Source organism: Acipenser ruthenus, chromosome 5 (assembly GCF_902713425.1).
Source record: "Acipenser ruthenus chromosome 5, fAciRut3.2 maternal haplotype, whole genome shotgun sequence".
Classification (NCBI taxonomy): domain Eukaryota; kingdom Metazoa; phylum Chordata; class Actinopteri; order Acipenseriformes; family Acipenseridae; genus Acipenser; species Acipenser ruthenus.
Window position 1 is genome coordinate 17,443,343 of NC_081193.1, and position 72,089 is coordinate 17,515,431.

General features: G+C 37.8%; 2 protein-coding genes and 1 pseudogene across 2 annotated transcripts; 2 read left to right on the plus strand and 1 right to left on the minus strand.

Annotated features, from left to right (window-relative positions):
* Positions 1–26,237: 26,237 nt before the first annotated feature.
* On the minus strand, positions 26,238–34,043 carry LOC117402724 (protein odd-skipped-related 1). The gene is made up of 3 exons (XM_034004133.2): positions 33,799–34,043; positions 27,402–28,089; positions 26,238–27,132 (listed from the first exon to the last, which is right to left on the minus strand). The coding sequence occupies exons 2-3, from the start codon at positions 28,031–28,033 to the stop codon at positions 26,997–26,999; spliced, it is 768 nt and encodes a 255-aa protein (XP_033860024.1). The 5' UTR covers positions 28,034–28,089; positions 33,799–34,043; the 3' UTR covers positions 26,238–26,996.
* A 2,600-nt stretch (positions 34,044–36,643) lies between these two features.
* On the plus strand, positions 36,644–37,125 carry LOC117403206 (small ribosomal subunit protein uS15-like; annotated as a pseudogene).
* Positions 37,126–59,782: 22,657 nt separating this feature from the next.
* Positions 59,783–64,602, plus strand: LOC131737193 (zinc finger protein 444-like). Its single transcript, XM_059024749.1, has 2 exons — positions 59,783–60,695; positions 64,533–64,602. The coding sequence occupies exons 1-2, from the start codon at positions 59,783–59,785 to the stop codon at positions 64,550–64,552; spliced, it is 933 nt and encodes a 310-aa protein (XP_058880732.1). The 3' UTR covers positions 64,553–64,602.
* The last annotated feature ends 7,487 nt before the right edge of the window (positions 64,603–72,089 follow it).

Genomic DNA, 72,089 nt, shown 5'->3' on the forward strand with positions numbered 1-72,089 from the left:
ATAGAATCAATAGCATGGTGTCTGAAGGTTTAAATAGAAAGGAAAAGTAAATCATTACATCATCAACATATGTAGTAAATTACATCACAAACACATTAATAATATGTGGTGGGTCCTTTATGTTAACCTTATCCCTGGGATTTTTTTGTATACTTCTATACTATAAATAGATTATAAAGATCCATAGTCCATCCATAGTGCAAAGGGGCACAGATTGTTTCATTCTTCATTCTTGTCATTCATAAGGATTTTCAATTTTGAACTACAAATAACCTTTTGGCAAATTCCGATTCAATTTTCTTCAAATATATAACTTGTTAAATGCTTAATAAATTAATATTCTCTTATGTAAATATTCACTAAACACAACTTTGAGGTTTGCTTGACACGCATGAAATAGTCTTGATCTGTAAAGATATTAACCAAATCTATCATTAGATCCCTAAAAAATGCTTTGTTCCATTGGCTACCATTAATTTAGAAATGTTACCCATTTGAGCATGGATCATGTTTAAACATGATTATATAATTTAAGAAAAATCTGCTATTTTTTCATATTTAGCAAATTTGTAACACATTGATTGCAAAATAATCCCACATTTGTTGGCTTGGTATTAAAATGTACTTCAAAAGCAAAAAACCACCACAGTTTGTTTTGTGTTCACCAGTGGGGTGCTGGCACATATTTTCCATCGTCTACTGAAGGCCAGTAGGGAACTGTGAAGAAATCGCTCAGTGCTTCATAACTTGATTTCCCAAATGTTCATAATTAAACATTCTCTATTTAAATAATCAGCATGAATCTCTTAGCTTTGTTTTTGCAATCGCTATTGTGTTTGTGGAACCAACTATTGGAAACTTTGATACTGAATACCTTGTATCTGTTAACTTTGGCAACTTCTAAAGGTTCTGTGGCTGCCTTGCTATGTTACCACCACCCCCTATTCAACCCCCTGGTCATTAGTTCCTTCAAGACACTGGGATGTGTTTCTTTTACAGTGACCCCCCGAGTATTTCTCATGGAAAGTCACTGAGATGACTCAGTGATTCAGCCCATGAAATCCGATCTCAAAGTGTCTAAAGGACCAGAAATTTTTGAGAAAACATTTCTTAAGTCTTGCTCTCACTGCGGCTTCAGCGGGGCCGATTAGGCTTGATGGTAATTCTAGAAAGCTGTCGCCAGGGTGTGCAGCAGAAAATAGCAAACAATGCACAAAGAAAATAAGCAAGTGGGTAAGTAGTGTGGCCACTCTTGGAAACTCTCACTTACAGACTCCCTGCATTAGCCTACAACTGCTGAAGTACCCAGCTGAATGCAGGTTAATTAGATTTGACATTGGTTAACAGCAGTAATTACAGGGGAGTAATTAATCAGGAAACGTTTGCAAACAGAAGGAGGATACATAAACACCCAGAATTGTTTCACCTTTTATTTAAAGGACGTGGACCAAATGTCATGCTGAGGTGGGGCCGTTTTGTCTTTCCCAGTCATCCTCACGGGAACAATCAACTCCTTGGAAATCTTGGAATGAAGGAGACCAAAAGATATTATTATTTTATTATTATTTATTTCTTAGCAGACGCCTTTATCCAGGGCGACTTACAATCGTAAGCACGTTTAACAGAGAAGGCTGTACTTCTTATTGTTTGTAATATATTTTCAATTTATGTTTTACCTAGAAACTTTTTAACAGTCAGAATCGTATCCTTTAGTACTTGACCAGATTGTTGTGACTAAGAAAGCTAATGTAATCTGCTGCAACCATATCATGGAACAATGTGATTCATTATGTTATTATTCCTGTTTTCCAACTTTACAGTAAGCACCTAACATGTCAGAGATTTGAATTGCTAATCCAGAATAATCTAATTAAACTGTTGCAGCCCATTTCCACTGGTTATCCCGGTTAGACCCATTTCTACCATTTACATCGTCACTCTGTATTTAGACTGCTAAAGTCAAGACCAATTACCTTCTGTCTACCAGTCCTAAGATCTAACTTCAAAGGTACTTTTGTTAGAATCAGCATCAATCCATTTTAAACATTGCCATAGTAACAGCTCTAGGAAGTCTACAGAGGAAGCTTTAACTCTTTAATACAAGACAAGGAGTGTATAGACAGGGCAAATACACATTTTTATTCTATGTAACATTGTCAAATGCCGTGGTAGTTAGTGTGCATATTGGCAAAAGTTATTACTTTCTGAAACGTCAATCACTGAGTGAGAACCATTTTGCCCTTAACCGCTTTCTATTTCATTATAAAAACTGCTGTTGTGTTTAAATCCTTTTTAAACCATATATTCCATATTCATACCATGCATATACAACATACCAGAACATTTACCAACACTTAATACTTTTCTAATATATAATTTAGGATATTCATATGGTATATGTCAACACCATTGAAAAACAAAACACGGTTGTAATGGCCCGAATGTAATTAAAACCACATTGTTAAGAAATGTTCACGACCTTCAGGAATACAACCTACTTTTTTTGGCCATATCTGTGTCTTTTCCAGGTTGTTTTGGCAACTGGTAAACAAAGGCCCACTCTAAGGTATTACAATATTTAAATTAAAAGTACAAATAAAATACCACCTCCAAACCAGCTAATGTTTTTATAGTAGATGTTTAAAAATGGTTTACCCTGATGGGTCCATGCCATTTCATTTTCCCTACATGTCAACTGCGCTTAACACAGCTCGCACCAGAACCTCCACTTCACACCTGTCTGGTATTCACTTTGAAGTCCCATTAGCACAGTCATTTTCCCCTTTTGTTTCTATTCTTATTGTGATGGAAAGCAAGCAGTCTCTAAATAAGAAATTGCCAAACTGGATCTTTGTTTTTGCTAAAGGCCTTGAGCGCCTGCATTGATCTTCTGTTTATTTTCTTATGCCTACAACTCCCCAGCCTGGCTGCGGTTGATAAAAATGCACAGAACTCATTCAGCAATCACTAAATTAGTCAAGGTCTGCTTATTAAAAAGAAAAGAATATCAGCTCTGGTCATACCGTATTACAGATATGTTAACATACATTCTCATAACTTTCCATAGTATATAATCCTATATGTTCTATGACCAATAGTTATATTACCAGTATTAAGCTTTTAAGCTGAGTTTTCTTTTAGTTTTCTGCTGTATTTATGATAAGATGGTGACTTTAGGGAGATTCTGAGACTAGGAAGGAGTCTGTAAATACGTATTATCAATTATTGCAATTTTAAAAAATCCCATTTTAAGAGGCAGTCGTTTTAAGAATAGTATACACTTTGAAAACGTCTTGTAATCTTCCAGCCATAACACTTACACAGCCCCTTTCCCCTTTCCCAGACTGGCTGATGCCGTTTACTCTATATCAGAGCATTGTCAAGAAAATGTATAAAATAAAATAAAAATGTAATTAAAAAGTAAAATCTGGTCAACATCCAAAAACACAGGATACTGACAGCAACATATACATACCCTACAGTAACACAATTCAAGAAGTCTTTTTTACTGGAAGTTAAATGTGCATTTGGTTTGAGAAAAAAAAAAAAAAGTTTACATATCTTTTTCATTCCTAATTCATATGGAATCCACATGCCTAAGTAAGTTTCAACAAGGGCTCTTTAAATGAAAGTGATTAAAACTCACTCCAGGTCCCCTGCAGACTTTCATAGATTATGCCCACATTCCCCACACATTTCCATGAGGCACGCTGCCAGCTGGCAAATCTCGAATGCCAGGGACCTGAGCAGGTCAATCAACTTGATACTGGTGATTCAAAAAAAGAAAACCAAATAGGCAATGATCTACTGTATTTATCGGGATCAGCTTCTTAATGCCCACTTTCCTGGAAGTGTTGAGTGCAGGAAAGAAACAGTTACCTCACAAGCTTAACAGCTTCAGCTAAGACCAGTTAGAGGGACAACAGACATATGAGACTTAGAGGGACAATAAATGCCAAAAGTGGGAGTGCAGATTAATGTTTAAAATATAACATGAATCTACATTTAAAGGTATTTGAAGATGTTATTTAGCGAATATATCCATCCACAGTGTTTTGTATACAGTGTATTTAAAAGAAGAAGCATGCATTTAATTGTGTTATATAATGAAGCCTATAATAAAATACAGTACCCCATGGCCGATATATAGCACCAGCTAGCTAATGATTGAATTGCTTGGCTTGATTTGTAAAATTCCAATTTATTCCAACATCGTTATGAAATTGAATACTCATTATGCCTGCACTAAATGTTTTCATAGAGATTCAATGTCAAGTTTCTTAGTGATGTCGACAGAGTGAATTTGCGGCTGACAGTAATTCTAGCATTCTTTGGTCACTTGAACCTTTTAAGTCAAACTGTACCCCACCAAAGATTGTTGGTGATTTTAAATACAAACAAAATGGAAGAATGAGGTATATGATATACACACACATACACTTAGTTGTATATTCAGCGTTGAAAACAAAAAGGAAATACTTAACTTTAACCACAAATGAGTGTCTCTCATGAAATATTGACAGATGTCTTTATCAAACATGTTTTCTACAAAAGCCAAGGTTTTACATGCTTTTGTGAGGTTCTTTGTGCACTTTCTAATTATAAGATGACCTTTCCTCATTACCACATTATAACCCATGTACTATAGCCTTCATAGTGGCTGTCAGTCATTAATTATTATTACTGGATCCATTTTCTTTTCCTTCACTGTTTGATCCTGGTATACAGATATCCTTTTATGTTCATAAAAAAAGAAAATCCCATTAGAAGAAAAAGTAACTGATTATACAATATTTAGACCCTAAAAAATAAAGTGTGTGGAACAGTGTTCATGAAATTGTTTATTTCATGGGGAAGGCCAAATTAATTTTTTCATGAAATCTGAGTTTGACTAAATGCAGGCCCATTTTAGGTGTAGACAAATTGTTCCCATGACCTCTGAACCTTCTGGATCAGTTTCCTTGATTAGCCCACTTTAAAGCTGTACTCCTTTTTCACTGATTTGATCAACTCAAGAGTTTACAGTTATTTAAGAAGGAGAAGGGGAGTTGACATATATACCACTAAGTGAACTTCATTACTTTTCTAGTGAAAATATGGTAAGCCTAGTATAGTACATTTACATACTATAATCTTAGACAAACTAAAAATCATGTTTGTTGAAAAAAATGACCTCTGGTGGACACAGTGTCTAAAAGTACATAGTATTTTTTTAACTCCGATTTTGGAGAAGACTATATAATATTACGTGTAGAGATAAATCATGCCAGGCCTTTTGGAAGGAACATCTTCAAATTAAACATGCTACTTAAAGCTAACTGTTTTAGGAATATTATTCATATCCTACTAAAAACAAGTCTTCATATATTGTTTTAACAACTGTGTAGCCTTTGACTTGTATAATTGTTGAACTTTCCCGTGGGTATGCAAATGGTAAGGAAAATTGTCATTTAAAGTTTATTCAGTGAAATCACCATTCATCAACCTCACAAGTACAGTAATGACTTATCAAAATGTTAAATTACATGTTTGGAAACACAAGATGGAAGGATCTGAGCCAGCTGAAGAAGAGTTTCAAACTACAATAATAACTCCCATCTGTTCTGTGAAATCTTTGGGAAATTTTCCGTCCAAAAACTTTTTTTATTATTACATTGTGGAGGTGTTTTGTTTGTTTCTGTCATTTCAAATGGTAAACTGGGCATTCTGTCATGTCCTTCAAGCATAAACCTTCTAATCTGTTTAGTGAGAACTTAGTGAATAAAACTTTCCATCCAAGTTTTATTAATCACATTGGTTTTAAACACATTCTCATACTATAAACAGAGATCCTCCTTTTTTTTTTTTTTTTTTTTTTTACAGTGATTCTATTTGTAACATTTCACTAAATAAGATGGTTGTGAAGTATATTATAGGATGAATGAATTACTTACATACTGTATTGCAGGACATTTGAAGGAAAGAATTATACCAACAAATAACTGTCATATATATCATATTAGTATTATAGTCTCCTATATACTGTGACAGAGATCGAATGGTGCTTGGTGTTAGATCTCCCTCTCGACCTGTGAGGGCACCGTGTAACGGGAACAGAGTACCCTGGGTGGCGTCGGTAGCTGTTGCAAAAAGAAACAGAATCCACCGACAATAGCCTACTACCGAAACCCGAGTCTGTAGCTGCAAGTCACGGGCGATGCCCCTGTCACGTCTTCCAAAAATTCAGGACATGTCATAATTTAGAGGGAAAAAAAATTATGTTTTAAATAAATACTTTGTATTTTCGTTTTGTTTGCAACACTGGTAAACACATTTCCATACGCACACAATATTTCCATTCTTAACTGCAGGACAAAAAAAACGCACTGTAGGAGGACGTAATTCTAGTAATAATAATAATAATAATAATAATAATAATAATAATAATAATAATAATAATAATAATCATTTTTAAAACTTTAAATGTTAATCTTACAAATTCTCAGCTATTATTATTATTATGAATAAAACCCGCTTAAAGCAGGGAGTCAATGAGGGGCGAGTTTATGTTTATGAATCAGTGAACGTTTCACGCCTTATTGCACACTGGATCATTTTGTGGTGCACGGGGGAAAAAAAGACTCCCTTTCGAACACTGATCGTGCAGTGTTTTTTGCAATACCAAGCAAGCCCAAATTTCCCAACGACTGCATCGGTAGCACTGGTATACTGTATATTGTAATGCTCCATGAAAATAACCAGGATTCCACAGGCAGTATTCATCCAATCTTATTGTGAACACAGGTAAAAAGAAAAGGACCACTGTCAGCAGAAGATCACAGCAAAGAAATAAATAATAAAGAAATAATAATAATTCTTATTCTCTCACTTGCTCTCCGCTTCACAGCGCTGTTTCAAAATGATCATGCCAGAGAATACGTTCTTGTGTGAGTATATATTTATATTGAACATGTTCCTTCATATAAAGCTACAGATTATTTGATTTTTTTCAAAATAGGCAGTGTTAATCACGGGTATGTCAAACTGTATAGTGAAGTCATTATTAGTGTAGTAATAAAATAGGTCTTTAAAAAAGCAGTCTGCCGAGGCTGTCGTTAGTTTAGACTTAACTGTAGAAAGTGTTCAATAACTCCTAGTTATCGACAACATTTTGCTGTCGTTCACTCTTATGAATAGCAGGTTGACGCTCAGGACCGATGAAAACTTTATGCTAATGAGGTAATTGTTAACCTTTCTCCCAATTTGTTAAAAACATGCCTTCATAGACGAAAATCGTTGGGGCTTAACGAACTGCCGTTAAATAGGCGGCTGTGCACTAAATCCGATCATGTACTCCTGTTTTCTCATTTCAATAGGCGTTAACCCTTTATGAATAGACCCCAAATTGTCATCAGGCTTGACACACGCCTAAGAGGCCTGGAGCCGCAAACATTTTTGAACTAGCTGCCATGTTTACCTAACAGTTTACAAACACAACACAACACAGAAACACAGGCCTGACACAGCAATATCTTCAGGTTTGTTTATTCAAATAGACCCCTGGTCCTTTTTTAAAGCAAGCTGCAAATTGATGTTACAAGGAGTGACCATGCGTATTCCTGCTGTGCAGTCAAGTGTCACAATGGCGACAGCACTTTTGACAGAGCTCTGTAAATACCACTTCCTAAAAAGGGGCACTGTTTGTTTAGAATTATGACACAATTGCCTGCTAGTGGTGGTAAATGGCACACTTAAATGAAATAAATAGCTCAGTGGGTGTAAAAGCACCACACAGGTTGACAACTAAGTTATTCAAGTTAATTAAAAACATCTTGCACTAAAGACTGTCATAGTCACCTTTTTAACAGAAGGTTTTTAGTGCAATGCATTACTAAAGAAGGTAGCTAGCCCTTTTATGTACATTCTACAATTATCCTTTTATTTTTATTTTATGTTTTTTAAAATGATGACTAATAGTTTCCAAGCTTACATCATAGCTATTGTGATATTTATCAATTTTATGTTTTGGTAATTGCTTTATATTTTAATATCTGTAACAAAATTACAAATCCAAATTAAAAAAAGCTTTATTGGCATGACAAAATTTAAATTAATTTTTGCCAAAGCACTTGCACAACAAACATCAACAGACAAAATACATACATATACCCCCCAATGCAAATAAAATAAAATAAAATAAAATAAATAAACCAGAATAATAAATTGTCAATGTATGTTTGTTTGTTTTTTTGTTTTTTTTAAATTATTTTTTTATTAATGTTGGGAGTTTTTGGTTGGTACTGCTCTGAGGCTTGTGGGCTTGTGATTGGTTCAGATCTGTAAGCCGCAATACTAGATGGCCCAGAGAGTCATTCTTTGGTTAGAGCTGGGTGCTCTGTAGTGCTTTCTTGTGAAAGGCATTTGTGTCGGATTGGTTGAGATGGAACCAGAATTTGGCTCTCTTTTTTGTATTGGCAGTATTATGGGAGGAAAAAGGCCCAGTTTGGCCCGGCATATGTTATTTGGGGTGTTTCTGTGAACCTGGAGGATATTTTTACAGAATTCTAATTGAAAAGTTTCGGTTGGGCTTTTTTCCAGTTATTGTGAGTAAAATGTGTGTGTATGCCCCATACTTCACTGCCATAAAGGAGGATTGGTTGAATTATGCTTTTCTAAATTTTTAGCCAGATTTTTATTGGGGGTTTTATACCATGGAACCGGTTCTTTATGGCATAGTAGGCCCTGCGTGTTTTTTTATTTTAATGCTTTGATAGCCAAGTTGAAGCTCCCAGAAGCACTAATGGTCAGACCCAGGTAGGTGTAACTGGTGCAATGTTTCAGTGTGGTGTTACCTAGAGTGAAGTGGTACCTGTTTCCCTGAGATCTGTCTTTCTTCTGGAATTTGATATCTCTGTAAAAAGGCATGGGACAGAGATAAAGCAGCATCCAGCAGGCCGGGTCAAAGTCTGGTTTGAAACAGCTGGAGTGAGTCAGACTAGATTCCTGTCAGCTTCCAGTTCATTCTGGGTGTAAGGTTAGTCACAGCCCTGCCACTCACAATCTAGAGCTTAATCTGACCACCTCAAGTCATCTAAAGACCTGGCTCTAGATATGTGTAGGTGAGCAACAGGTTTTTCTAATATATTCTTTACTTACCAGTGCAAAGAGCACAGAACGCAATGTTTTGGTTGCAACCTAATAAAATATTGCTTCCATAAGTTCTGGGTTCAAATGCCTTGGGTTCAAATTTAAAGAAAACAGGGAATTGAAATAGACTAATGAGCACGGCCTCAACCTAAATGGATTAAATGCAGTACTGGTGCCGGTACCTTAATAGCTATCAGCAAAGAGTACATTTTACTGTCTGTGTGAATTGCACATGGGCTGTCAGGATATTTCCAATATTGTTCATTATTCATTAATAATCATTCGACTGATATTCACGTCTCATTTAACAGAGGGTCTTTGCAGATATCAGCACTGTACATACTCACAACTGCAGTAAACTCATAATTATAATCTACCAAATAAGCAAAAAAATATGGTAGAATCTTCCTTTATTTTATGCTTGAAATGGAGATAGGTGTGTGTGCTCAATGAAACCTTGGCATTCACAAGCTTAACGTAATCAAACGAATATGTCCCAGTGCTTAAATCCGCTGCTAGTCAGCTTTCCCATTTTCTTATAAGCCCCATATGACTGGAATTATTTTCTGGACTCTATTAAAGCCCCCACAAGCATAAGCATTTTTTGTTGGAAAGCCTATAACCACTTAAATACCAACTGCACCTGTCCATTCTTAATGGCAAAACGAGGCCAAGGAAAATAAAACTGTGATTTATGGGAGATGTTGACTTTAGCACTGGTGTATGACTGTGTACCCTGCTTCAATTCTCCAACTACATGAAGGTCTTGGAAACAAATCCTTAACTGCGCTTCTATGGTGAACTTAAAAAGGAGGACATGCAATAACAAGAAAAGCTAACTTTTGTCTGTCAGTCCACAAGACAACCTGTATTCTTGCTCTAGTTAATAATTCCCAAAACAATACCAAAATAATAATCATACAGTTCCTAACAAAGACCATTTGTTAAAATAATATATTGAGATGTAGTGCACATGCTATAATGCATTGATAAACTAACGTTCAGCATCTTTCGGAAATAAAGGGAGGATAATTGAAGGATATTGTTACCTTCATGCCTCTGGGAGCTCCATGGAAAGCGTGAGACTCCTGGCATACAATAACAAACAACATGCTTGATTCGAGCAGAACTAAAGTAATAAACACTTATAAAACTGTTCCATATTTATGGTAACAAGTCACTTGTGTTCTTTTCACTTTCAGGATAATTTTATTTATAGATACAATATTGCATTCAAGATGGTCAATCAGGTACTAGGTTTAGTAGAAGGATAAATGGAAATATCTAACAGTACTAAAATGAGGTCCCATTTGCTTATGACTTGTTCAGAATTTTTAGACCAAATGTTTTTTTTAGACGGAAACATTTTGATTTTCTGTTGACAAATAAAATTCAAAGCTTTAACAAACAAAAAGGTAGAACCAGTTACTGGTTATCTCTAGACTTAAAATGTACTGGATTAGTTGAGACTACAAATATTTTAGTGCTAAAACAATTAAATATTTTGGCACCTTGTAGTACTTGTAAAATGCATGAATGCCTTAATTATTTTGCAATTCCTCAGACTTATTCTGGACTTGGATTTTACAATGCCATATATACTTCTATTTAGCATTGTAGGGCCAAAATCCTAAGTGTGTGAGGCAGCCAAGCTAGATTTAGAATTCCATTAAAATGTGTTGAAGGTTTTGAGAAGTTTAAAATCAAGTAGGATTGCTAAATGCTTTTTGAATGAAACGTCTACCTCTAAAATGTGTTCTGATTGATACTGTAACACTTGTCTACTGTAAATATATAGCCTCCTAAGTAGGGGCTCTCTATGGTAGCCGACTACGCCAAGACCTGTTTAATGAAGAGGAATACCTCACCACAAAAGTTCCTAATAGCTCTATCTTAATACCTACTGCCCAGTTCCTATAAGTTATTACTTTTGGAAAGTCTGTAGATTAGAAGCATCCTCGCATTCATCTGTCCAGTTTCCTAGTCTCTGTGCCTTTTTCCGAACCACCCTCACTAACAAACCATGAAGAGATGCTGCTATTTGGGCAAAGTTCTGTATAAAACAGTGATAATAGCCAACAAATCCAAGCAATGAACACAATTCCGTTACTGTAATTGCATGTTCCATTTCCATACAGAGTCCAAATGGAATCCGTTCAAACTCGTACAATCCCATAGGTGTTGTAAAGGCAGTCTTCTCTTGATCTCGACGGTCCACCTCCACATGCCCATGAACCACCTCCACATGCCCATGAACCACTGAGCCTTTTTCAAGCTGGTTAGCTCCACATCAACGCAAGAAAGGGGATAAGCATCCTTCTTATGGACGAGTACAACTGGGGAAGCCCATGGGCTGCTACTCTTTTTGATCACTCTGTTCTCTAACATTCCTCATACAATGGAACGACCATCTTTGTAAAGGTTTGGGGGAACTTGCCTGTATCTCTCTCATATAGGGGGTGCATCTCCACTCAAGATTCGATGTTGAACAACCTCAGTCCATCTGTAGTCCTCACCATGGGCTGCAAACACTGCCTGGTAGCATCCTAACAGATCCATTAACTGAGTGTACTGTTCGGTAGTCAATTCTGCTCCAGTCAGGTCTATGGTGGCTTCAACAACTGACTCACTAGGTGGGGCAGTTGGGACCTTCTAGAGACAAACTTCGACAACCTACTTCTCTACAAAAGGGATGGGAACCCTTCCCATAGTTAGCATGGGGACCACCATAACACCACTGGTTATCCAGGGGCTCAATAATACTGTCATAGTCCTGACCCCCTAATCCAATCCATGCACTGCCATACACAGTCACTTCACGCCGACTGAGGATCTTGACTGGGAACTTCGTCAGAATATGGACATAACCCACCCAGCCACCCAACCCACTGCCCAGGTTGTATAGGTTATTACTGTTGGAAAGTCGGTGTTTGTATCCCACCCCATGCATCAAAAGGAGACAGGATAAACACAACTGATTTTATTTAGCAGTTAAAACAGTTCAGAGTCAATAAATAGTTCCATATACAAAACAATAAGCAGTTAAAAATCAGCTAAATCAATTTGACATCAATATAATTCATATTCCACATTGTCTGTGCATAATTACGGTCATTCAAACACATTGATACATAGTCCAAATAGTTAAACTCTATTTGAGTTGGACGGTTATCTATGCTTTCTCCAAACTCTGTTGAAATATCCACACTGCATACAGTTAACAATAAAGTCCAAGTGAAGGTGCACTGCAATTGCCTATAGCTTGAAAAGGATTTACTAACAAAGCACACTCTTAACTATCAAACATTTGCGAAACTAACATTTGGAAAGCTAAACCAAGGCAAAAAATTGTAGAATGAAATTACAGTTACAGACATGACAACATTGAGTCTCGTTCTAAACAGAAGTGCGGTAGCAGTCTCAATACCCAAAACAACTCACGCTTCCACCACGCATTCACCATTCCTCTGTTCCAGGTTCAGAACAGTCCCTTTTATTGCAGTTTTAGTAATCAGCTAATGTTGTGAGAACAAAAGAGACACCAATGAGGAACAAGGAGATTAATTAACTTCAAAGGGTCAATCTTTAACAAGCAATTGAGGCAGGAATGCAATTCTGATGTGCACGTGAAAACAAATCCAAGTGATTATAAAGAAAATATACTAACTATAAGTGACATACAATCAATTCAGTGTAAAGCAAAGCAAAATATAAAATAAGCATAGTGAATAAAATAAATCAAACCATGAAAACAAACCCATTAACGTGCACACTAATTACATAATTTAAACCTATATATTAAGAGGCACACTTATTATAGAGCTGTTTTATTTCTGTGTATTAGGGATACACAGTAAAACCCCTTTCTCACAGAGAATTGGTTTAAAATAATAATAATAATTCACATCCTTATGGCATATAAGTTTTCCTTTTCAGACAATCTTAAAATGCTGCCTTTCACATTGTATTTTTGGTTTCTTGCTTTCATTAAAATTTAGAAGACCCAAGGGGCTCTTACAATGGTATCTGCATCAGGGGGTGCCAAGAATATTCAATGTATGTTGGATGGATTAATCAATAAAAGCTTTTGCGTGAATTTGAAAATGGTTACCTGTAGTGTAAACTGAAAAGCTATGAGTTTTTAACTTCATACTTGATGCAGAATTAATTTTGCCAAGTACACCTGCAGATTACACTTGATTAGATTACACGGATTACAAAGAATTTAAACATGCATGAAAAGTCCCATCCGCCTATAGATAAAAGAAAGATCCTAAATAAAAATTTAAGACAGCACTGCAATGTTTTGCATTAACAGGGCAATTTCCAGAAATGATGATTTTTATAAGATATTACAAGTAGTTTGGTATCATTCACTTCTTTTTTTCCCCCTTAACCTTAGCCTCAATCCTAACTCTGAAATTCCTGGTAATTACTTATAAAAAGCATGACCTGAGCACTTGATATGTCCCCATTTTGAAACTGAGAAGTCTCTTAAAGGCAGGTTGTAATAAGAGTTAATCTTGCTCTAACTAGGCACCATAAATCCTCTTGGACTGGTCTGTAACAATGACACATGAGACTTCAGTTCTATGCCAAGTGTTTAAGGTCACTTGCAAGGCTTTGTTAGCGTGAGAAGACATGTACTTGCACTGGTGGCTTTAGCTGTGAATGATCATTACCTCATTCAGATTTGGGATCCCCCTATGTTTGTTTCCTTGCATTTATACATTTAAAAAAAATGCCAGGATTGAGTAGAACTGGGCCAATTCACTGCTTCAGCTCTTAATCCAAATGTGAACACTTTAATAAGTAACATATCATGGAGGGCTATTTAAATGTCTCTGGGAGACCAATACAAAATGGAACCAGCGCTATACTAGAAATGTAATTGGAAAATGTATCAGATATGTTTATATATATATATATATATATATATATATATATATATATATATATATATATATATATATATATATATGTGTGTGTGTGTGTGTGTGTGTGTGTGTGATTAAGCAGTTGGGTGTAGATACATTTTCTTTACAAAAATCTTGGATTACTAAGAAACTGGGCAATAATGATTTATTTCATATCTGTCATCACTCAAGGTGTAACATTAGCCTGCTCCCAAACAGCTGGTCACTCATTAGTTTAATAGATAGATTTTACAAGTCTGCAAAGGCTTTCCACATATCATGAAGAGCTAATTTTTTATAATATTGGCTCCAATTCATCGGCACTGGGTCTTTTTGTTTGTTTTAAGTGAGTTCACTGTACTGGCCACTCCTTTGGGTAAGATGGAAATTAAACAAATGTCAAAAAAGGAAGGCAATATAGTGGACATGTTTTCTAAATAAATGACAGCCAGAAAGGTTTGTTTTTCCACCTGTATAGCCATTAGGAATGCCAGTTTAATTAGCATTATTATTTAAGTGATTAGCAGTGCAACAGAATTGAAAAGCATGGATATTGGACTGTAGAGAGCGGTTCAAACAGCTTATTAATACCATTCTAAAAGCTTTTTGGAGGTCACGTTTATATTTAAGTAATTTAAATAGTATTGAGCTTTGTCATTACTGGACATTTTTTTTTTCTCCAACTAACAAAATTGAAGGCAATCAATGGCAGATACAAGAGATATATGCCATCATCAATTAAAAATCATGAATAAGAATAGCTGTCAGAATTCTAAAGTTAAAAAAGCAACACTTTATGTTTAAAAGTAGTTCCTGACAGCAGTATCAGGTTTGTGATTTATAATAAGTTAATAGGTCATGTAGAGTGTCTCTTATTATAAGAGACAATTTCGCCTAGTTTGAGCAGACAGAATTGTTTATTTTCTTTTTGTGGTTCTTTCCTCAAACTTCACAAGATGACATTTCTTTTTACAGTCACTCTACACACTCCTTATGATTTCTTCATGATTAATGACCATGATTATGGAACACTGGTTAGTAACTCAAGAAATGAGCATCCGTTTTTGGGGACTATTTTGGGACTTCATTTAGATTATTAAATTCATATAGAGACATAGACCATTAGTAATGCTTTAGCTTTCAGCCAATGACTTAGTTAACTAGTTTATGTTACAGTCGCAGTTATTTCACTCATTTCCAAACAAATAAATGATTGTGCCAATATGGGCAGCCACCTAATAATTTGCTTGTGGTGGTCCATAGATGCATCTAGATGTTAAGGACTTGGCTTTATAAAAAGGTACCATAACACAAACAAAAAGTGGAGTTACATAAAGCTTTGACTGTTTAACAGGTCAGATTGGAATTTACTGGGTGAATTGATATTTCTTTATCATCATCATCATCATCATCATCATCATCATCATCATCATCATCATCATCATCATATAAACTAGAGTTGCGAGCAACTTCACGGCTTCCAAGCAGTTAGGGTGAAATTTAAGTGCATTGGTTGTTATAGATGAAACGTTATCATCACAAATAATTTTGGACACAGCTGACTGTGTCAATGTTAGCAAAAATATTGGAATCACTGGTTAGATGATCAATGCTGAAATATCATTGGCCGCCAGCAGCCATGTTTTCTACTGTAGCAACTTCCCTTGAACATCCGTAAAAGAATCATACTTAGATCATTTATGGTCATTTTTGCTTCAATCAGATAAGCGGTTTCTCAGATGGTGATGTTTGTGTGTTATTGATGTTACGCAACATGGCTGCCATACCACACAACCGATCACCTTCTGATGCACGTGCCCCAATCTTGGACTATTCCTTAACATGTATAGCGAGTTTCAGAACTCTGCATGTTATATAACAACCATCTGCAGTCAGTAAGAAATTATGGGAAATTTTACAGTCAGCTTTAAATTTGACGTTTAACAGAACTTAACCATACTATATAAAACTATTTATAGTTTCAATTGTCTTCTGGTTTAAAAAGCATAGTGCAGGTTTTTTTTGTTTTTTTTTCACGTGGATGCAGCTGCAACAGTTCTTAAAAAAATGTTTTCTTAGTTTACAGTATGTGTCTGTATACTGTACTGTGTGTACGTGTAAATTAATATCATCCTTTCCACTGTAATTACTGTGTTTCAAGTTACATGAGTTAGTAAAACTGTTCTTGTTAAATACCAGCGAAGAATACCTTGCTGACTTTTCCATGTTAACAGCTGTCCCCAGTGGTGGGAATGTGTCATTTCAGGGTGAAAATTGACAAAACTGGCATGTCACTCATATTGATTGGCTCATGGCGGTCATGTTTGTTGTTGTAGGAATGTTTCCTGACTAACTTTTTTAGAGGACAGTACTAAGACAACGTATACCCAAAATTCACGTCAATCAGCCAAAGGGCTCATGAAGAGTTGTTGTTTAAGTGTTTTACGCAAAATCCAACATAGCTGCCACACCATGTGACCAATCCATTTTTCCTTAAGTAGAATCAATCGTGGACATGAGCGCACTATGTACAACATTTTTCACAGCTGTACTATTTACCATTCATGAGAAGAAGACTTTTGAATATTGTCCAAAATTTTCATTCAATCCAAGATGGGTGCCACACCATGTGACCAAAGGCCGCCATATTGACCAAAACAACATCCGATAGTCCTCTACATCTGTGTCAAATTTTGTGTTTTGGTGCAGCCGATAAGAAGTTATATGCAGTTTTATAGCCAGTTGCGTATGTTGATGTCATGCAGTGTGGACGCCATGATTTTCACAGTAGCAACTTCCCTTGAACAAGCGTAACAGATGACCATACTGAGATGTATTATTCCCATTTTTGTTTCAATCGGATTGAATTTTGATGATTTTATATTTTTATGATAATTTTATGTCATTAATCAATGTGGTTGCCAAACCACAGAACCAATCAGCTTCATATTAACAATAGTTAATCATGGACTAACCCTCAACATGCTGGTACCCTAGTGTCAGCACTGTGTTGAAATTAAATCTGTGCGCATGTGTGGCATATCAACACCAATGCTCTGTGTCTGTGTCAGTATTTTCCAGTGACTACCCACACATGTAACACAGCCCGTTTCATATAATGACATTCATTTACATGTTTCATTCAAGTTTGTTGTAAACCCTTTCTATAAAGCCAATTGAGAGATGACAGCAAAAGTATTTTCCATTATTATTATTAATAATAATAATAATAATAATAATAATAATAATAATAAAATGTGTTTCTGCTATATTTCTAGCTTAAACGTGTCATGTGTGAAACAAGTAAATAAGAATTCAATCTATAAAATATTACAGTTTTTATTGCAGCAAACAGTGGCGTTGTAAAATTGTTTAATTGACCATAAAATGATCATAAAACCTCCTAGTCCAGTTCGTCTGCCAGCTATTCATTTCATTCTGTTTCAAAAGATCAAAACAAAGTGAAACCTGCAATGTATTTACTTTAGCTTCAGTCAGACATTTTCTGAAACAATAAACTATTTAAAAAAAAAAATGTTTTCAAACTACAGTTTTACTAAATAATTACCATATAACTGTTGATATTAGCTGTTGCTAGCAAAATAAGCAGACACATTTCTGATATTTAAAGTTTTGGGGATAACTGTGTACTGGTGTTAACATTTTGTGTGTAAGGACATTTTTGCAAATCACTCAAGATCCTACCATTGTGGTTCTTACAGGCAAATAACCAGGCTACAGAGTGTTGACTTTTTATACTAAATTGTGTGTGTTTTTATATATATATATATATATATATATATATATATATATATATATATATATAACACAGTTGTAGTCAAAAGTTTACCTACCTCAATGAAAATTTATAATTTCTAGAGATTTCTCAAAAACAAAATATAGGGAAAATCTTTTGTAGCAAAAGTTTTCCTTTTGTGGATGAGGAAAAATAAGTTACAAGAAATGGATGTCTACAGTTATTTATTTCAGCAGTTTATTTTGTAAAAAAATTCCAAAAGTATTCATTTAAAAGTATTCATACCCTGTGTGAAAGATTTCCACTTAATTTTAGGTTTGTAGTCCCTTTTAAGTAGACCCGGACACAGAAATGAAAGTTTTTTTTTTTTTTAACATTTCCGTGCCATTTATATTAATTTAACAGAAATAAATGAAATCAAAACAAAAATCTAACTCCCACATGAACTGCTTTATACCTGCCTGCTTAATCAGAGGCAGGTGATAATTATTAGAGCCAGGTGAGTTTCATCCTAGCTCCCTCCCATGGCATTCTGGGGGATGTAGTACTTTAGTCCCTCCTGGACTACATTTTTCTCTCCTCAAGGAAAATGAAATTATTAGCTAGTTGAGGCACCTTTACCAATAATAACCTCTTTTATAAGATCAAGACATTTGTCAATGCACTTTTAGTATGATTCTTTAGTGATTTTTGACCATTCTTCAACATTAAATTGTTCCAGTTCATTCAATGAAGAGTGACTGTGTATCTTACTGGTAAAATATCAATTTGCTCTTTACCTGAAGTTTTGAGTTAACAGTTACAGCAAAATAATAACTGTCTGTCAACGCTAATGTATTTTATTAGTTATTGTAAGAAAATCATCGTTATTTGTTTTATGCTAGCAAAAAAGGCAAGAAAGCACTGGACTTTATAAAAAAATACAACACCCGTGTTATCCCTACTTCTATGGAGTCATTAAAAAAAACACACATACAGTTGTAGTCAAAGGTTTACATACCCCAATGGAAATTTATAATTTCTAGAAATTTCTCAAAAACAAAGTATTTCAGGAAAAATCTTTTGTAGCGAAAGTTTTGCTTTTGTGGAAAAAAAGGAAAAAAAGTTACAAGAAATAGATGTCTACAATTATTTATTTCAGCAATTGTTTACCAAAATTCCAAAAATGACAATTCAAAAGTATTCATACCCTGACAAGGAAAATGAAATTAATAGGAGGCTGTGTGGTCCAGTGGTTAAAGAAAAGGGCTTGTAACCAGGAGATCCCCAGTTCAAATCCCACCTCAGCCACTGACTCATTATGTGACCCTGAGCAAGTCACTTAACCTCCTTGTGCTCCGTCTTTCGGGTCAGATGTAATTGTAAGTGACTCTGCAGCTGATGCATAGTTCACACACCCTGGTCTCTGTAAGTCACCTTGGATAAAGGAGTCTGCTAAATAAACAAATAATAGTAATAGCTAGTTGAGGCACCTTTAGCAATAATAACCTCTTTTAAATGATTAGGATATTTGTCAATGAGCTTTTGGCATGATTCTTTAGTGATTTTTGACCATTCTTCAATGCAAAATTGTTCCAGTTCATTCAAATTCCGAGGACTTCTCTTGTGCACAGCCTTCTTCAACTCATACCAAAGACTCTCAATCGGATTTAGATCGAGACTTTGACTAGGCCATTCCAGAAACTTAATTTTATTCTTCTTTAACCATTCTGAAGTAGATTTTGATGTGTGTTTTGGGTCGTTGACGTGTTGGAACGTCCAGTTGCACTTTAAACAAAGTTTTATAGTGGAGGGTTTTGGATGATTGGCCAATATCTTTTGGTATGCTATGGAATCCATTTTACCATTTATTGGAACCCATAGAAGGATATTACCACCTCGATGCTTGACAGTAGGTATGATGTTCTTTTCCTTGTACGCCTCACCAGACTTTCTCCAAATGTAACGACTACCAGCGTGACCAAATAGCTTGATTTGTGTTTCATTACTCCACAAAACCTTTGACCAGAACTCATACCCATCATTCAAATGCTGTTTTGCAAACTTTAAGCGATTGTCCTTGTGACGTTTTCCTAAGAGCGGCTTTTTCCTTGGCCTGTGACCATTGAGACCTTCACCATGCAATACTCGACCTATGTTTGAAATGGAAACCCCAGTCCCACTTGTAGCTAATTCACTTTGAATATCTTTGGCAGTCAATCTCGGATTGCTATTAACCTTCCTCACAATTCTACTTGTTCTTGGTGGAAGAACCATCTTTTCTTCCAGACCAATGGAGTGTTGTGACAGTACCATGAGTCTTGTACTTCTTGATAAAAGAAACAATAGCTGAAATTGGGATACTCGTATGTTTGGAAATCTTCTTGTATCCTTCTCCAGCTTTATGACATTATTTCTTTAATACATACAAACAATAAACTCTTTTCTACTCACAGAGAGCTTTGCGTGGAGCAGTGTCTCTTTCAGTGATGGTAAAGCTTTTTAGATATAAAGCCCACCGTTCCAATAAAAGGGAGCACAAATTTTATTTTGGCTATACCATGTCAGCATGCGAAGCGGTCCCCTTGAAACGTATAAATGTGTAGATAACAAAATTATGCAATACCTATAATGGCAGCCTAACTGTCATCTCAGAAGCATCAAGATGACGTTTTTAAATGTGCTTTGGGTTTTCGACAGAAGAAATAATAATAATAATAATAATAATAATAATAATAATAATAATAATAATAATAATAATAATAACTGCCAGGCAGTACCAAACACTTAAGCAATTACTGGAAGAAGCAAGATTAGTTCTTGATATTTGACAAGTTTGAAATCAGTAACTTCACCAGTTCTTCACAAGAAGATTTTGAAAGTTTTTTTTTCCAAAAAATGCATCGGGTGGCCTCTTGGTTCACACACAGACACAATTTTTGAAAAAGTTAATTGTACTTACACAGGTATGATGGTTTTCAGGTTTGGAGTTAATCAAGTAAACAGTTTTTAAACTGAAGCAGTTTTAAATTTAATTTGAAAATGTAGGTCCGGCAGCCATCTTGTTTAACAAAACAACACCATTTTGCCATATTAGTATTCCATTGTCATCGAGACGATGCCTACCAAGTTTGGAGTTTGTTGGTCAAACGTCTTTCAAATAAACGCAGTTTGCTGTTAGGGGCGTGTTTCGGTAAAATTTGTGGCAGCCATTTTGATAGTAAACTTTATGGTGCAACTTCTGCTTCACAAACTTGAAGCGAGTTTCGTTGCTGATGATATATGCCAAGTGTCAGATCAATCACTTCACCGCTTCCCAAGAAGAAGATTTCGAAAGGTTTCTAAAAAATTGCGTCAGATGGCCATTTTGATTAGGTCAACACCATTTTTTAAAAAGTCAGTTGTATTGATACAGTGACAGGGATGATGCATGTGAAATTTGGAGTTAGTCAAGTAAACCATTTGTCAACTGAGGCAGTTTTAAATTTAAGACATAAATGTACGTCTGACAGCCATATTGTTTTACAAAACATCACCATTTTGACATAATTGTATTCCATTGTCACCGGGACGATGCCTACCAAGTTTAGAATTTGTTGGTCAAGCGGCTTTCAAATAAACGCAGTTTGCTGTTAGGGGCACATTTCGGTAAAATTTGTGGCAGCCATTTTGATAGTAATATTTATCGCAGCAAGTTCTGCTTTGCAAACTTGAAGCGGGTTCGGTTACTGATGACATATGCAAAGTTTGATATCAATCAGTTCACTGATTCCCAAGAAGAAGATTTTAAAAGGTTTTTCCAAAAAATGTGGCAGGCCGCCATCTTGGTTGATGCAGGAGCGCAATTTTTTTTGCATCTGAACTGTAATCTACACAGGATGATACTATTATTAATTTTTTCTTAGCAGACGCCCTTATCCAGGGCGACTTACAATTGTTACAAGATATCACATTATACATTATTTCACATTATTTTTACATACAATTACCCATTTATACAGTTGTTTTTTTTTTTTTACTGGAGCAATCTAGGTAAAGTACCTTGCTCAAGGGTACAACAGCAGTGCCCCCCACCGGGGATTGAACCCACGACCCTCCGGTCAAGACTCCAGAGCCCTAACCACTACTCCACACCGCTGCTCCAAAGGGAGGACGTGACCATATGCACTCACGTTTAATTCACAGTAATGTTGTTACCCTCTGTTCAGCCATCTTGTTGGACACTGGCCTGCCTTGTGATGTACTAAACTTGTCACCACATTTTAGCTGTCTGCCTTGTGCGTTTCCTGCACCAGTTCTTTTGGGAACAATACAGCTATTTGTTATCTAGATATGGTTGTTTTATTATTATTATTATTATTATTATTATTATTATTATTATTATTATTATTATTATTATTATTATTATTATTATTTGGAACATTATCAGGATAAGACTGGCTGAAGTGAAACATTAATTTTGACACCATAGTAAGTCATCAAATGAACTGAGTTTTATTCGATTAACATGTCAGTGATGATTGGGTCTACAACTATGGCCAAAGTTTTGCATCACCCTATAGAATTAAGACATTTTGCTTCATAAAGTCAAATGAAACCTGCTGAATAATGTCAGATTAACATATTGAATTATGTATTGCTTTGTAGTTTTCCATATACTTAACAAGAAACTGACAAAAATGTAAAAATGTGACTTTTCGAATTCTAACATGAAATAGTGTACTACTAAATGTTGTTTAATAAAATATCTAAATTATGTTCTTATATATATATATGAAAAAAGAAACAAGGACCAGGGTTCAGAAATGGAGATTAGATAAAGTGGCATTCACAACAGAAAATAGGAGGCACTTTTTTTACACAGAGAATTGTGAGGGTCTGGAACCAACTCCCCAGTAATGTTGTTAATAAGCTACTAACAACCAAACGAGCAAGATGGGCCGAATGGCCTCCTCTCGTTTGTAAACTTTCTTATGTTCTCATATATATATATATATATATATATATATATATATATATATATATATATATATATATATATATATATATGTATAATCCAGGGCTGGCAATGGAAACTGAGTGATCAATTGCCTGCAAAGAAAAATCCCAAAGTAGTAAGTAGACATGCCGATTTGGATGAAGAACAATTAAATGAACTGGAAGATAGCAAAAAAACAAAACAAACAAAAAAAAAAAACGCTGTCTTTATACTCAGTCACTCTGACTTTGTCACTTAAAATAATGTATTTGTAGCGGTCGGTAAACGCTACAGAAAAACACAAAAAGACAGTTCTACACATTATCCGCCCTCTCAGACACATACCTTGAAAAATTACTGAAATCCGAGACACCATTGTATTGATTTATAGATCCATATAATCACTGTTTAGATCATTTAAACAGAGAACTTTGTGTTCCAATGCGATGACAATGAAACAACTAACACTGCATGGAATACTTTTTAGTGTTTAGTGTATTTCCGTTAAACAACGATGGTATTTATTCACTTAAAAAGTTAATTAAGGCTTCTGCTTGGCCACAACATTCTTGTCACTCTTGATAACTGTTCTCTCCGAAACTAGTAAATCAGCAATCAGACATTATTTTCCTGTTGGCTTACATACCTGAAAGAAAACAGGACATTTAAGTGGATAAAAAAAATGAACAAAACAAATAAATAAAACATATGGGTATTGTGTTAGCAACCTTAACAATATACAGAATTGGAAAGCCACTGAACACAAGAGAGAGAAAAAAAGAAAAAACCTGATGACTCCTAAACCAAAAAGTTATTAAAATGGACAACTTACCATGCTTTTTGAGGGAAATCTTATATGTGGCACCATTAGTGACCTCTGTTGGCAGTAGGTATAATTGCGGTCTGCTGGGTCAAGAAGTGTGTCGACCAGGGAGCTTTCACTTAACCTACTGCTGTGTGTTCATCCTGGAGCCTTGAAACTCAAGAAGACACAAACATATCAGGTGACTTCTCATTTCAAGCCAGATACATGACATTACTGTATAGTGGAGTTCTGCTGTTTAATTAAGTCTGTTAATAATAATCACAATAATAATACTATTACTACTACTACGATGACCACTACTACTACCACTACCACTACTACGACTACTACTACTACTACTAATAATAATAATAATAATAATAATAATAATAATAATAATAATAATAATTATTATTATTATTATGCAGTTGAGTCAATTGATATAATCATTACTGATTACATAAGGGTGATATAGTAACGCTGTTACTGAAACATTAAGTTCTATATAAACAAAACAAAACAAAACAAAAGCTTTAAAACTAAATATGTTTGAAGTTGTCCCAAACCAAACTATGAAATAAACTTTTATCCCCTGGACACATTATAGGTGGCAGTGGTTGTGGCTTAAAAGCACATCTCTTAACCCTAGGTGTGCTGCTACTGATAATTTTTCAGAGAGGAACACAATCATTTAAATGCTAACTATCAAGAAACTGCAGAATATTAATTTAACTGCTCCTTCCTGCAAAAATTGTTTTTGCAAGTTTGATATAATTGCAGTTGTTGTGTTTATTTAAGAAACTGCGCACTTACTTCAAAACATATATAATTACCATTATTTAAAATGTATTTAAAAATATGCCAGGCAACAGGGTATGATCATACTGTAATGGAGTATGGTTACTTCCACTAGCCTACCTCTTTCAAACTTTGATACTTTTTTGCTTATAATAATTTTGCAACTAACAAACTAAAATCGTTAGGCCTGATGTAAGACACAACGGCCACGTGGTTAAGCTACTTTCCATACCATTGCATTTTATTGATGTATTTTTTATTTATAAAGAAAGGTTGAAATATATCAGCAGGAGCCATTACAACCTTATAGTTAAAATCTATCATTAAATTACAATGGCTAGATAAAGGGAAGAAAAGATAGGGAGGCAGGGAGAAGGGAACAGGAAGGCCAGTTGTAGAGAAACAGAGGCAAAGGAGAAGGATGATTTGTGTGTGTTGTTGGGGGAGGGGGGGGTGCAGGTTGTAGTCACGCAACCCAGGGAAGAGAAAGAAAAGTGTGATGACAGTGATTACAAGATAGCAGAGGTAGTAGAAGAGCATCTGGGTCAAATGTACTCCTGTACAAGTTCAGAATAGTACTCTGCACTTTGATGAGGTTGCAGTTACTGTATGTGATTTTGCTTTTATGAATGATGAGGTTTGTGCAGCAGCCAAGTTTAAACAGTGGATAACTTGAGGCAAGTGTTAAATTAAAACCTGTAGGAATATACACAACAAGTATTGGGAAAGATTTAATAAATGCTCATCTAGTGGGGTGGGGCATGTGATTCTATCACTCACTCATTACTAAATATCTTGAAGAGATCATTTCCCCATCTTGAAATTAATGCAAACGATTTCAATTTGCAACTGCTAAGACACACAATGTGGTTCCAGTCTTGATAGCCACCATCAGACACCTTTTATAGAGAAAATGAACAACAAATGTCCCACCAAGTCATTCTTTATTATTAAATGATATTATTTTGGACATACCACTGCATTTATAAAACAACTACATTCTTTGTATATCTAATCTAATCTATCTAATTTGAAAAGGGGTTAATACCAAGATATTTAGTAAGCGAGGGTGTTTGAGCAGAGCATAACAAGCATCAAATCCTCTTCCTGCAGTCATTCGGCATCTACTCATGTGCCCCATTACACGTTGGAAGCACCAGTTTTTTTGTGATTGTTTTTTTTGTTTTTTATTTAAGCTTCAAAGAGACATTGAAAAACGACATTGCAGTCCTAACATAAGGTGAGCAGAAGCACTACATTTAGCTTTCACAGTGTTGTCTGCTCTTTCTTGGCATCCCCTGCTATTGTCAGTGTGTGATGTCTGTGTAAGTCGTAAGGCATGCCACACATCAAAGGGGAGCCCGGTGTCATGTGTAAATGTCTCATTTATGTGTCTCTATCCATGCCTTTATTCCTTGGAATAAACATGTCTGATGTTAAGCATCTGGCTAAAATCAAAGTCTCTCTAATCAGCTTGAATAAATTAATTCATACAAAAATGTTAACAGCATTAGATTTGGTTATTAAAAGTAAAACAGAGCTTGCTTTTGAGTTCCTGGCAAGTACGGTATCAAGGTATTTATATTTTTCTGTCCTGCAGTGTTTTAATAAGTCTGCATTTGTTCTTTGACTCTTTTTACTGTATATTCCTGCCATGTCGTTCATTTTATTTGTCATCACCGCTATAAGATTTATAAATATATGTCTAAGCAGGTATTCGGGGTTACTTGTGGCTATGAGGTTTACCAGCTTCCCATTAGTGAATACTGAACTTATATTGGTGAGCCTCCATTTACTTCTACCCATGCTTGTTTTGCCATATGAGTGGCAGAGATATCACCCATCTTACCCTTTCAATATTACAGACCACTGAGAATGTTTTTGTTTATAAAATGACTATTTATTTAAAAATAAGTTTAGGAAATCCAGTGATATATATGTAAATAATCAATAACCAGCGTAAAGTGCCAAATAACAGTTTTAACAAATAATCTGTACAAAAACAATGTATTCTATAAAATGGTAGGTGTCCTTGATTCGGACAGTTTTACCACTTTAAAATGAAACACTGCACTGAGCATAGCATAGCATAGCATTTTTTTTTTTAGTCGCCCGTGGCTTTCTCAGGCTCAGTTACAGAGTTTGGTAAAAGCCTGTAGCCCATGAAACTTCTGGAGGAGTGAGATCACATTCCACAGATTTATTCTGCTGGTCGCTTACAGTTGCAGCCCATTACACAAGACTGATAAGGTTCATAAAGTTCTTGTGTCCATTAAATGAAGTTTGTATGTCCTAAATAAACTTTATCTGAGGCAAAAGCATTCCTTTCATCAAACGTTTTAAGTGTAGTCTTAGTCCAAGATTTACAATCGCGTTACATGAGTCTAGTCATAAATTATGGCTTTTTTTGTTTTTAGAAGGCAACTTTCCAGGTTGCTTTTAGGCATCCATGTTCAGGCGGTGCAGCTGCTCCTCAGAATGAAGACTGTTGTCTTTTACAATGATTTGAGTTGATGGCTCTCCTTTGTCACCACCACATTTCTGTTGTGCTCTTGCACACAAACATTTCATTTTGAGCATTTTCTTTTCCAGTGCACCCTTATCACTTTTATATGTTATCACTTCGCAGAAGTCCTTCTAGCATTTTATCTTTGAAGGTTTGAGCTCCTTGACCTGCATGTGCAGTGTTTTGTGGACAGCCAGTGTCCTGGATTGGCAAAATCCTTTCCCACATTCCTGACACTTGAAGGGCTTTTCTTTGGAATGGATATACCTGAGAAAAATGACAAATAAATAAACAGTAGGTTGAGGTAAAAGACATGGATGGCAGTAATGAAAAAAGAAAGGGAATCAGTATTATAAAACAAAAAAATAACTTATTTTACTGCAGTTAATTTTAAATCACATTTTCTAGAAAAATGCTATTTCTCTAATGGGTTTCTGTTTGGACCACCATGTGAAACAAACTTTGACTGACCCATTTGGTCCATACAGTTATCTATGCTCTGTAATATCCAATACAATCATTTAAAATAAGGTTACCTGTGATCTCTGAGATGATCTTGCCTCCTGAAAGCTTTATGGCAAATGTCACATATGTATGGTCTCTCGTCAGTATGCGTTCTTTCATGAATTAGAAGATTATACGATTTGGTAAAGTGCCTCCCACAGAATTTACAAACAAATTCCTTTTTGGTTTTTGAAGGCAACCTTCCTCTGCTAGGTTTCCTTTCCGGCGACAGCTTTGTTATGTCAAGAAAGGAGCTGATGGCCGGAGGGGAGCTCAGATCTTCTGCCTTAGAAGTGTAATGGTCCTCTTGGGTGGCAGCTACCGCCAGGTTGGCAAAATCAAACCTAGGCTTGGTTTTGGCTGGCAGGTTGGTGGCATCTTGTTTTGGCTGGATGATGTGGGGGAAGATTGGAATGGCAGGTAACTGGAACCTGCCATCCACCAGAGCAGGGATTTTGGAGAAGGAAGAGCGAGGTAGCCCCATTGGAGGGTATCCGAGGGTCCAGTGGTGGAGATGGACAGCTTGAAGGGCACTAAAGCCATAGATGTCTGGTAGCTGGTCGGATGGCAGTCGAAACCCACTGGAAGCTTGCAAAAGAGAGTAGTTGGCCAGTTGTAAAGATGGATGAATGGGAACAGGTGCAGCAAGAGTCTTGCTTCCCATGATGAACACCAGCGATGATACACTTAAAGGCGAGTCTGGCAGGTTGTAGATTACCTCTGTGAAGATAATAATAATAATAATAATAATAATAATAATAATAATAATAATAATAATAATAATAATAATAATAATAATAATAATAATATGCCACTGATTACTCTGCTGATCCTTTACTATTTTTTTTGTATTTATTATTTTTTATTTATTAATGTATTTTTTTCAGTAACATGACATTGCTATTGACATGTTTTTTAACCTAATATCATCCTCGAAATTAAATACTGTATGCTCATCATTTTTTATGGTTAGACAATCTGTGGAGGCTGTGTGGTCCAGCGGTTAAAGAAACGGGCTTGTAACCAGGAGGTCCCCAGTTCAAATCCCACCTCAACCACTGACTCATTGTGTGACCCTGAGCAAGTCACTTAACCTCCTTGTGCTCCGTCTTTCAGGTGAGACGTAATTGTAAGTGACTGCAGCTGATGCATAGTTCACACACCCTAGTCTCTGTAAGTCGCCTTGGATAAAGGCGTCTGCTAAATAAACAATTAATTAATTAATTATCATTAATTAAAAGGCTTATTAGCGACTTTATATATATATAAAGTAGTGGAGTGGAGTAGTGGTTAAGGCTCTGGACTCTTGACCGGAGGGTTATGGGTTCAATCCCCAGTGGGGGACACTGCTGTTGAGCAAGGTACTTTACCTAGATTGCTCCAGTAAAAACCCAACTGTATAAATGGGTAATTGTATGTAAAATAATGTGATATCTGTATAATGTGAAATAATGTATAATGTGATATCTTGTAACAATTGTAAGTCACCCTGGATAAGGGCATCTGCTAAGAAATAAATAAATAAATAAAATAAATAAATAAATATACACCCCAGGCATACATAACTACAGTTCTGAGAGCGCTGTTGATCTTCTGAATAAACTGTTGTTGATAATGATGTGTTAAAGCTATCCTTAGACAGAAGGAAGTTTTATTTTTAACGACGTTTTTGATTTTCTTTTCCTCAGATTATATTACTCACAACGCTTCAGGAACAAGGACCCAAATTCCCTAAACTACTTAATTCTCGATTGTGTAACAGGTGTTTTCACATTTACAGAGTAATTTGTCCTCGGGGCTTTGAACTGGTACATATAATAGAACCATTAAGAACGGTGAACACCTTTTCTCAATTCTGATAAATAGGAATACACCGCACAACACGTTTCTTTGTTTCTTGGCACAGCCATAGCTGCGTGGGTTAGAGTTGTTTCAAATCAACGTTTAACATTCACAACGGCAAATATGAGATAAATCCGTGTATTGGCAAAAAAACAGCATTTCTTCTTTCACCTAACACCTAACGTATTCAAATGTCAGAATGCTTAAGAAATAAACTTCCAAAGCACAGGTGTTATGCTTATGACCATTGTTATTACGTTGTGTCTCACATAGACCTTATAGGTTACTGTTGAATAGAAAACTAAGCTACGGTATAGGTCTGCCTAACTAAGGCATAGAATGTTTAAAAGGAATTTACTGTATTTCTCTTTATAGAGCTCCATGTAGCCTTAATAGAGTTGTCGGGAAAACTCTGTTTTAGTTTTATACGCACTCGGCTGTGATTTTAAAACGAGTCAGGTTTCATAGAGTCTGGCAGATGTGTCCTTTTATTCGGAAGATTTAGATTTCACTAACTATAAATAAACGCATTATTTGTTACAGAACTTTACTGACTTATTGAACTGTTTTTTTAAATGTATTACAGTGCCAACGTTTTAATAAATTGATACTTTTTAAATTAAATTATAAAAAATCCAAATAAATAAAAAGTCACACTAATTAGAAATGTTAAGGCTTTTAGATCCCCGAGGGGGGTGGGGGTTTCTGATCATGACGCAGAAGTAATTGACTTTTACTTACTAGGTCATTAAAAGATCAGCAGCAGCTCAAAGCAGTCTCGTATCTTTAACCCTTTGAAGTGTGATATAACATCCATGCATCCATGGATACGAGTTAGCCTGCATATAGATAACAATGCCTATGCATGGATTTAGATTATGTGTTTCCTTTCAGTATAACAACCTATTGACATCCCTAAACATGTCTGCAGTCGAAAGAGCGTGAATCAAATTTGCTTAATAAATGAATGTAACATAACATATTACTTTAAAAAAAAAACTACAATTTAAGGTTTGTGTAATTTAAAGTTCAAAAATCGGCAACGACCCACATTTCAAGTGACTCCTTTCAAAACGGGGATGATTAGTATTTTGGCATGAATTGTGTTTTAAACGTTATTTATTTATTTATTTATTTATTTATTTTATTTTTAACCCGAATGTTGTATTTCAGTTTAAGTGACAGGTACATTAGACATTCACGCGTTACTAGTTACCAATTGTAAAAGAAAAGCGATGTCTCGGCCTTTCACACCAAACTGAACGCAATTTTCAACTAAATGTAAATCAAGGGAACTGACATCTTATAGAATTCCTTCGCAGGTGACCCGAACTAAACGTTGTGACATCTTGCCAAGATTTTGTTTGCTAATTGGTGAGATTTCGCATTGGTGCTGGTAAGAAAAGTCAGAAAAGTATCCACATTTTGTTCTCCAAACGCCAAGATGAATAAGGCTCGGGCAGCTGTTTGCTACCCAGAAATGTGTCAAAAGTACCGGTGATGAAAAACTTGGATCACGGTATTTCTTGGATCATGGTATTTCGTATATTTCTACAGCGTTATCCGCCCTTGATCTTCCAGATCGTTCACTGGCATGACTGTTCGGTTTGGATCTTCTATCCCACAGATACAAGCTTCTTTAGAAACACATGGGCTATACAAAACATGTAGTGGTTCTTATAATCACTGAATCATTATGAACGATGTTGCATATCCATCTGCCTTTGAATAAATTAAACCATTTCGGTTAAAATGTTTTTATTATTATTTGTGTGTGTGTGTGTGTGAGTGTGTGCGCGCGCGCGCGTGTGTGATTTCTTCAGAATAACTTGAAAAACAAATGCCGCTAACCCCTATTAGATTACTATTCATAGAGTTGTATTTGTTTATCAATAATAACACTTTTAATTTTAAATAAAAACACCATACATTTTTTCATTTGCATGCACACGAGTCGTATATTAGCAAAGTGGTTTTTTTCTTTAAATTTAAGGCGCAAATATAGTAGATGTTAGGATGGCCCATTTGATTGGACTGTTTCACATGGCCCGCAAATGTAAACATATTCTTATCAGTGTATTCATGCAGAACACTTTATCTGAGCTTGATCCGCAATAAAATAAGGCAGCTTTTAAACACAAATCTTGGTTGCTGAGTAATTGAGAACAGACCACTTGTGCACTGACACACAATTGTATGCATGCCAAGATAAATGCAGCCTACAAAACAGAACACAAACATTAAAGAACGCTTCTGTATTGATTTTACTATGGCGTCTTATTATTTACATATATATAAAGGCATTGGGTCATACAGGTTCGCAACGGATGTCTGAATACAACATTTATAGGCAACCCACATTAAAAAAAATCTGAAGTCAGACATTTCATATGCCAGCCGTTAAATGCCAAAAATTTAAACATAGAGGTATATGAAGCAAACATACCAAGGTTGTTAGTAGAATTTTAAAAATAAATGTGTGTGTGTGTGTGTGTGTGTGTGTGTGTGTGTGTGTGTGTGTGTGTGTGTGTGTGTATATATATATATATATATATATATATATATATATATACTATTTTGAAATATGCAGTACCCTAGTGCAGTTAAATGGTGTTAAATATAGTTCACATAATAGTTGGCGTACAATTGTTATATTAAGATTGCATTGTTTAAAATAGGCTATATATATATATATTCACAAGAGCGCCAGTGTCTTTTAGGCTACTGTATAAACTTTTTTTCTTTTTATTCCAAATATTTGTTTTTCATTATTGCTATTATTATTATTTTTCTAACTCCAGATACGAGGTGCCTTGTATGCTTATCCCTTTGATATGTGTGTTTCTGGTGTGCACTAAAATGTGTTCTAATTTCAGTAAATGTCAGTTCATAAAAAAGGAGTATTCAGTAAGTAAAGGAACCCAGTTGTATTCAGATGCATAAACACCGTTTATGGTAATAGGCTAAATGATCTGCTTTATCGAACATTATTCTAAAGGTTTATTCGAGATCAATTGACCGATAAAGAATTAACTGTTTACATAATTGAAGTTACCAGTGTCAGCATTTGCATCTGAAGTAGATATATTAGGCTACGTGTAATCGGCGAAGGTTTGGGAAACACTTGTTTCAAAATGCTGAGTAACATGTGTAGCTTGTGATTAAAAAAACAAAAGACTCACTTACGGTGATGAAAGATGCACGTTGATATCATTTCTAAAAGTTTAGAAACGAAAGCAATTCGCCAGCGGTGATTATTACTAGTTCAACATATTTTATATGAAAGATGTTAAAAAAAGGTCATCGTTAGGCTACTGTATTAATTTCATAGTAGACAGCATAATGCTGACAAACGTCAACACGATCTCCCAGAGCTATTTATTAAAGAAAACTTGTCATCAAGACCTCGCTTTATTTTATGTACATTTTATCTGATGGATCACGTAATAACCTTTTAGATTGTTTTGTTACAAGCACGCATCAAATTAAACATACAAAGGACAGAGCTTATACAGTTTATTGGTGACCAAATGTAACAGAAAACGGAATTGTTATGGGAAACACATTTCCCAATATGTAAATGCTGTAGCAAACGGCAAAACTTTGACCGTTTTTTACAGTGTTTAATTTTTTCGTTTTACCTTAAACTTCCACTCGCGAAAAAAACACGCTGAGGGGATTTATAAATACAGCTTTCTAATGAAGTCGACCAAGTTACTGCTCATTTGCTAACAATTATAACGGCAAGCAAGGTCTGTGGGGCAGTATAGCTTTATGAACTGTTGTTAATTTAAATTGCAGCTTCCGTTAAGGATTTATCATAATCAAAATACATTAAAATATACACTTTAGGGGTTCTGTGAATTCGATATTTACAGCAGCGAATTAAAATATGTTCAATAAGAAAACATGACATTTCATAAAGACCACATCCACTAATGTGTAATATTTTTATGAAAACATATATATATATATATATATATATATATATATATATATATATATATATATATATATATATATATATATAAACCCATTAAGCAGTGTACAATTGTAGAAATGTCATCATAATTGGGTCAAGTAAGTCTTAAAAACGGTAGGCAACGTATGTGTTAAATATAAAATAATACCAGTTTAACACTCAAAGCCTTCTCAGAATCCCCTGTTTCAAATGAGGTGTTGCGTTGCTGTGTCGTTGCTTCTTGGAGAGATCACACCTGTTTTGCGCTTCTCCCTCATCTTGAACATACCTCCTTCATTTTTACCAGAAAGTATTTATCAGCATTTCACTCAATTAAAGAACACTTTAAGGACACATGTGATTGATCCATATAATTTTAGAAAAGTACAAAACCGCTAATATAAAACCCCATCAATAAAAACGGTACCACTTTTCCAATATTCTGTGCCCAATTGCTGCTTTTAGAAGCGCTGCAAACTTGATATAGCCGACATAAACTGTATAATGTTCCTCTACATTGTTCTTCATAACAAAAACAAAACAACTGTTGATTTTTAAAAACAAAACAAAACAAACTTTATAGGCTGCTTTAACTACTATACAAAACTTAAGGTAATGTTGTTTACCTGGTCTGGTCAGCTTGTCCGACGATGTCAGAGATGAAAGTTTCACTGTGGAGCGTGGATAAAGTAAATTGCTGTTTTGGAGAGGCGCATGCAGTTGTTCGCATGTCCTGATTTAATGAACAAAAACGTCTTTATTTCTGACTGGAGTTTGTTGACAGTTGTATTCAGTTGTTTTGAAAGTGAATGGGTAATGCCTGGTTGTGATTCTGTAAGACTTCTTTCTCACACTGGTCTGTGGTCTCTGTTCAAACCGCCTCCTTATTGTAACCAAGCCCTTCCATATGCGCATGCGCGCTCTCCAGCCAACCCCCAGCAAGCAAAAAAAAGAAAAAGTAGCGAAGAAAAAGAAAGTTTTAGTGCAACTTTGAAAAGTCTCGTTCTTTAACCCAAACACAACAGCTCAGCCGTCCAATTTCTATTAACCTTAAGGGTTGGGACTTGCCGTGGAAAGATAGCTCTCAACAAGACGAATTGTGTATAAACTAAAGAACTCGATCATTTAGCATTGTATTTTTCGCTCCAAAATACATATCTCTTTTTAGTTTTTCTTGGCCTTATTAAATGTTTAATACCATTGTAATTTAGATACAATTTTTGCATGTTTGGTGTAGGCATAACAATAAAAACGTGTTTGCTATGATGAAACCAAATACCAACAGACCACCCTTTCCACAAAATAAGTAAACTTACAGACATGTTAATACTAAACACATATTTACATGGTATACATTTAACTTCATTGAATGGACACGTGTGGTGTCTGGTTATATCATTCATGTTATACAAAGTTTATTCATTTTATGGTGACGTTTGAGACTCAATACAGTAACGCACTTCTAGTGATACATTACTATCAGCTGTGATCAATGCTGAAACAATCTATTTAACGCAACAACGTCAGTAGGGGTAGTGTTAATACAATGGCTAATAGAAAAATGCATTGCATCAGTTTATCATATGAATGGAGACGTTCTATTTTTTACTTTTTATAAACGTATTATTCGTTTTATTAACGCATTTACCAGCCAAACGCGTTTAATAAAATCATTTATAACATCCATTTGAATATACAAGCATCTGTAACTAATATGTTGTACTGATAGGTTTGAACTGTTGCGTAGTCGATCTATGTACTGTATAGTTCTATCTTTCTCTCTCTCACTCTCTTCGCGCGCGCACACACACACACACTGTACTGTACTGTATTGCTTTTGGGGACTTCTGTGGAAGATTTCGTGGAGTCAGTTTTCTGTCTTGTTTTCTATTTTTGATGAAAACGTGACAGCAATAAACTGGTAGGTAGTATGTAACTGCACTCATTACTTCTCATTACGACGACTGTAGTATGCAAGCGGCGCTGGAGGGAGGGGGGGGGGAGGGGGGGGGGGGGTGCATGGCTTCCATCATATACAGGGGTTGCAGTTTTGTTCAATGGATTTTAGCTACCCCACTATACAAATTGTTGCAACGCATCTGGTAGCATGTAATTATTTTACAAGTATTTGATTGCAGTTTAATTAATTAGAAACGAGAAATTTTAAGGTGTGCAGAATGTTTCAACATTCGTTTCCCCTCTCTAGCCTCAGTTAAAGAACCAAGGTCACTCGTATTTGGAAACCTAAAAAACATGGTACAGAGCCTTAAAAAAAAAACATTGTGCAACTTGTCACTTAAAAGTAAGACTGTAGGCTACACATGTGCATATTGCGCTGACTTCCTTTTTCAAAGATTTGTGAAAGGCAGGGGTGCAAAATGTAAGAAGCAGGAGCCGTGGGTAAAACTTTGCAACTTGTAGAGTTTGTGCAAATCTCAGAACTTACCACAGCCTGTGTTTCTCTAACAGAAGCCATAACTGTAAGTGTAACGAATAACGCATTTTTAGGATACGGAACTCAAAAATAAACCGCAAACCACCGCACTCTGAATCTAAGAACCTGTAAAATACAACCCGTAGCCCACATTATTCTGTCTACGTTAATGAGATGATGCAACATTGGTGTATATTGGTGTACAATATATGTTTCTACTGCAAAAGGTAATTATGTTTTTAAGATAACGAACAGCCTAGCAAATGCAACTGAAAGGAATATTGTATTTGCAATATTTGTAATATTTTAAAGACTTTTCACAACGTTTATTCAATCAGCGTGGTCTACTTTTAAATTTAAATCTAATGTTTTCTAATCAAGAAAGAAATGAAGTCGGCAACGATTATTCCCTACTGTAATTTAATTTGGAAACGCGAGCATACATGTCAAAGCCAATTATCTTTAGTTAAAACAAGTAAATGTGTTCTTCTAACTAATTTCAATACAATAGAATACACTTTAAGCGCGTTTAACCGCTGTTATTAAGAATAAAGTTTGTTTCCTATATTTTCAACGACAATATTAATTCGTTGATGTGTTGAAATAATTTGGATTTTACATAAACAACTGTTATCACTTAAAATGTGAGTTTTATGTTGATGTTGAAACAAAACAATGCATTTATTTATGTATTTATTTATTTACTTATTTATGTGTTTGTGTATTTATTTATTTATAGTCACAACGCTGTCAAACATTTAAAAAATGCATTTATGTTTAAAATTGTTGTAGCGATTGTTACAGTATACTGTTTTAATGCTTAATATGTTTTTCAAGATAAAAATCCATAAAATTGAAAATTGTGTAGACTTAAACATCTGAATGTTAGCTCAACATGTTGGGTGTAAAGTAGGACAATGTTCGTTATTCTAGAACTCAAAATGCATGTGTATCTTTAATTATTATGATTATTATGATTATTCATACCATTACTACAACGACTATGACTATTACTACGCCGACTGCTACTACGCCATCATGGGCTGTATGCGCACGCTGCTGGAAAGGGCCTGTCCCAGTCAGCGCTGCCTTACAGACGCAGTGTACCGGTATGGCTGAAACTGACATCCAAGGATGAAAGGTCTGCCCCGCTCACAGATTGGTGTAATCCTGAGGGACTCCCATGGTGTTGCCCAGGTGCGTTTTGTCACTGGCAACATAATTCTCCTGATCCTGAAATCCAAGGGTCTGGCACCAGACCTGCCCGAGGATCTGAGGATCAAGAAGGCTGTTGCTGTCCTTAAGCACTTGGAAAGGAGCAGAAAGGACAAGGATGCCAAATTCCGATTTACTCTCGTTGAAAGCAGAATCCACAGACTGGCCCGTTACTGTAAGTCCAAATAGGAATCCTCCACCGCATCAGCTCTGGTCGCATAAGTTTCATCATATATTTTTTTGGACAGAAATAAATGGTTACACCTTGATCAAAAAAAAACAAAAAACCTACTACTACTACGATTGGTACCGCTACGACTACTACTACGACTACTACTAATAATAATAATAGTCGTAGTAGATTCCATCACTGATATTATGACAATAGTATTCTCAGTCTAACATTTTGTGTGAATTGATTTTGAAATGCATTAGATTAGTTGAGGTGTATCTCTTAGAGCTCTCGTTTTGTGGCTAGTGAAGAAAATATGCCACCTACTGGATGTACAAGGCAATGCTTTTTGTGTTTAAAGTGATAATCGCAATGTCACTAGAAATTATTCTTACACCAAATGCTGATTTGATCAAAGTTCAAGCTCCATCTTTTTTTTGTTTGGCAAATACAAGATGCAGAGTAATATTATAAAAGTTAAAAAGTTTGAAGTTTTAGGTGTAGTGTCACAAATATATTTAAGATATTTAAGAAAGTTGTTTTCCCAATTGGAAAGTATCAACTATCAACTCTGTAGCTGTTTTCTGCCAAATTTCCTAAATGTTATCTATACTAAATATAAGAAATACAATTGTACAGACATTTCTAGAAAAATAATAAAGGTTATCAGCATTTTTTTTATATGTATTCACATTTTGCCATTTTTGTAGGCCTTCTGCACTTCTCGCTTCCCTTAATGATTACACAGTATTCACTATTCCCTGACTTGTAAATTGTTCAATGAAGACACTAACCACATGGAAGTGTGCCGATGCAAAGGTGATGGACAGATACGAGCAGAGATGGATTTGCACTTCATAGATCTAGATCAGGATCTGTGTCGTCTTTAGAGCACAACAAAGCTTTCATACACTTCTCTTGGTCATCCCTATTAGGTTTCGGTCATATGGGATAAACTTGACCAATATATGTAGCAAGATTAGCCAACCTATTGTCCAGTGCTGCTCAGTCTCAAGTGCTCATGGATTTGTTCCTGATATCTGAGGTGTCTGAACTCCTGTGTCGAGCACATCTGAGCTGCTGTAGCTGGAGATGACCCAGTTTTGGGATTGGGATTTTGATAGTTAAACATGGTAGTGGCATACACAAGTATTGGGACAGATAAAAACATGTTGAATTCATTGGCTGTTTTGCCCCACAGACACACACAAAAGTATTTAGTGAGCAATGGTCAATACAGACAATCCCAGGCATTAGAGTCGATTTGATCAACTTATACCTTGTAAATATCAGACAGCTGGATTTTCTTAGAGCATTTTACAGCACTGGGGAATCACATTGATTTGCATCAACTACCAAATACTAAAAGTAAGCGGCAGATGTTTGAATTTACTGAACAGTTGTTAAAACATGTGCCAGTATATGACATATTCAACAGTATTAAACAGTTTAAATATTGTTAGTTCAATGTAGTATCTGTTTTTCTGGATCATTGCAATAGTTAAGACATATTGGTACTACGTATAAGGTTGGTACAGGAACACAATATTAAGACAAGAATCAGCAAGGCTTGGCTGGAATGGAAAGAAACCAGCCATGTGTTCTGTGACAAGAAGATCCCTATGAAACTGAAAAGGACAGTATGCGGGGTGCTAATCAGACCCACGTTGATGTATTTTCAAAAGAAAAGAGGAGCAGATGATTCAAGCCACTGAAATGAGGATGCTGAGATGTATGACTGGCACGTCAAGAAAGAAGGTGAAAGTCACAGCCATTACGGAAAAGATAAGGGAGAGCTGCCTACGATGACTCGGACATGTGGTGAGAAGAGAAGATGACGACGTTGGGAAGAAAGTCTTGACCATGAGGGTGCTGGGCTGCAGGCCGAGGGGATGTACTTGCTGAAGACATAAGGACGTGTGGAGTTAACATCAAGCTGACCCAAAACAGAGAAGAGTGGAGAAAGAGGACCAGGAAAGCAGACCCGCTCAATTAGGAAAATGAGAAGAAGAAAAAGAAGATTATATATATATATAATCAGTGGTGGAGGTGCAACTGAACAGGGGCCCATGCTCTCGGAGGGCCTAGTTTGGAAAAAAAATATTTCAGTGATAAACTCCTTCACATTTAGATTTGCAGATGTTACAACCTTCATGTGTATTGTAGAGACCGGTGCCAGTAATTCACTTTTTATCCTCCCTCATTCCAACAACGCTATTCTCTTTTAAAAATATAGAGAATGGGTCAGAGATTTCCTTTAACCTGATTGGCCAATACGAAGGTTTAAATTGCTGATAAAAGACCTTGAATGTCATCTTTCAAACTATGTTTAATCACTGTTCCAAATCAATCCGCCTGAAAATACATACAGTATTCATGTATTTTACCTTTTTTCTGGTTGTTGAAAGAAAATCTCTATTCTTGTAGAATATTCTGCTTCTATCTATCTATTTAGCAACAGTCTGCTTTTATTTTCACATAAATAACTAGTTGCACAAAAGTCAGTGAAAGGAGTGAGACAACATACTTACTGAGGAAGCATTTAAAGTTGTTACAGAGAAAGCATCTGCTTTGGGGGCTGCAGGTCAAACCACTGCTCCAGAGTCTCTGACTCGAAGAAAAAGATTATGGCCACATTTGACCTTAACATCATGCAAGGTTTAAGAGGTCAGTTAACTTGTTCAGAATCTCTCACGAAAAACAGTTGCATTTGGGTTCATGAAATGTTTTTATCTGCAACAGTCGGTCATCATGAAACATTGCATTTTGATATTTAATTCAACTGTATGCCTAAAGTGTACGATACTGTATTGAAAACTAACCAAGGCTACGCATAGTCAATTGGTAGGTGAATGCACTCCTTCTGTGCAGCATTAATGTTATTAATGTGTAGGCTAACGTGTCCAGTATTCTAACAGCTTGCTACCAAAAAGCATTTAACACATTTCCAGTTATTGTGAATCTCATCCTGGTATATATATCTTCACAAGTGCTGTTGATATGTATAAAGGAATATGATTTAGCATTAACTATCCTTCAGGGAATACATTTGTAAAATCTCAGATAATACATTTGAGTTTGACCAGGGGCGTCAAAACCCAGGTCAGAGAGCCTATAGTGCTATATTGTACAGGCATTGACGCCCGCAGCCGTACGCACTGTGCATACCATTGGTTGGCAAAATTCCGGGTCATAAGTATAAGTGTGGACTCGCATATAATCTTGTATGACCGGTTGCAGCGAAACAGACATTTTAAATTTATAGGATTGTACTATTTATTTAGTGCTAGTAATGAGCAAACGGAAGCACAGAAGTTTGATTGAAGCTTCAAAAATAATGAAAATCGTTCTTCTGATGATCCAGAATGTCAGAGGGAAAAAAATCAGCAAAAGAAGCAAACTGTCTGTTTCTGGCACTAACAGTGATGGAGTTTTAAGTGCCGGAAATACGTTGTCAGCATTGAATGTTAGTGCTGTATTATCTGAATTCTGCTGCTCTTCCAGGATTGAGCGCGATAAATGCACATTTATTCAAGTTTCATTTGTATTCTAATTTTACCAGTGTCTTATATTAAAATGAATAATACATTTCCATTAACACATAATTGCCAAGCTGTATTATTATCGATTTTTTTAACTGCCTGTTTTGACACAACGTGTAAGGGGGGGTGAGTAATGATTACATTAGTTGTAGTGATTGTGAGAGTAATGATTAGAAATGAACCAGCATTTATAAGATAGTTTTTGCCCTAGTTTAGGTCTGTATTTCAAATAAGTTTATTTGTAGCTTTAATTGTTGTTGTGGACTATTTTGCTGTCACCGTTGTTGCTGTTTCCTCTCAATGGCAGTGCGCTGTGTTTATTGATTTTTAGAAAGGGAAACAGTGATGCAATTTGATTGCAGTTTTCTAATATGAGTGTAGGTGCTGTGAAACTCAGGAAAAAACAAAACTGCAGCACTCTGATTGGCTGAAAAACTTTACAGCATGTTGATGCAGTCGTTATTGGCATGAGGTGGGATGTTGGTGTGGTTCAGTTTTGCGTACCATGTGAAACATTTCTGGGGGTGCTCCTATATATATATATATATATAAATCAACAGGTTCTGAAGTTGATGTATTTTTTGGTTAATGGTTAAAATAAGTCTATTCTGTAAAGGCAATTGTAGAAAAGGTTGTAATACAACTGGAGTGGGAAAGTACACATACTAAAATAAATGCTGACACAAATTGAGGTTAGCTGATGTCTCATTCTTGAGTTGACCTGACTCAGACCACATGTAAAAATATAGATAAATGCACTAGGGCTGTCAAGTGATTAAAAAAAATAAATCGAGATTAATCTTGCTATGAAACATTTTAAATTTAGCTAATCTTGGTTTTAAACGCATATTTAATTGATACAATTACTGCATCCATCTCATTAGTTTGTTTTATTACTGATGCTATTATAATTACTATTATTATTTCAAAGTTATTATTAGCTACAAGGCCTTACATGATCTTGGACCTTATCTTGAAGATCTGCTGACCCCATATGCCCCTGGTCGTTCCCTGAGATCGGGAAATACTAATCTTCTGAACTCTGTCGGAGCCAGGGCATTTAGTTATAATGCCCCTCGTCTTTGGAACTTGCTCCCGTTTCATATCAGGAATGCTAGCACAATTGAATCTTTTAAATCCTGTTTCAAAACATATTTGTTTGGGTCTGTTTATTTGTAGCTGGATTATATATTAGATACAAGCTTTTATATATTTATTTTGTAAAGCACCCTGGAATGCTTGCATGAAGAGTGCTATGTAAGTTAAATTTGTATTATTATTAACAAAAAACTGCATAAAAAAAATGTTGTCCTATTTCTGGATTAATATTGTTGTCCTTTCTTTATAGTTTTATATTGTATATTTATTTACCTGAATTAAACAGAAATTCCAGCAGATTACTCACCTTAATGAATTTCAAATTATACTATATATTTTCTTATCCATTTCCTTTAGTATAGATTGTAAAAGAATCGCACCTCTCTGCTGTTCGTTGCCTCTTTAAAACACTGACCCAACACACACAAATGGATTTTTGAAAGCGCGGTTGCGCTATTTTTAATGAAAACACAAAAACAAAATGCAAAATAAACACCTAGCTCTTCTTTGAGCAATAACTGAAACACAAATCAGGAACCTAAACTGAAGACAGGACAGCTAAGCCGTTTACCTGTAACAAAAAACAAACACAACAGCACACACAAAAAAGGCTTCACTCTACCTTTTTCCTCTCTTTTACGGCTGTACCCACACCAGCACAGTCAGGCTTCCACACACATCAGCAGCCCTGAACAAACTGACTGCCTCTCTTAAATACCCTGACCCTGGTTCTAATTTTCAATTACCACCAGGTGCAGGGGATAATTAACAATCAAACAATTAACAAAAACAATTAAACAAAACAAACCCACAAGGTGCCTACACACATGTTTTTCTGCAGGGAGGATTTAACCTCCTCCCTGCTGTCTTACAATATATATATATATATATATATATATATATATATATATATATATATACTGTCAGCATTAGTATACCGAAAACGTTTTTATTCACTGATATGTAAATACTGTATATATGTATGTATTAAAAAATGAGTACCTGCAGTAGGAGTCACGTTTCAATAATAATAATAATAATAATAATAATATCAATAATAATAATATCTTTACATAGCGCCTTTCATAGTGGACCACTGCTTTACAGATGTAGGCTGTGAACTGTGCATTATACGCATATATCCTTACAATAGGACATTGATTAAACATCTCATCCGCAGGATGGAGCACAAGGAGGTTAAGTGACTTGCTCGGGGTCACACAGTGAGTCAGTCAGTGGCAGAGTTGGGATTTGATCTGATGACCTGGTTACAAGCCCTGGACTTTAACCACTGAACCACACTGTATAAAGCAGGTGATGCTATGTTCGGTATGATTCTTTTGTTACATTGCATATCACTGCTCATATCAGTTGTGACAGAAAGAGACACTTATTGCAAAGCAGGATTTATTTATTTATTTTACTGCACCCACTTACCCTCCCCAGTGGAAGCCAGGGAGCAATCTGCACAGCGCGCAAACAAACCAGATGCTGATTAAAGCCTTATGTATTAATACAAAAATAACTTTTAAAAAAGTAAGCGTCAAGAAATAATTAAAATATTTAAATACTTTCTGTATTATAATTATATTTAAGCAGCGCGACGAGTTAACGCGAGAAGGTTGGTTTGATTATCGGCAATGACGGCGTTTTGTCTGAAGCACAGTAAGGATAGGTCCAAAATAAGTTTGCATTCTAAACTGACAATTATTCAGCTTGGCAACTGGCCGGAATGGAATCTAGACATATTAAGGAACAAAATTTTCCCCCAAAAAACTTAGTCTGACAGGGGGTGCAGCCAACTCAAATTAAGGGCTTTCTGAGTTTTGGCTCATGGATTATAACTTTCTATGCAAACGCCAACTGCACTCATTCCATTGCGTACGCTTGAGTACTGTATATTAAAATGGTGCTGCAAGGAATGAATTACGGAATGCTAAGAGGGTAAAGACAGAGGAGAGCGATTAACGCGCGTTAAAAATAATTAATCTCCAAAGAAGTTAAGTGTGATTAATAGACAATCCTACCTTGCACACATATAGATTAATATTGAAAAACAACTCCATATATGGAAAAAAAAGCTGTATAGTTCTGTTGCAGGAAATGTGGGGGAAGGTGTATCCTAACTGAAAAACATATAAAAGGGGATGTAACCAACAAGTCTGTGTGTTTTTACTTTGCCTAAGCTTGTACCCGATGTTCTGTGCACATTCAAAACAAAATCATTAAACAAACTCTAAGAAATAAACTATTATCTTGGAAGAAATTGTTTGAGTGTTTTTGTTCAAGAAAGAAGACATACATATTTTACCTAGACCACGTATGCAGATCCACCATATGTTTCTGAATTTTATTCAGATATTAGCATTTTTGGTCCAGTTAGTGACTAGCTCAGTAATGGTACCCTGTGGGAGAGACTCCCTTTAGAGGTCTAACTGATGCATTTAACAAATGTTGCATTAATAGATTCAAGGAATGCAATAGTTCACACCATCAGTTATCACACATAGTTTACACATATATAGACTAGAATACATAGCCATGTATGAGTAATTAAGCTGCAGTGTTGCACAATCAAGTTCTATTTTATACTCAATTACTATGACTTTTCAGTTTGTTTAAATGTTTTAAAGGTACTGCTGTACTACCCAGTAAGGTTGTACTGAATCAAAGACAGTGTATTTGTGTGAATGTAGGTGGAATACACTGCGATTATTTTTAGTAGGGTCTATTTTATGCTAAAGTGAAATATGAAGCTACCCAGCCTTGCACCACCAAGCCAAGTACTGACTGATGACCGAGGAATTGATAAACAATTTCTGCCACAGAAGCACATCGAATATGTTAAGCCTGCATGTAATACAAAACAGAAGTGAAACATAATTTACATTTTTCAGGCAAGATGAAAAAATACCTTAGTGAATCTATTAGCTATGAATTCTGCCTGTGTAAAATATACATACAGTACTATACAGTGAGCATACTGTATTCTGTTCATATTTTAAAACAGCTGGTTAGGCTGTGGTAAATATGCATCCGAAGGGACATTCAAGTTTACAATTGTACTTCTACAGTTCTTTTGCTGTAGGTTAGGCATAGTTCTTTTAAAATGTAATTACTGATGTAATTACCTGTAAATATCTCTGTTACATAGTACTAACTGTCATTTTTACAAAATTGCTCATCTCAGAAAAGTATGAAATTGTGCACCAGATTTGATGTGGATTTTCATTAAAAATATTAAAAGTTGAAAAGTTCACAGTACTAGTAATTTTTGGTTAATCAGTTGTGACATGTTTATGATTCCTTGTGGAATTAACAGATGGGATCATTACAGCCCAAAAACATGAACATTTTTTTTCTGTAATAGATAATGTTAGAATGTATATCACCACCTAGCAGTAAAATTAAAAAACGAAATTCAAAAACATCTGTAATTATCAGCATGCATCTTCAGCTTGGGTGGAACCATACACATCACAAGCATCAAGAAATGTTAACATGTCGTTGTTTTAAACAGTCCAGACTAACTATGCATTTAACAGATTTATCTTCCAACAGAATGCCAAATAAAAAGTTAATGAATATATATATATATATATATATATATATATATATATATATATATATATATATATATATATATATATATCCAAATATATATATATATCCAAATATCCAATAAGCCCTGATGGAGGTAACAATGGGTTGTTTATTGTCATGAGTGAAATAAACACGGCACAATGTAGGGGTAAGAACTATGTCTAAACCTAAATGAACAAGCTGAATTCAGAGAATTACATGCCTTAGATTAAGCTCCACAGCTGCTTAGCAAAGCGTTGTAAGAACATAAGAACATAAGAAAGTTTACAAACGAGAGAAGGCCATTCAGCCCATCTTACTCGTTTGGTTGTTAGTAGCTTATTGATCCCAGAATCTCATCAAGCAGCTTCTTGAAGATCCCAGGGTGTTAGCTTCAACAACATTACTGGGGAGTTGGTTCCAGACCCTCACAATTCTCTGTGTAAAAAAGTGCCTCCTATTTTCTGTTCTGAATGCCCCTTTATCTAATCTCCATTTGTGACCCCTGGTCCTTGTTTCTTTTTTCAGGTCAAAGAAGTCCCCTGGGTTGACATTGTCTATACCTTTTAGGATTTTGAATGTTTGAATCAGATCGCCGCGTAGTCTTCTTTGTTCAAGACTGAATAGATTCAATTCTTTTAGCCTGTCTGCATACGACATGCCTTTTAAACCTGGGATAATTCTGGTTGCTCTTCTTTGCACTCTTTCTAGAGCAGCAATATCCTTTTTGTAACGAGGTGACCAGAACTGAACACAATATTCTAGGTGAGGTCTTACTAATGCATTATAGAGTTTTAACATTACTTCCCTTGATTTAAATTCAACACTTCTCACAATATATCCGAGCATCTTGTTAGCCTTTTTTATAGCTTCCCCACATTGTCTAGATGAAGACATTTCTGAGTCAACATAAACTCCTAGGTCTTTTTCATAGTTCCCTTCTTCAATTTCACTATCTCCCATATGATATTCATAATGCACATTTTTATTGCCTGCATGCAATACTTTACACTTTTCTCTATTAAATGTCATTTGCCATGTGTCTGCCCAATTCTGAATGCTGTCTAGATCATTTTGAATGACCTTTGCTGCTTCAACAGTGTTTGCCACTCCTCCTATTTTTGTGTCGTCTGCAAATTTAACGAGTTTGCTTACTATACCAGAATCTAAATTATTAATGTAGATTAGGAATAGCAGAGGACCTAATACTGATCCCTGTGGTACACCACTGGTTACCGCACTCCATTTTGAGGTTTCTCCTCTAATCAGTACTTTCTGTTTTCTACCTGTTAACCACTCCCTAATCCATGTGCATGCATTTCCTTGAATCCCTACTGCGTTCAGTTTGAGAATTAATCTTTTATGCGGGACTTTGTCAAAAGCTTTCTGGAAATCTAAATAAACCATGTCGTATGCTTTGCAGTTATCCGTTTTCAATGTTGCATCCTCAAAAAAGTCAAGTAGGTTAGTTAGACATGATCTCCCTTTCCTAAAACCATGCTGGCTGTCTCCCAGGATATTGTTACCATATAGGTAATTTTCCATTTTGGATCTTATTATAGTTTCCATAAGTTTACATATAATAGAAGTCAGGCTTATTGGTCTGTAGTTACCTGGTTCGGTTTTGTCTCCCTTCTGTCTCCCTTTTTGTGGATCGGTATTACGTTTGCTATTTCCCAGTCTGTCGGTACAACCCCTGTGTCAAGAGACTGTTGCATTATCTTGGTTAGCAGTTTGTAAATAACTTCTTTCATTTCTTTGAGTACTATTGGGAGGATCTCATCTGGCCCAGGGGATTTGTTTATTTTAAGAGCTCCTAGTCCCTTTAACGTTGTAATTTCGAACAGTACGATTCGCTCAGTAATTTTGCATCAGTTTACAACATGAGATCCAGGGGAAAGAATGGTGTTTGTCAACAACTGTTTCCAAAGGATTGGGGGTTTATTTAATTCATTAATTTGCAGATTGACACAATCATTAGTTTTGATTTATGATATGTGTATTGTTTGATTTGTTTTTGTATTATGGTTTGTTGTGCACTATTAATTTATTTTCTTTTGATTATTTAATTGATGTTTGGTGACGGTTTATCGGGTTGACCCCCAGATGATACGAGGGTAACAAGACGTGATTCTATCCGAAGCCCAGCCCGGAGTAGTAGAGGTAGATATACAGGATATTCAGATCCTGGCCCAGATGGCGATGGCAGCTGTGCCAATAGAGGCTGAGGGTCTGATTCCAAGCCAAGCTCAACAACTGGCAATGCTCCCTCAGCAATGGAAAACAGTTTTCGCAGAACATGAAGAAGATTTCGGGAGGACTGATGCCATCTTACACCAGGTTCTGACGGGGCCAGGCCCCTCCTAGCGGAGAGTGCTTCCAACCAGTTTCCCCCCGTGCTCTACCAGGAACTGAGGAGCTTGCTTGCTGGCATGCTAGAAGGAGGAGTTGTCTGAGGGAATGGCAGCCCATGGGCTACACCTGTGGTGCTGGTCAAAAAGAAGGACGGTCGAAGAGTCCTTGACAAGCTTGAAGAAGGCGGCTTGGTATTTGACCCTGGACTTGGCCAGTGGTTACTGGCAGGTAGAAGTCGACCCCCATGATAGGTAGAAGACAGCCTTTACCACCCTACTCGGACTCTATGAATTCGAAAGGATGCCGTTTGGGTTATGTAACGCACCTGCGATATTCTAGCGCTTGATGCAGTGCTGCCTTGGAGGGCAAGTGATGGACTCACTGCTGATATACCTGGATGACATTATTGTGTACTTCCCCTTTGAGAGCCATTTACAGCATCTAGAACAGGTTTCCGAGTGACTGTGGAGCCATGAGATAAAACTGCAGCCTATCAAATGCCGCCTGTTTAGGAAGGAAGTATGATATCGCGGGCGTATTTTCAGTTTTAGAGGAGTTACACCAGACCCGGAGAAGCTGGCCGTGGTTCACGGTTGGCCTCCCCCTTCCACTGTCCGTCAGGTACGATCATTCCTGGGTTTTGTGGGATATTATCATCGGTTTCTTCCTACTTTCTCTAGGATTGCTGCTCCTCTACATGCCCACTAAATGGGTACCGCTACCCCTGGGAAGAAGACAGCCCCAGTAAATTGGACCCTGGAATGCCAGTAGGCATTTGAGCAGTTGAAGACAGCTTTGATGAGGCTTCTGATTTTAGCATATGCTGACTTCTCACAACCACTCCGATTGCATACTGATTCTAGCCTGGGTGGGCTAGGCGCAGTGCTTGTGCAGGATCAAGAAGGTAAGGAGTGGGTCATTGCCTATGCTAGTAGAAGTTTGCATGTGACAGAAAGGAACGACCAGAACTACAGTTCCTTTAAGTTGGAACTGTTGGCCCTCAAGTGGGCCATCACTGAAAAGTTTAAGGATTACTTACTGGGGTAATCCTTTATTGTGTTCACAGATAATAATCCTTTGGTCAATTTGTATCCTCTAAATTGAGGACTTCGGAGCAACGTTATGTAGCTCAGCTAGCAAATTTCACATTCATGATTAAATATCGACCAGGATCTACTAACTTTAATGTAGATATTCTCTCCAGGTTACCTGAAGAAAGAATGGGCCAGCTGAATCGCATGTTGGTGGATCCTCTCCCGGCATCAGTAAGACCCCCATCGAGGTGTACGGGAGGAACAGGAAGGATAGGCTCAATGGCTGGAGTGGCAACAAGCACATCCTATTCTGCGAGAGGTCAAGTCTTGCCTGGAACATGGAATGATTCCCAATCTGGATATCCAGTGGTTAGGGGCCTGTTCCAGGAATGGAATCATTTGATCCTACGGAAAGGCCTTGTCCTTTGATGATATCAAGACCGCCAGTCAGGTGAGACAAACTCACAGATTTTTGTCCCTCAGACAAGAGCACAGAAGGTATGGGAAATATATCATCAAGCCGTAAGCCATCTGAGCTGGGAGAAGGTGATCTCGGTAATGCGGAGGAGCTTCTATTGGCCCCATATGAAGATGGATTCTCGGACCTGGACGGCAGAGTGCCCCTGCTGCATCCCGGAGGTAAGAGTCCCCCTTATATCAATTCATAGTTCCGCTCCTATGTAGGTGTAACAGGGGGAGACCTGTACTGACTCTTCTGATGTGTTCGAAGTGCTGCAGGAAGAGGGCAGCAGCCCGTCAATATTCACCTGTCAGACATGGCAGTGACACGGAGAGGTAGGAGAGTGGGTGTGCGGGCTTTCCTTCTCTCTGAATGGCTGAGAGGCGGGTCTTGGGGCGATTGCTGGCCCTATAAAATAACATTCTGCTGTTCCCTTAGATCTGCCCTTTTGAGAGAGAAAAAAGGGGGTGCGGACGCACTGGTCCAGATCCAGGACACGGCCGGGGAGGAAAACCCCAAAAGAATCAAAAAACCAAAGAAAGAAAACAGGGTTAGCAGGGAAAACCATGGACAGACCCCATCAGTATTTGTTTTAGCAGTCTGAGGGAGCGGCGAGGGTAGGACGGAGACCCGGACCGTGCGGGTAGCGACGGTCGGGGTAAAGCTGCCGAGTGCAGCACCTTTTATTTGTAGTTTTTGATTACTGTGTTTTATTTTCCTTTTTCTTTTCTCCTTTTGCTTATTTTTTTCTTTGAGCACCTGTGAGTGCGCCTGTACTTCAGAACGGTACCGCCTCTGGTATCTCTGTGGCTCTGCTTATCATTGTTGATAGGCAGACCACAGACAACAGCGCCCTCTGCGGGCCAAAAAGTGGAACTGCCCCACCAATAATAAAACTGGGCACCTGTGTGGTGTTTTCAAGTTCATCCGTGTCTCCCGTGTGTCAGTGAATTACCCACCACCCTTCCACAGTAGGTTATAGCAATTGATTATTTGTCACTAGGTCGACCTGTAGATCAGAATATCTTGGTAATGGTTGATCTGTTCTTGTAGTTCACATTTCATATCAATCGGCACAGATAACTGCTAAAGCACTGTGGCTCACTCATATCCAGCCCTTTGTGTGCCCAGAATGGATTCATTCCAATCGGGGGGCTGGGTTTGAGTCCACCACGATATAGCAACTCTGTACTATGTATGGCTGTAACAAAAGCCAAACCACTCCTTATCACCCCCAATGGAATGACACGTGCAAGAGATTTAACCAGACATTGTTGTCATTATTGAGTACCCTAGGGGAAGAGGGACCTTGTAGGTGGGAAGAACATCTCCCCGAAATGCTGCATGCTTGTAACAACACGGTACATAATGGGACTGGGTTGACACTGTTCTTTATAATGTTTGGCCGACACGCTCGGCTGCCTGTAGACCTGGTGATGGGGGCACTCCTTCAGACTAGAGAGTGCGATATGGACCATTGGGTCCGCCACCACCACCAGATATTTGCCCATGTTTACGAGAAAGCAGGGAGGCAAACTAGGATCCGCCAAGAGATTGATAAACAGTATTGCCATAAGAGTGCTGTTTCCAGGGGAACGAGTATTGGTTCGTAGTTTTTGCCACAGAGCCCAGGGAAAATTAGCAAATCTCCACTCCTGTTGTAGTAATTGGCACCTTAAAGTCGGGGCATCCCATATATCAGATTTGCCAGGAGGGACGGGATGGTCGAGAACGAACGCTACATCGAAATAATCTTTATATCTGTCAGTTTGTACCAGTGGTGGGAAGGAATGGGGAGACCATTATTGCTACAAATGGTAGCCAGACTAAACAAGCCTAGACTAGCCGAGCCAATCTTAGTACCTGAGCCTGTTATAGCCCCCTGACAGGAGGAAATACCCCTCCTCCGACGGTCTATCAGGGAAGGTAGAGGGACATGCCCTCTTTGGTATTGAGAGTAAAAGGTAACTTGATTCATTGCTGGGACAACAATTGATGAAGCAGGGAGGAATGTCAACAACTGTTTTCAAAGGATTGGGGGTTTATTTAATTAATTAGCAGATTGACACAATCATTGGTTTTGATTTATGGTATGTGTATTGTTTGATTTTTTGTGTATTATGATTTGTTGTGCACTATTCATTTATTTTCTTTTGATTATTTCATTGGTGTTGGTAACTGTTGTTTTGTATTTTGACACTGGGTTAAATGAGGGATAGTTAGAACACAGATTGGTTTCCAAGGAACCAGCCACCATCAATCACCTTCAGGTGCAGCATTCCAGCACACCTGTAGGAGGTCAATTGTATTAGACCTGCTTATATAGACAAAAACAGGGAGAAGGACAACAAAGGCAGAGAAGAGAACAGAGAATGGGAACGGGAGCATTGTGAGCAGTAAACCAAGCAGGAGAGTCCACTGTGAAGTGCCAGTATCCAGAACAGGAGACAAAGAACACTGGAAAGTAACCAGGGGATTACGCTGTTTCTTTTGTTAGTAAATACAACTGTGGTTAATGGATATTAGCAGACACTAAAGCGAAGTAGCTTCGGTAGTACATGCTGAAGAGCAAAGAACTGCCAGAAAGTTAGTGAATAACCATTAGACAAAGAGATTGTTTTTGATGAAATACTGCTGCTCTGTATTGCTCTCTTCAACCGCACAGTACCATCGGAGGCCTGGCCATAGGAGAAAGTGAGGGAGAGGACGTGTTGCCAAGGAGACCGGAGTTGGCAGTCACTGCGATTACCCCTAAGGCTAACCTCACTCTGGTCTGAGTTAAGTACTGTTATTCCAGCCAGTGTAGGTGCAGGAGCACTATATGGCTAAGGCATAGATCTGTGGTGTTTAATGATTTGTTATACCTCTCTACTAGAGTTGGGGTGGAGGTGTATCAAGGAGCTAGCTTTGCAGTTGGTTAGTGGCTAAGCGTCTCTCTCTCTCTCTCTCTCTCTCTCTCTCTCTCTCTCTCTCTCTCTCTCTCTCTCTCTCTCTCTCTCTCTCTCACTAGTCATACACCCTGTGGGATTCCTGTTCACTTTCTGAACCAATGGAATTGTGATACTGGACACGAGCAAACTGGAACTGAGTGAGACTTTGGTTAAATCCGTAAGGACCTGTATATCAAGTTTTTATAAATACCTTTTATTAGTTTATATTGTTCTTACTGTTTTAGACATCACATTTTATTGATTGGCTTGTGGTGTTATGGCTTTTATAAATAGTATTTGCACAATTAAAACCTTGGTGGCAATAGGAAAATTTTAGGTGTATAGAATACATTCCTGTGAAAATAAAAATTGTATTATTGCACTTACCTGGTCTGCCTGCCTTTGTTCCTCCATGTGTGGTCCATGGTGGTACCCTGGAATCCAGTGATGACATCCAAAACCCAAACACTATCCTGAAAGTTTTGGTGTGGTTTCTAAAGGATTTGATGGCTACCAATGTTATATTTTAATATCTTAAAGGTGGCTTTGGTGTAATTTGGCTAGTCTGACAAAACTTTTCATTACAAAAGTTAATTATGTGTCTATAATTTTGAACCGAAGTTTTAGGTGCAATGGTCATAAAATAAAATCTAAGATAAATAGGCAGCATTAAACTTAATCCCATCAAGTGCAGCAAACTATTTCAGGGCTTTGAAGCAGTTGACGCAGAAATAACTGCTGAGTTCAAGCAAGATGACTTGGTTTGGGGAATGTTAGTACTCCTACACTGAGGTACAATATCTGTAGCACTATATCGAAGGACCCCCCCCCCCACACCCCCCAGGTAAGGAGGTCTGTGTGCACTATCAGGTGTTCTTATATCTATGGTAGCGTAAATGGTCAAGAGGAAGAGTGTGATTAGTTCCATGTTTTGGGAAGTTAAATACTGTAAATGCGAATGCCAATATACCACACGATTACTTTGTCTCTATAATCTACATATTAAAAATAATTATTACATGCTTTTCATACTTTTTCAATCGTGTGGTATAGTTTAAGTGCCCATGCAATCACTGCTTGCACCCACTTCAAGTTGATTCACACATACTCTGCCTCCAACACTTAAAAGCCATTTTATGCAATGTTTGCTTAATTGCAGTGTTTTCTATGTTGCAGTTAGGCTGTAAGCCCTAGAAAGCACTCTAAACATACTTTCCATATGATCTCTGCTGACTGTATATTTTAATGATAGGTTGCTTTAAAGGATATGTTTTCTAATGTACATTTGAAAATGGCTAAATGTTTGTGCTTCTGCATTTTTGTTGGAATCGAGCATGCCGCTAAAAGGCTGTATTTACACTGAGTTAAAACAGACACTGGAAAACAATACTTTTGTATGTTTGTTCTGTGTGCTTGAGTTCACTTCCAATGGGTGTAAAATTGTACAGTCCTCTCGGTGAGTCTAAATATATTACCTTAAACACTAGCATGTTGCATTTCTTTGTGGTCATTTAATGTATGCTGCTGTAGCTAAATGCTTCCTCATTAAAGGTTGTCCTTTACATTGTGGAACTACTTTTAACAGCTGTTCTCAACAAATAGCAATATAAAAACATAGCACTGTACTTTTTGTAAGGGTTGATTTGGGAGATTTGAGTTTTAGTTGGGTACACACTAGTAGTAGTAGTTTTATGGAATCCCTATAAAAATATTTTTAAAAAATGTAAATCTAAATACCAAGAACTACTTATTGGGTGATTATATATGTTTTTATATTTAGGAAATATTTTGATTTTTTTTTTTTTTTTTTTACAAATACAAATGCACATTAATTTGTTTGGCAATTAAAATACAATCTGTTTGTTTAGCATACATCCTCATTTTTAAGTCTTGATTCTATGTGCAAGGTTTGCTTGCATGTTTTTATCTGTCTTTTGATGTCCAGCACTTACTGAACACATTTGAACAAATACATTAATGCTAGATTGCAATAATTGTAGATTGGGTTGACATATATCCTTAAATCCCCCTATGTTCCAATGGAATGGAAATATTTATGTGAGATTTTAATATGGTGTGCACTCTTTGTAAACACTGAGGGTTTCTGTTTTTTATTTATTGATGTTATCATGGAAAAGGGGCTACTGTGTCTTTAAGATAAATAATTCTGTTTTAGAACCTGGTAACAAGTGTTACATGGTACTGCAACAAAGTACTTTAATCCCAGCTTGATGCAATTACTTTAACAAGGAATTCAAATAAAATTAAGGTTAACAGTTTGAATTGATGTTTGAGGTTTTAAAGAGATTTAGTTTCCCATGGACCTACCATGTTATTTGATCCAATACATCCTTAATGTATAGCACATATACATGATTTACAAAAAAAAAAAATAACTAAAGGATTATTAGATTATACGTGGGCTGGGTTGCACATGTCTGAAAAGATAAAAATGATTACACTGAAATTAAAGTCTTTATCAGGAGAAGTGTTATTTGAGTCCCCTGCCATCACATGCATAATGTGTAATGAATTCTCAGCAATACAATGTCATAAACCAAATATGTGGGGAATTGTTCCTTAGTTCCTGTGAGTTGAAAACTGGAGCCAAATCACCACAATCATCCAAAAATGTTAAATAAAAGTCAAGCCTGATTATTTCCCAGAAACCCCTGCTCTAATGTGTTGTTTTATTGTCAGAGCAGTTTGAGCAGATATTTTTTGGATAGGGGTTTGCCAGCTTTTGCAAGGTTTATGGCCAAAAAGAGTATAAACATCCGCAGTGCTACCCTAGCCTTTGGAAGATGGTGATGGATTTCTCAGCTGCTTTTCCACCATATTAAAAAAAATTCCAAAGGCCTACGGGGGGTTAAAAACCAAAATGCTTGCACAATGACCCAAAAGATATTGAACTTCTCTGGTCTGTGCTGCATCCACAAAGCTACACCCCTCAAGAGTTAGCACAGCAGCTAAGAGACTGCTAAACTCGTACATGCCGATGAGGTTCTGCCTGTAAAACTTTGTTATAGCCAACATTTTTTACCAAAAATGTGGAGTAGGTAACCAGAACAAACTACAGATATTCCTTAACTAGGGTGTATGTTTATCTTAGTTTGCAGGTATGCTGTGCCTGATGGCTGTAATACATGCTACTAGTCACATGAACTTTTCTAAATCAGTGAACAGCATCAAAGGTAGATTACTCCTTAATCAGGCATGTGGCCAAGTTGTGGGTTTCTTATATGGATGTGGTTATGTAATTTGCTTTGGAATGCTATATGAAACTATTTGCACTGCTATTCACATCAGACACCCACTGGAGCTTAGGTACTGTAGGCCTTAGGGTCCCCTAATGTAAAGAGTGAAGGTAAGTGTCATGAATAGGGTTATGTTTGGGGTAAGGACAGGGGGCAGTTAAATTTTTGAATATTACTATACAGTACTTGCAATGGATGAGAAGTGGATCTTAAGACCGCAAAGCTGACTGTAGTGCAGGTTTACAGAAGCTATTGGAAATGCTGCATATTTACCCCTGGACAATACCTGTCCTTTTGTATTTGTCGTGCCTGTGAGCCACTGTTGGTCAGTGAAATATGCTGAACCATTTCACAAGCCATAGGTTACTGAACAAAAAGTTGAATTACTTGCAGTAGAACCCTGATAAGAGGGCATTACTAGATTGTAGTTGAAAGCACTGGGAAGGTAAGACATACCGAACCGAGAAGGTCAACTACCAAGAAACCGGAAAACAGCACCTTGGGTTTTCTTTAAAACATCTGAAATCTCTAATTTACAGGTGTATATACCTTTTCAATGTTTTGCTTAACTTTTGTTTTACTAGATGATTGGTGAATGAAAGATCTAAGGTTTCTATTGTGACAGCGTCATTAAGTTTTAACTAGGAGAATTAGGGTGAAGGTAACAGTCACATTGCGGGACAGTGTTGTGGTTTGGCAGGATTAGAGCATTTAAATCGGAATATTGATGTACTTCAGTAGGCTTTTATCATTAGAAGGTGGTGCATGTTGAGGTTGTCAGTCCCAACACTGTCGTTATGCCTTTGGAATATCTTGTGTTGGGGTGAGTGGGTGTTATTGTTGGATAAATGTAGAAATGTCCTCCTTGTAGTGGAAGCACTGGCAACATCCATAGATGAATCTAAACTTGATTGTGGTGATTTCAACAGCGTGAAACTCAAAGGTGCCAACAGAGAGAGAGAGAGAGGAGAGAGCAGGGGGGACAGAAAAGAAAAATTATAACTATGCATAATAACATTGTAATTATATGTGAGTACACATGCATTTACTAAGTAATAACTATGTAAATACACAGTAAATAGAGACACTATGGGCCTCATTTACTAAGCAGCGGTAATTTGGCCAGAATTGCGGGAGGAAAATTGAGATGACTGCCCATGGTATTTTCCAAAGTGTCACACCCTATTTACTAACTAATTAGAAGCAAAAATACCAGTCGGAAAAATTCTAGTTTGCATACAAATTGTGGGTGGCGACAACTCTGAAGTTGCGCACGGCATTTATTCTATTGACAACACGTGAAGGAGCTTACGTACTGGTGGCAGCGGCAAGGATAAAAATATCAGAGAGAGATTGTAACAAGGTCAGGAGCCCTGTACATGAAAAGGGGGTGGGGCAAAGCCCTGCCATAAAATGTGGGGTTTTTGTATTGTTTATATATTTTTAGAATTGGGTCTCCCCTTCCGCCCATGTGTTATTTTGTATTTGTGTTTTATGATTTCTGTATTATTATATAATGACGGCGAAAGCCATGGGTTTTGTTATTGTTTTGTTTCTGGCAGAGGCGAGATTAGGCAGCTCGTCCTCTGCCAGTATCTAATTAAAAACCTAGTGTAGAAGGTGGCCCGTATTAATTAAGTGATTAATTTGTTGCTAATCGGGAGATGGTCACCTGCATATAAGCCTGCAGCTCTCTGCACTCGGTGTGGGTGTTCTGTACCTAGCAGGGTGGTCTATACCTAGCAGGGTTTAGGACCCAGGGGAGCCCTGTGCAGGCATGCGTTCAATGCGCGTGGCAAGTACACATACAGTACTTAGCAACACACCTGCAGGTCTGCTGGGTGGGACTGCCTAGCTTGTTTGTTATTTTTTTTTTAAATAAAGACACATACACAAATATAGCATACACAAATATATTTAACTTTTATTTCTTGACATCCTTCATCAAATTCATTTTTTCTCAACATTAACATGTGATAATACATTTACATATACTGCAAGGTTTCCCACCGCCAGTGTAATATGAAAAACCACACGGTTTACCGCTTTCTGCTTTCCACTACCGCTCCCAGCGTAATCAGACCTTTAACGTCAATTAATTCATGGGGGATGAAGCTTAAATATATGCTATCCAGTTAATATTATTCATTCTGAATAAATCGTTTGTTGTGGTTGTTGCACAGAATTGTGTGCGCTTAAGCGCTGCGATTTTTTTTTGTTGTTTTTTTTTTGCAAGCTTGATTTCATGTCCTTAGTTTTTCATGTGTTAAGCAAATAGTGCAAGTTATGTGTTTTTTTCATTGTCAATTAATCCTTCTGTACTTAAATACTTTAGATATTATATTTGGCACAGTAACTTGTTGCCCTCGTTGCCAGAGCAAATGCTCAATCTCGCCTTCACAATGGAGGGCTCAACTTTTATTTGAGCGAATACTACGGTGTGTGTGTATATATATATATATATATATATATATATATATATATATATATATATATATATATATATAGCCTAATATGAGGGCATTTTACAGTAGTAAAATCAAATGAATACCTTGGAGGCTTTTGTACTGTAATACCATGCTGATGCGTTGTAGAACGTGTAGATAATAAAATATTATTTTAAATTGAAACTAAATTCAGCATGTTTTCTTTTTATCTTAGTCTACTTACAATTAGCCCAAAATAAATCAGTGTCACATTAACACGTTATGACTATACAGGACCTTAAATATCTGCCATTTCAAATTGGTATTTTTATGAAATAAGACAATGAAAAGCCGTTTGTTGTATGTCTTATTTTTTGGCAGGGCGTTAGTGATGTTCAGTATTAACTCAATACATTTGTTTTAGCTGGTACAGCAAATATTCTACACAATGCTCTGCTTTGCAGCAGCACTCAGTCAGCCGCTAAATTTTTGGGTCTTTTTTTGCCAGCGCAAAATCTTTGTCAGACCTTCTTCAATAGCTCATGAATATATGGCAGCTCATTATCTGTGTTTCACATGCTGCTTTGCATACGTAAAAATCATTAATTCAATGCAAATGAGGCTGCGATGCTATTCCGCCCCTTTCACTTTGCATCCGCTAAATCCTTGTTTTCCTCAAGGAAATGGGAATAGTAAATAGGACAGGGACAGAACTGCGCACGGTAATCATGTTTTGCATATGGTAAACGCTTTGTAAATGAGGCCCTTAATGTAAAGTGTTATATATTCATTCATCATTATGAATTCGACTCTCCAAGCATAGACCAGTCCAGGATTCGGGAAGAAAATGTCCTGACAGGAATCGTCTAAAAAAACACATCCATCTTTCAAATGCTGTGATGTTTCATTTTGCAGAGATCACTTCATCTCAGTCACTCTGTCACTGAACGTTTCTCGTTCCAGTAATCATCATGCTAAAAATCCACAAGGTAGGAATGTAAAATGTAGTCATGTTGTTACAGTCGCCACCGCTTAGAACGGGCGCGTTTGTGTTAACGTGATTTGCCCACAGTAAGTGATGGACGGTATAAACTCCCACACAATAACCTGACATTCAAAATGTCCCCCAATCACCAGTACAGTAATCAAAACAAACAAGCGTGTATGCAGTTACAAATCTCTATTAAGACACTCATTACACTAATAAGAACATGTATTAAAACCTATGAATGTAATAAAAAATAATGCAAGTACAGAAAGGTAGGCTACATTACTGCAAATTGTTTCCAACAAAGAACTCTATGATACGCATCTGGACAGTCTGTTTTTGGGTCATTCCATGCCAACTCAACAAGTGCCGTTGCCCCTGTCCTAGAAAAATTCACCTGGGGGTTTTCAGACAGAGTTCAGAAAAAAAAAAATCCTTTTCGACCTGTGACCTTGCAAAGGTCAACCTAAAGTGAGAAAGGGACTGTGATGAGTCAAAGGGGTTTCGGTCTGTAATTCAGCCTCCCGACAGTAGAAGGTATCAAACCGACTCGGGACTTCCCTTACCAAGATCTCGTGACCATGACGAAAGTCATCTTTATGAGGGGCGGCACCTTGGTGAGGGGCGGAAGTACGAGTATGTAAATTCCAGCCACTGGAGTCACGTGAGGTTCAAGGACACCTGTCAGTTGGAATTGGTGTTCCACTGACTACCGGGGCGGGGCTTTGCATACTAAAGGGAACGTGCTACTGTGTCCGGGGTTGGTCCCACGAAGTGTAGGCGGAGGAAAGGCTGGAGGGAGAGAATCAGTGCCGGGTTCTTGTTGTTTTTATTTTTCACGGTCGGAAGCTTTACTCACGTTGTTCTCTTGGTTTTGATTCTTTTTCTTTTGTTTTATTCAGCACATCACGAAGAGGACTAGGAAGCTTCCGATCCTTTTGTTTTGTTTCTCCAGCACGCCCTCCCTCACATCCTTCTTTTGTTTGTTTTTTTTTCGTGTAAATATTAATAAAGAAAAACTTTTTACACGTAAAGTACTGTCTGGAAATTCCATTATTACTCACACGCCTCACACGTGGTGTCATTGTGGGAGATGGATCCAGCTACAGTCTTGGCAATGTTTAGGGAGCAGGAGGAGAAACGAGAGGAGAGGGAGATACGGCGCCAGGAACAGCTCGCCCAGTTCTTTGGACAGCTGGTGGAGAAAATGTCGACACCAGCATCGGAAACAGCGGTTGCCCGGATGTTTGCAACACAACCGAAGTTACAAAAGATGACTCCGGAAGATGATCCCGAGGCTTTTCTGGTCACCTTTGAGAGAGTGGCAGAAGCAGCAGGGTGGCCCAAGGAACACTGGGCCATGAAACTGGCACCTTGCTTGACAGGGGAAGCTCAAGCAGCGTATAGGGCATTAATGGCCACAGAGGCAGCGGATTATGCCAAAGTAAAAGAAGCTATTCTCTCACGCCTCGGGATCACAGAAGAAACATACCGGCACCGCTTCCGGGAATACCAGCTGTCCGAGGGGGTGCGGCCCCGGGTTGCGGGACAGTATCTCCTGGATCAATGCACCCGGTGGCTGCAACCAGAAGAACACACCCCCCAAGAACTGGTGCAGAAGATCGCGATAGAACAGTTCGCGTCTATTCTACCGCCAGGAAACCGGGAGTGGGTTAAACGGAATCAACCTACCACTCTCGAGAAAGCCATCATCCTGGCGGAGGCATATGAAGACGCAAACGAAGGCGCCGTCCCTGACCCCACTCCTGCCCCTAAGCCAACCCGGACCAACCAATCAATGAAGCCCAGAGGGGGTAACCAGACCTTTAGACCATGGAGGCCGAGGTTAGCCCCATCTTGGGCGAGAGGAAAACCCCCTAACCTGTCGGTCACTGACTCACAGGACAAACAAACTCCGTTGGTGCCTTCTACCCCAGTGTGTTACAGGTGTAATGAGCCCGGACATATTGCCAGGGATTGTCCGATGATGGAGGTGGACCTGGCAAAAAGATCCTGGTCAGCGGTAACAGGTAGGAACATTGGGGAATGTCGGGAGGGCCCTTATCAATTAAGAGTACAGGTCGGGGATAAGAGTTCTTACGCATTTGCGGACTCTGGGTGTGCACAGACATTGATTCGACAAGCTCTCTTGGAGGGGGTAACCTGGGAGCCACAGGGTAAAGTGGCTATCTCCTGTATCCATGGAGAAACTCGGGTTTATCCCACCACTAAAGTTAAACTTACTGTTGATGGTTATTCAGCTTACGTTAAAGTGGCTGTAGCACAATGTTTGCCATACCCTGTTCTCCTGGGAAGAGACTGGCCGTTTTTTGATCGTATTTTAGGTCGGGAAATGGTCTTAGTTTCTACCAGGGGACAATCTAAGCAACGGGAGAAAACAATTGGCGAGATTTTCCCGTTGCAAACCGACCTGTTTAACCCTAAAATCCGCCCCAGAAAAACAAAAAGAGAGCGCCGGGTGGAAAAATATGAGGGAACTCTGAGACGACAAGGGGAGGTGTCTGACTCAAAAGTAAACCAATCTCTGAAACGGCAGGGTAAGGGAGTAGGTGTTCAGTGTGACCGGGGCTGCGAGGTTACTGATGTGGAAGGTCAAATAATACAAGATACTCCTCTCAGTGTACCTAGCCATTGGGACCGAGATATTGACCTGGGATATGAACAACAAAATGATCCCACGTTACAATACGCTTGGAAACGGGTTAGATATGTTGAGGGGAAGGATATGCAGGAAGGACAACCAGTGGTATTTCCGCATTTTTCTGTATCTGGGCACTTATTATATAGAATAACCCGGGCTCCCGGGACGGGACAGCTCGTAAAACAGTTATTGGTTCCTGGGCCTTTTCAGTCGGAAGTCATGAGATTAGCGCATGACATTCCATTTTCAGGTCATTTAGGAACTGAAAAGACCCAGGAACGAATTCTGGCCCGGTTTTTTTGGCCAGGGGTTTACGGTCTTGTGCGGAAGTATGTATCTGAGTGTCCAGAATGTCAATTAGCTGCCCCGAAGTTAGTTCGCCCCGCACCTCTGGTCCCACTGCCCATTATTGGAGTACCGTTTGAGAGGATTGGTGTAGATTTAGTAGGCCCTCTGGAGGGTGCAGACTCAGGGTATCGGTATATTTTGGTAGTAGTGGACTACGCAACACGATATCCAGAAGCTGTTCCCTTACGCTCTATGAATGCAGAAGTAGTAGCAAATGAATTGGTAAAAATATTCTCTAGGGTGGGAATCCCGAAAGAAATTCTCACTGATCAGGGCACTAATTTTATGTCTGGCTGTATTCAGCAATTATACAAATTATTAAAAATTCGTTCAATTAGAACCTCAGTTTTTCATCCTCAAACGGATGGGCTTGTTGAACGATTTAATCAGACTTTAAAAAGTATGTTGCGCCGCTTTGTAGATCAAGAAAAACGCAATTGGGCCAAGCTGCTTCCCTACTTACTTTTTGCAGTTCGTGAGGTACCACAATCTTCAACGGGATTTTCCCCGTTTGAGCTCTTGTACGGTCGGCAGCCGCGGGGTATCTTGGATCTCATAAAAGAAGGTTGGGAAGAACAGTCAAAAGAGTCTAAAAATGTAGTAAAATATGTGTTACAGTTACGCGATCGCTTAGAATTAGTCGGTCGATTGGCGCATGATAATCTCAAAGCGGCACAGCAGAAGCAGCAGCAATGCTACAATAAAAATGCAAGAATCAGGAACTTTCGGCCTGGGGACAAAGTGGTGTTGTTGCTTCCCTCATCGGAATCTAAGTTGTTTGCTAAATGGCAGGGTCCATTTGAGGTTATTCGAGCGATTGGAAAAGTAAATTATGAGATCCGACAGCCTGGGCGTCGGAAAGAAAATCAAATTTATCACGTTAATCTCCTCAAACCGTGGAAAGAACGGGAGGTCCATTTTATATTTCCTGCACAGGAGGGAGAGGACTTTGGACCCTCAATTGAGCCAGTGTCAGCAATTGAGGTCCCGATGGGGGAACAATTAACTCTTGATCAGCGCAGAGAGGTAAGCGATCTAATTAATATGTTTGCTGATGTGTTTTCTAACGTGCCTGGAAGAACGCATTTGATCGAACATGCTATTATCACTCCGCCAGGTCTAAGAGTCAGACAGAGACCGTATCGCATTCCAGAGAGTCGGAGAGATTCTGTTCGGAGGGAGGTGGAGTGTATGTTGAAACTTGGGGTAATTGAACCTTCCCGAAGCGAGTGGTGTAGCCCAATTGTACCAATAGACAAGCCAGATGGGTCACTACGGTTATGTATAGACTTTAGGAGGGTGAATGCTATCTCTAAGTTTGATGCATATCCCATGCCTCGAGTAGATGAACTCTTAGACAAGCTGGGGCGGGCCCGGTTTATTTCAACCTTGGACCTGACGAAAGGATACTGGCAGATTCCATTAACTAAAGCCTCTCGTGAGAAAACGGCATTTTCAACCCCAGAGGGTCTTTTTCAATTTCGCACTATGCCGTTCGGACTTCATGGAGCTCCTGCTACCTTCCAGAGACTGATGGACAGGGTATTACAACCTCATCGAGAGTACGCTGCTGCGTATATCGACGATGTAGTTATTTATAGTTCTTCCTGGAAAGAACATTTGAATAGATTAGAAGCCGTCTTACAGTCTCTGAGGAAAGCGGGTCTCACAGCGAACATGGCAAAGTGCGCTATTGGAAAAGAAGAAACTAAATATTTAGGTTTCATAATGGGTAAGGGTAGAGTGAAACCGCTGGTTTCAAAAGTCCAGGCTCTGTTGGATTCACCGGTACCTACCACGAAAACCCAGGTGAGATCATTGTTAGGGTTGGCCGGTTATTACCGCCGCTTTATTCCACACTTTTCCACTATAGCCGCCCCTCTCACTGATCTCACTAAAAAGAACGCTCCAAATAAAATTAAATGGAGTGCAGAGTGTCAGACGGCCTTTGAATCTATTAAAACTAATTTGAGTCAGGCCCCAGCATTAGTAAGCCCGGATTTCAGCCGAGAGTTCATCCTTCAGACAGATGCATCGCAGACTGGTCTGGGGGCGGTTCTGTCCCAGGAGAGAGATGGTATAGAACACCCGATATTATATATCAGTCGGAAGTTACTGTCCAGGGAACAGAGGTATTCAGTAGTAGAGAAGGAATGCCTGGCAGTAAAGTGGGCTATGGAGTCCTTAAAATACTATCTTCTGGGACGACCCTTTGTACTCATCACAGATCACGCCCCTTTAAAGTGGTTAGACACAATGAAGGATTCAAACGCTAGGATTACGCGGTGGTACCTGGCGCTCCAACCCTTCGCCTTTCAAATAAGGCATCGTGCGGGTAAGTTACACCAAAACGCTGATTTTTTTTCCCGGGAGGGGGGCAAAAAGGAGGGGTTAGAGGTTTCCGAGTGTTCCTTCGGCTCCACTCTGAGGGGTGGGATATGTGATGAGTCAAAGGGGTTTCGGTCTGTAATTCAGCCTCCCGACAGTAGAAGGTATCAAACCGACTCGGGACTTCCCTTACCAAGATCTCGTGACCATGACGAAAGTCATCTTTATGAGGGGCGGCACCTTGGTGAGGGGCGGAAGTACGAGTATGTAAATTCCAGCCACTGGAGTCACGTGAGGTTCAAGGACACCTGTCAGTTGGAATTGGTGTTCCACTGACTACCGGGGCGGGGCTTTGCATACTAAAGGGAACGTGCTACTGTGTCCGGGGTTGGTCCCACGAAGTGTAGGCGGAGGAAAGGCTGGAGGGAGAGAATCAGTGCCGGGTTCTTGTTGTTTTTATTTTTCACGGTCGGAAGCTTTACTCACGTTGTTCTCTTGGTTTTGATTCTTTTTCTTTTGTTTTATTCAGCACATCACGAAGAGGACTAGGAAGCTTCCGATCCTTTTGTTTTGTTTCTCCAGCACGCCCTCCCTCACATCCTTCTTTTGTTTGTTTTTTTTTCGTGTAAATATTAATAAAGAAAAACTTTTTACACGTAAAGTACTGTCTGGAAATTCCATTATTACTCACACGCCTCACAGGGACCTTGACCAGAAAAATCACCCTGGGTGCAATTTAGATGCTACCATCATGTGTAGCACCTCATTCTACCCGTAATGAATAGGGCATTTCAGAAAAACATACTAGAAGCACCCTACTCACTTCTGGCAAATTGCAAGACGAGGGGTAACTGACGAGTTTTATTCAAACTTCAGCCTAGCCCTTTACCCTGTAGAGGATGTGGGACATAAAATGTAAGTATTGCTTTAAGAACCTTTGGAACCAGTCTTCAAAATTATTTTAAAAACTTTGGTTTCAAGTTCCACCACTGGTCATTAAACCCCCCTTGAAATCTAAATTTTTGCTATTTGTACCAAGTTTAGGCCATAATAAATTCCAAAAAATCATCCAAAGATATGTTTGGATAGATGTTGATGAGATCTACAAGCATCAAGCAAAATATGTTGGTATCTGGAGATTTGGGATTTTTGGCAGATCTTTGAAGTTGCATTTGTCATGCATTCAAGCATTGCTTCTGGCCACTTTGGTGAGGTTAAATTACCACATAGTTCTATCCAAACTGACTATTTCTTCAATTGTACATTCTCTGAGGATTGATCTAGAGGAAAAAAGTAACAATGTGGGCTTCCAATGGCACTAGCTTGGAGCTGAGGGGTTATGAACTTGCATATGGGACTTTGGACTTTGTTGTTATGATGACACATTTGAAACTACCAAAACCTTACTTAGGCTGGGACCAAATCAAAACTTTGACAACCCGCTAATCACACTTAACAAAACTGTATTTAATAGCTTTTTCTTTTTCTTATAAGTATCTTATTTCTTCTACTCATAAAAAGAAAACGCTATTAAATACAGTTTTGTAAACAGGTTGTCAAAGTTTTGATTTGGTCCGAGTCTTAGTTGGATTTTAAAAACCAAAAAGTGATAGCTTTTTCACAAACCATTTATGAAAAAGCCATTTGCTGCATTCTCATGCTAGCCAATCAGTCAATTTCAGGCATAACTGAAAGTCTTTGGTTGAGGAGGTCTTTGATGACAGAGACAGGTGTATTTAAACAGTGCTGTAAACAGGGACGTTTTTTTTTTTTTAAGAAAAAATGTTATTTTGGTTTTTAAAACTCAACTAAGTAAGGTTTTGGTAGTTTCAAATGTTTCATCGTAACAAAGAAGTCCCAAGTCCCATGCAAGTTCATAACACCTCAGCTCCAAGCTAGTACCAGTAGAAGCACATACTGTTACTTTTTCCTCTAGATCAATCCTCAGAGAATGCAAAGTTGAAGAAATAGCCAGTTTGGATAGAACTATGTGGCACTTTAGCCTCACCAAAGTGGCCATAAGCAATGCTTGAATGCATGACAAATGCAACTTCAGAAATCTGCCAAAAATCCCAAATCCCCAGATACCATAATATTTTGCTTGGTGCTTGTAGATCTCATCAACATCTATCCAAACACATCTTTGGGTGATTTTTTGGAGTCCCTTCACGCAAGTTATTACGGCCTGAACTTGGTACTAATAGCAAAAATTCTAATTTCAAGGGGTTTAACCCTTTCCGGTCCGAGGTCAAGCACAGGTCCCTTGTCATTTTTTCTCCGGAAAAACCAGAGAAAAGCTTTCAATAGCTGAGAAAGGCCGATAGAAGCTGAAAAAAGGCAGATCTGAGCAATAAGCATAGTCCCTTCACCACAGACATAACACGGACATTAACAAACAAGATAGCTGCTTCCGCATCCAACGCTCAAAGAAAATCGCTGACATTTGCCAAGCTTTTTGAGATGTAATAAAATAATAACTTGGAAAGCATTATTGAGGAGTTTGGTGATAAAATCGAGTGATCAGGAGATGATTTATCAGTATGCACTACTATGAAGTGATATGTGATAAATACAGCGAACAAGGAGTGGGGCAGGGCTGGATATGCAGTACTGAGTATCCTGTTGATATGCAGTGCCTTTTAAACCTGTTTTACTGTGAATAAAATTACTTTTAAACAGTGCATTTAAAATAAACAGCTTGTGTGAAAATAAATTGGACCTGACGTGCCTGACAGGCGCTGACTAAATGGACTGCAAAGGGTTAATGACCAGTGGTGGGACTTGAAACCAAATGTTTATCACAGAATTTGGAAGACTGGTACCTAAGGGTCTTACAGCAATACTTACATTTTAGGACCCACATCCGCTACAGGGTTAAGGGTTAGACTGAAGTTCGAATAAAACCTGTCAGTTAACCCTTGTCTTGCAATTTGCCAGAAGTGAGTAGGGTGCTCCTAGTCTTTTTATCTGAATGATGGTACCATCTAAATTGCACCTAGGGTGATTTTTCTGGTCAAGGTCCCTTTCTCACTTCAGGTTGACCTTTGCAAGGTCACAGGTCAAAGGGGAGATTTAAAAAAAAATAATGGCTATTATTTCTGAACTCAGCGTGTCAGGAAAACCCCCAGGTAAATTTTTCTAGGAAAATCTGAGACGGACGGGCAATGAAATGTCCTTTTTCTGTTTGAGTTGGCATGGAATGACCCTTTTGCAAGTTTTTTCTAAGAATTCGCAATTCGGCTTTATATCCGAATGTTGCTCCATAGCATGCCACAGTGTTAAAAGCATTTGAGGCGGGGCTCCCGAGTGGCGCATCCAGTAAAGGCGCTCCTCGCAGGATGTGCCCTATAGCCTGGAGATCGCTGGTTCGAATCCAGGCTATGTCACAGCTGACCGTGACCGAGAGTTCCTAGGGGGCGGCGCACAATTGGCTGAGCGCTGCCCGGGTAGGGAGGGCTTAGGTCGGCAGGGGAATCCACGGCTCACCGCGCATCAGCGACCCCTGTGGCCGATAGGGCGCCTGTGGCTCTGCAGCGGAGCCGCCAGATCTGTGTTGTCCTCCGGGACTATAGGTCTGGTAGCATTGCTGTGGATCTGCAGTGCGAAAAATGACGGCTTGGAAGGAGCACGTTTCGGAGGACGCGTGTTTCAGCCTCCGTTTCCTGAGTCGGCGGTGGGGGTTGCGAGCGGTGAGCCGGGGATACAGATAATAATTGGGCATGCTAAATTGGGGTGAAAAAACCGGGGTAAAAATAATTGGCGACGACTAAATCTTTAAAAAAAAAAAAAAAAAAAGCATTTGAGGCTGAGCGTCCTGGTCACCAAGGTGACACAGCTGAGAATTATTCCTCTGACATCCCCTCTGGTGTTTCACTTTCGGTTGTATTTTCGCCAGCACTCTCCTCCTTAACTACAGAAAAACCATGTTTTTTGAAGCAACGTTGCATTATCTGACTGACAGAGTTCCAAGCATGCTTTAGCAAGCGCACAGCATCTAACAGAGACATTTTATTTACACACTGAATTTTCGTGTTGATGCACATCTATTTTCTCTTTCCAGCCATGCTTGCTGTTGCAGTCAGTGCTGTTTTTTCAAACTGTAAACCTGACACTGCGTACAGGGATTAAATAGCCAAGGTACAGTACAGGGGTAATCGCTCAGTAAAGGTGCAAACAGCTGATTGATTGATCTGTTAAGCCTTTACTACAGTAAAGTGCTGCCTTTGTATTGAAATCTATGTGAATGACAAGGTGAAAACAGCTGATTGGTGGATTAGTAAGAGCGATTACTACAGTATAAGCAGTGTGTTTCTTATTTCAATCTATGTGATTGGTACATAACGAGATCCAAACAGCTGAGTTTGCTCGAAATATATGTCATGCTTAGCACATTATTATCGATGCCTTTGTTATTTAAATCAATGGGAATGGCAAATGGCAACCACTATTTCTCGGAAATAAACGGCTGCCCGCAATAACTCTGGATGGTGTAAATGGTGGATACTGTACTTCTCCTTGAATTACATACATTAAAATCAAGACTGCGACACCTTGCTTGTGCAAAAAACCTGTGACGCATATCCAATGCACCGCCAGGAGCATCAATACCCTGAAGGGGTTAAACGATCAATATAGTTTCCAGCTTTGTTGCAACATGAAATGATTTTTGTTTCGGAGGCATGGTTACAGAACACACACTTTTTATTAAGACAAAAGAGTTGACTTCACTGTGGAGGTGGCATCCCGTGCGCACATACAGTGTGTGTCAGTAGAGGCTCCTTAGAGGAGGCAAGGGAGGCAGAGTCTCCCCAAAAATATCAGTTTTGTTCAAAGCCATTGAACAAAACTGTAACCCCTGTATATGATGGAAGCCATGCAAGCCATACCGCACCACTAGTTCCAGCGCCCCTATATATATTACTTCAATTGTGAGTTCAGATAGACTTTTTTCTTTTTCTTTTCTATATACCATATGGTCGGAGTGCACAGATGCTTTTCTTTGGAATATATATATATATATATATATGTATATATATATATATATATATATATATATATATATATATATATATATATATACAGTGCCTTGCAAAGGTATTCAGACCCCTGACCTATTCTCTCATATTACTGAATTACAAATGGTACATTGAAATTTCATTCTGTTTGATATTTTATTTTAAAACACTGAAACTCAAAATCAATTATTTTAAGGTGACATTGGTTTTATATTGTGAAATATTTTTAAGAAAAATAAAAAACTTAAATATTTTGCTTGTATAAGTATTCAACCCCTGTGCTGTGGAAGATCCCAGTTTACACCGATGAAAGAAATTGCCCTAACGAGGACACAATTACCTTACCATTGGCCTCCACCTGTGAACCATTAAAGTTGCTGTCACATTTTCTGGATAAAAAACCCACTGTTGAAGGATCATTGGTCAGGCTGTGAATCTGAAGGAAAATGAAGACCAAAGAGCATTCTACAGAAGTTAGAGATAAAGTAATACAAATGCATAGATTAGGGAAAGGGTACAAAATAATATCCAAGTGTTTGGATATCCCAGTGAGCACAGTTGGATCAATAATCAGGAAGTGGAAGCTGCATCACACCACCCAGGCACTGCCAAGAAAAGGCTGTCCCTCAAAACTCAGCGCTCAAACAAGAAGGAGACTTGTGAGAGAAGCCAACAATCAGTTTGAAGGAGCTACAGAGTTCAGTGGCTGGGAGAGGAGTAATGGTGCACTAGTCAACCATATCAAGAGCTCTGCATAACACTGGCCTGTATGGGAGGGTGGCAAGAAAGAAGCCGTTACTCAAAAAGTACCATCTGAAAGCACGTCTGGAGTTTGCCAGAAAGCATGAGAGTGACCCAGCTGCGATGTGGGAAAAGGTTTTGTGGTAAGATGAGACCAAGATAGAGCTTTTTGGCCAAAACTCAAAGCGCTATGTGTGGCGCAAACTTAACATTGCCCATGCCTCAAGACACACCATCCCTACAGTGAAGTATGGTGGTGGCAGCATCATGCTGTGGGGCTGCTTCTCATCAGCAGGGACTGGGCATCTTGTTAAAATTGAAGGAAGAATGGATGGAGCAAAATACAGGGAAATACTGCAAGAGAACCTGCTTCAATCCGCTAAAAAACTGAAGCTTGGGAGGAAATTCACGTTTCAGCAGGACAATGATCCCAAGCACAAGGCCAAAGCAACATTGAAGTGGCTCAAGAACAAAAAGGTGAATGTCCTACAGTGGCCCAGTCAAAGTCCTGATCTCAATCCCATTGAGAATCTGTGGCACTATTGAAAATTGCGGTCCACAAGCGTCGTCCAACCAACCTGAACAACCTGGAGCAAATCTGCCAAGAAGAATGGGCCAAAATCACTCCGACACTGTGTGCAAAGCTGGTACATACTTACCCCAAAATACTTAAAGCTGTTATTGCTAGCCCAGATATCACCACAACCACCTCAACGGGGCAGCAGTGTGGAGTAGTGGTTAGGGCTCTGGACTCCTGACCGGACGGTTGTGGGTTCAATCACAGGTGGGCGACACTGCTGCTGTACCCTTGAGCAAGGTACTTTACCTAGATTGCTCCAGTAAAAACCCAACTGTATAAATGGGTAATTGTATGTAAAAATAATGTGATATCTATATAATGTGAAATAATGTATAATGTGATATCTTGTAACAAGTCGCCCTGGATAAGGGCGTCTGCTAAGAAATAAATAATAATAATAATAATAATTAATGTGTGGGGGTTGAATACTTATGCAAGCAAGATATTTCAATTTTTTATTTTTCTTAAAAATATTTCCCAACATAAAACCAATGTTCCCTTACAAAAATTGATTTTCAGTTTCAGTGTTTTAAAATAAAATATCAAAAAGAACAAAATTTCAATGTACCATTTGTAATTCAGTAATATGAGAGAATTGGTCAGGGGTCTGAATACTTTTGCAAGGCACTGTATATATATATATATATATATATATATATATATATATATATATATATATATATATATATATACATATATATATATATTTATATATATATATATATATATATTAGCTCAAAGATCCAACTGCCTATTTATATATATAAATGTGTTAGAAAACGCGTATGGCAATATAAGAATGAAGAGGGCAATGTTCCCAGAAAGCTGTTAAAAATAATTCAAAGTCAAAGAGATGATAATCTTAGAAATGTCCACTAGGGGTCGGGAGGCACTTGACCTTGTCTCTCAAAGGGTTAATTAGCTCATTGTAGGAGCAGCTGAAGTTAAGCTTTCTCCAATCTGGTAATCAAGGAACATATTTAAAGGGGTTCTTTGGTTATGCTCGTTGTTGGCGAGTAGGAGATGTTTTGGAGACCTGTGTGTCGACTGGGTCAAAGGAGAACATTTAATAATTGTGGAAAAGGATAATTATTTGTTTGGAAAAGTAACACTGTATACAAGCCGGCAGAATAACTTGCATATATATATATATATATATATATATATATATATATATATATATATATATATATATATATATATATATATATATAGATAGATAGATAGCTAGATAGATCTACTCTAACCTTTATCTTCCAAACCGCCATCACAAAGGAGTCCTGGAGTTCTGTCAACATTCTGTGCTCCAGATGCTTCTCTCCATTCAAGGATGTCCTTCTAGAAACTATGTCATCTCTGCTACTGTGGGTTCCTTCAGCATGGTAAAATCACCATCGAAACCAGTTCCTTGATCCATTATTGGGGACCCCTGCATCAGAGACCTTTAAATTCAATCTCAGGTCACATATTCTGTACGTTTTAAAGCACGAAAAAATATTGCACTAATTGTATTAATTGCTCTTTCTGCTTCTAGCTGCCAGTCGAGGCGTTTTGCTGCAGTTCGTGTGGACTTTGAACTTCAGTCTCTGGTCTTGTGGAGCGTGTAGAGTGTCGTGCGGGTTGCATTTGCCCTTTTCTGCTCCCTCTGGCTGCCTGTTGGGGCTCTGCTGCAGTTCAGGGGGTGTTTTCCATCTTTCGTAAACAAAGTAAATCTGATAAATAAAGGGAAGGAGTAACTGTTTACATTGCT

What these genes read in the sequence shown, in the direction of transcription:
- LOC117402724 (XM_034004133.2), bottom strand. Translation starts at nt 28,033, where the DNA reads ATGGGAAGCAAGACTCTTGCTGCACCTGTTCCCATTCATCCATCTTTA. An exon ending in GATCATCTCAGAGATCACAG is followed by an intron (nt 27,133 to 27,401) that starts GTAACCTTATTT and finishes CATTTTTCTCAG; the next exon opens with GTATATCCATTCCAAAGAAA.
- LOC131737193 (XM_059024749.1), top strand. Translation starts at nt 59,783, where the DNA reads ATGTTTAGGGAGCAGGAGGAGAAACGAGAGGAGAGGGAGATACGGCGC. An exon ending in ATCCTGGTCAGCGGTAACAG is followed by an intron (nt 60,696 to 64,532) that starts GTAGGAACATTG and finishes TGTTTTATTCAG; the next exon opens with CACATCACGAAGAGGACTAG.